The 72,089-nt window shown below is 46.5% G+C and overlaps 1 protein-coding gene across 1 annotated transcript; it reads right to left on the reverse strand.

Moving 5' to 3' along the window:
* Positions 1-7,031: 7,031 nt before the first annotated feature.
* Positions 7,032-47,329, reverse strand: BMT2 (base methyltransferase of 25S rRNA 2 homolog). Its single transcript, XM_066589883.1, has 5 exons — positions 47,108-47,329; positions 26,905-27,046; positions 25,357-25,509; positions 22,430-22,541; positions 7,032-8,233 (listed from the first exon to the last, which is right to left on the reverse strand). Exons 1-5 carry the CDS (start codon positions 47,313-47,315, stop codon positions 7,607-7,609), a joined length of 1,242 nt encoding a protein of 413 aa, XP_066445980.1. The 5' UTR covers positions 47,316-47,329; the 3' UTR covers positions 7,032-7,606.
* Between the last annotated feature and the right edge of the window lie 24,760 nt (positions 47,330-72,089).

The following is a 72,089-nucleotide window of genomic DNA, read 5'->3' on the forward strand; positions in this document are numbered from 1 at the left end:
ATTATATCATGTTCCTCCGGCTCCCCCCGAGGCTGACGCGACCTGAGCAGCAGTAGGTCGATTATCCCCTCAGGTGGCTGTCTCTCTGCAATCCCCTGGTAGGGAGGCAGCTACTTACTCACTCTAGAGTATTGCTGCTTAGGCAGGACTTCACAAAAACTCGGAGAGAGGAGAAGAGGCCGACTCGCGAACGGGTGCACCTGCGGGGACGCTGAAGCCATGATGTGGCACAAGTAAGACAGGATAGAAAGTCTGGTCTCAGATTGCTGACAAAAGAGGTCACTCCCCTCCTCCCCTCTCCCTTACCCCAGTTAATATTCTCTTACGACTTACAATGTTTACACGTTCTTTTTAAGTGTACAGTTTACGTTCATAAAGAGATCGCCACCGCCTACCCCGGACCAGAGAATAAAGCCTTTAAGCACACGTTGCCCGGTTGGGGGGGGGGGGGGGGGCAGTGATCATCTATTAGATATAATCAATACGCACCGATATGTTTGAATGTTATGAATCACTAAAGAATTTGTTTGAACTACACAATGTTAAGCTAATAACTTGCGAAATACACCTATTCATTTATCTATGTTTCTGTAAAAGAAAAACTTTTAATAAAAAAGTGAATTAATAAAGAAAAAGGTATATCGTAAGGTCTAGATTTCTCTATCAAAACTAAATAAGATTAATGGACACAAAACTGGATCACAGCCAAATTAAAGGCTGGGTTAGACACGATTATCGCTCAAAAAATCATTTGAGCGATTTTCGAGCAATAAGCCTAGCAGATAGTAATAATCGCTGTTCTTTTTACAGCGCAAGGTGATCGCTCAAATGTTGTGCGATCCCCTTGCGCTCTGAGCGGAGGATGCAGAAGACAAGTGGGGTGGTACCACTTGTCTTCCGCATCCAGCTGTTTCCCACTCGGAGCGCCCAGCTGTTATACAGCCGAACAGGGTATGGAGAACACAGCTGGACCGCTCTGTTCTTCATACCCCGCCTGTCTTCAGGGAGCGGGATACAGCTGAAACAATACTATCAGCTGTATCCCGCTGTGAATTCTTAATAACTGATTGCTGATCTTTCAGCATGCAGAAAGATCAGTGACGGCTTAACGAAAACTGCACAATATCACTGCAGTTACACACAACGATTATCGCTAAAAAAAAATGTCTGAGCGATTTTTGAGCGAAAATCATTGTGTCTAAAAGGGCTTTAACAGAAACTTTTTCTTTGTTTCTCTTAATTACGAAGCATTTAGATTGTCGTTTTGCATTGTATCTCAATACAGGCAAATCACATGACACACAGTAGGGCACACTTACAAACATGTTTATGCCAGTTTCTGGCATAAAAAAAGCCACAAATTTTTGTTGAGTGAGTATGTATCCCCAAATTAGCAACTTTTCTTCTTTTTGTGTCATTCCCGCTATTTTTTTTTTTTTTTAAAGAGCAGGGTTTGTCTGGAGGCGGCATGGCCGCCCTAGAAGCTGGCATAAAATTGTACCAGAAATGTACACTAGGTCAGACCGTATGGGCGTAATTGCGTATGAGCTGCTGGTATATTTGAGACCATAGAGAACAATGGGCTCCATTTCACAGATTCCACTGTAAAATAGAAGATGCTGCATTCTATTTATCTAATGTGAAGGGAATTGTGTAATCCAGTGCATTTGATTGATCCACGTATTACTGCGGATCGAACGCTCACAGAATCCCTATCCGGTCGTGTGACATCGGCCTTAAACTAGTCACTGTAGAACATTGAGCGACACGCTAAGTAGTCCCCCATTGCTTAGAATGGGAGGACTACTTAACATGCTGCTCAATGCACTGCAGCGGCTGACTTGAGTGCTGACTTGAGAGGAACAGAGAGGAAGGCGAGTATAAAACATACCTCCTTGGACTGAGTATGTGAGATACTGTGAGCCCACAGCATCATTTACAGGGCTCAAATTAGCTGATAGATTTCCCTGTGCAGCAGGTAGTCAGAGAAGTGGTTTGGCCATGTCTCTGCAGGACCAGAGGGTCGCTTTAACTTGTTGAAGCATAGAATAGAGGAAATGTTACGGCACTCTGCCCCCCGAGCGCCAGTTGGGGTGCCCTGATCTCCCGCACCCCCACTGTCCCTGCCTACTTGCCTCGGCCCTGGCTAACCCCAGGCGGACAACTGGACGGCGGTCCCTGCCCTGGCTAGGGACCTGGCGACTGACAAGCAGGAAACTACCTAATGGGGGGAACAGAGTGCCGACAGAGGAGGCAGATGAATCAGACCAACAAAACTCACAAGGCTGGAGATGGGACTCACAGGCAAACTGGCAGGGTGCTGGATAGCAACTAGTACTGACTGGGCCAGACTAGATTAGAGGCAAACAGAACCAACACAAACAGACAGAGTAATAGGGGACCAGAGGGAGCTGACCGACAACTAGGGACTGGCTGAGGAGAACCGCAGACAGACTGGCTAGGTGCATGCAGAACCAATAACTGGCAATGAGCTCACTTCACTGCCAGTCTTTTAACCACAAGGTTCCGCCCAGGGGCGGAGAGTGGGAGGAGGCAACTCCGCCCCCTGCTGTATAAGAAGAACGGAGGAGGGCGGGCGGCACCCTACGGGCGGACACGCCCATGCCGCCGCCCACAGCTGCTGGGATAACCTCGACACAGGGCTCCAGGCCGCCGGAGCGACGCGCCACGCTGTATGGTAACAGGAAACTGGTTCCTTGCAATGTTCAGTCGTACAGATATTGTGTGCCCAAGACAAGATCAATTCTTCAATCAATTCCTGCTTGCCTGTTATGGCTTCCTTTTTTTTTTTTGTTTTTTTTTGTTTAAAAACTTTAAGGCCGGCTGCACACAGCCATGACGGGCTCCGCCGTGAAATTCCGCGGCGGAGCCCATCACGGCGCCCCCCAGGAGACCCCATACTTACCTGCGTATCCGGCGTCCTTGCTCCCGCAAGACGCTTCCCCGCCCACCTCCGCCGCGTCATGTGACGCCCACCGCGTCACATGACGCAGCGGCTGTGGGCGGGGAAGCGTTTTCACGCTATCTTCCCCTGTGCTAAAGCGGAAGATAGCGTAGACAGACGGCTTCCATTGACTGCAATGGAAGTCGTCCGCGCGTACACCTGCGGCAAATAGAGCATGCCGCGGGTGAGGACGGGTGAATTCATGGTGCGGAATTCCGCGTTGGAATTCCGCACAGTGAGAACTGAGCTATTAGGTTCGATAGAACCTAATAGCTGCGGGCAACGCGGCGGAAAGCCGCTCGTGGGAAGGAGGCCTACCCACTACAGTTTTTTCTTCCATTGCGAAATTCGCGTTTTTTTTTCTGCAGGGCTCTATGGGACTTGTAATGTTAAAATCGCGATCGCGCAAGAGCGCAATTTCTCTCAAAATCGCAATTTTGCACGATCGCGATTTTAACAATAGCCAGCAAACAGGACGAGATTTTGCGGCCAGTCTGTTGTGGACAAATGGTGCAGAAATGTCCACGCGGCACGGAAATTAAATACGCAGCATGTCTTTTTTTTCCGCAGCAGCCTCTCTTTCTATTGGTAGAGATGGCCGCAGCGGAAATGCAGGCAGTGAAGCCGTTGCAAAACTCACAGCTGCGGTTTTCTGGTGCGGCCAATCCGCGAGAATTCTGCTGAAAATCCGTCCCATGTGAACCCAGCCTAAGAGTAAAGGATTTCCTTGTGATCTAGGACACATTCTGTATCAGATGGATTCTGACAAGTAAATGATCCACAAATTCCGATTGCTTAATATAGTTTTAGGTTTTATTAGGAAGACAATATTGTAGCAGAGCTTAATAGCATTGATCAATGAAAATATTAAATTCAAATATTTCTGTATTGTGGTACCAATAACTCGTAATGCTTAACATTCTCAAAAAAGTCAATATCAAGCATCTGTAGAATTGTTCACAACTACTAAAAACTAACTGAAAAATAACTTATTTATATCAGAACAGCAAAATCAAACTTTTTTCCAGTGCAAAGTTACAAAACGAGGTATAATAGAACAGAAAGCATAACAACTCAAAAACGTCCAAAATCTCTACCGGATCATAAGAACACTGTGTGCAACATACGCCACCCAGACCTCGGAGGCTCCTTCACCCTTTTATTGCAGCATTTTCAATGATCATAAAAAACGCCAAGAGTTTTAAGCGGTTTCCACAGCACTTTAGCGTTGTTCATGTGTTTTTTTTTTTACATTTTGAAGTACCAAAGCAGAAAAAAAAGCAACAAAAAACGCAGTGTGTGAATCCAGCCTTCTACCCAACTCAGCTGTGCAATACTAAAAAGAGGACTCGCATTTAAATTTTTTTTTTTTTTAATGCACAGAATAGGCAATTCTAAGCATTTTTGCAAGATATTAAAAATGTAAGGAATAGGCTGATAAAAACATTGTAAAAATTCTTAGACTCACCTATTCTGCACATTTAAAAAAACAAATCACAACTTCTGCTATGCAGCTAGGTGCAGACTGGTTTAAGAAATCAGTCTCCAGCTATCTGCATAGCAGGTGTGGCTGCAGTGTCCTCTATAGACAGATACAGACAAGTGTTCGGTTGTGTATGACAGTCTATGAAGGAGATTAGATAGATTTTATTTTGATAAACACTGCGTCCCACTCTCTAACCCCCCCCCATCCATGTGCGTCACTGTCATACCCACTCATATGCTGCCGATGTCCCTGAGCGCTGTGAAGGGAAGCTGTTCTATCCTGCAGATGGCTTCTTCCCTTCAAATCTCACTCACTTGCCGCCCAGCCCGCTTCACAGACAGGGGCTCAGCAAAATGCTTAGAATCGCCTATTCTGTTCATTAAAAAAAGTGTGGGTACTCTTTAACCCCTTTGTGACCGCAATACGCCTTTTTACTCACTAATTGCCATTAAATCTGCACATACATCTTTTTAAGGTGGTGGCTTGGCTGACTACTGACATCCAGGCTCTTGCTCTAACTGCCAGGAAGCAAGAAACCTCAGATCCTGTCAGTTTATTCCTTAACATGCCACAATCAAAAGCAACTAGAGAATGTTGGACGACAGGGGGAGGGGCTGTCACCCCGCAGTGCAATTGCAAGGTACCAATGGGTTTCCATGGCAACTATCATATGACTCAGCCTGTCACATCCCGCCTCCCAGTCTAATAAAAGAGGAGAGGGGAAAAAAAAAAGGAGTTCCCAAGTCTATAAACTGAGGTTTTAGTTTGGGCATTGTATTTTATATTGGCCTCCTTTAATTCTATCTATGGAAGTGAGAGTGATCGATTCCTGATGATTCTGAGAGGGTGCAGCCAGTCCACAAAACCTCACACCTTCCCAGGAGGACGTGCAAGTACATGGAATAAATGTAAGAAAAAAAGTGGTCGTAGGCGCAATCCCTATTCTTAAAGAGGCACGAGATGTATTTTTAAACTCGACTCCTCTGTTTTTATTAAGAGTTAATCCAGCATACAATAGACATGTTTTGGGGCCGCTGTACCCATTCCTCAGTATTTTAGCTGGGGACACAGCCATTTTTGCCAGAAATACTAAAGTGTTTATGGGTCTTAGAATGCGGTAACGGAGATTCAATCGTTGTTCTTTGAAACATGTTTGTATTGTGTGAAACTAGTGGAAAAAAAAAAAGAAGAACTAGCTATCACAGTAATGCTGATCCAGAGAAGTTTTGCCATTTTTACCAAATTGTGAACGCTGTAAAAACAAAAGAAGTGGCAAAACTTCTGAACACTCAACCCCCTCCCAGAAAAAAAAAAAAAAAAAAAAAAAAGTATACAACACATTATAGGTACCTCAGAGTGGTGTCATTGAATTATACAACTCGTCCCAGAAAAAAAGCCCTCATATGGCTATGTCAACTATTTATAACTCTTGCAATGCGACAATGGAGAGAAAAAAAAAAAAAAAGTCGCATGGTCCTTAAGGCACGAAACAGGGTGGTCACGAAGGGGTTAAAAAAGCCAACACTTGCTCCATTAGGATTTACACAAGTTATTGTGTACAATATATACACATTGCTTTCCTCCTTTCTTTGATAATTTGGAAGCAATTCTATTGAAAAGCATTCCCCAAGCAGGTAGACCATGTATCATCTGCTATGGACTAGTGCACATTAAAGGAGCCCCGTCACATAGAACACGGCGTCAGATCTGCCAGAAGTACGTTATAGAGCAGGAGGATGGGAAAAGATTCCGTACATGTTTATCCAAGAACACGTCACACTTGAGGAAGGGGTGTGGACACTGGTCTCTGTATATCCATGTGGAAGGGGGATACGTTTCTGTTTGAAAACTACTGTGAACACGAGTTTGCTTGACGATATTGGAAAAGATTCAGTATAACTCATATTTTACTCATTTTATCTCGTTCTGTTTTTATAGAGTTCCAATGGGCGGTCCCATCAGTGATTCAGAACACTGGCCTAAAAAACAAGACTTTTTTCTTTCACAAAAACATTTAATGGCGATTCTAGTAGTAGAATCCAATAGTTCCTCTCACAGCGAAAGTACTGCGGGACAGACAGCTTCCATTGACTTACGTATTACTTTTATAAAACTTAAAAACGTGTCACTAAAAAACCTGCCTGGATGAAAAATTCTAACATATTTGAGTTCAGTAGGTGAAATACTACTAGAATCACCATTAAACATTCTTGTGGAAAAAAAATGTATATGTTGCCCAGTGATAGTTATTTCTGCATTTGCAGTCATATACAGATATGTTAATCACTGATCCAAATGAACAATCAGGACAGCGCTCCACAGCAAATCCAGGACAGTGTTATTCACGATAAAGAATAGATGAAAGGACTTACCCGGTGTGTAGCGGGGTACCCTCCTGGGGACTCCCGCTACCACCTCCACATCCCGGTGGGCATACAGCCAACACTAGATGGTCCTCCTTCATAAAGGATCCAGATAAAGAAAAACTTTATCCAGCGCTCAAGCAGGGGACAGGTGGAAACTTCTTAGACCAGATTCTAGATGAAGTTGCTGCAATAAACTACTTCATCTCTAATCTGGTCTAAGAAGTGTCCACCTGTCCCCTGCTTGAGCGCTGGATAAAGTGTTTCTTTTTCTGAATCACTGATCCGACCGCCCATTGGACCTCTAAGCAGGGACTTAAATGAGTCAAAATAGAACTTATACTGAAACTTTTCTAGCAAAATCACTGCTCAGCCCCTCTTGCTCTTTAACACGTGGCCGGCAGTGCGGACAACATGTTCAAGCCGACAGGTTCCCATTGAAACGTAATTCAGAAGCAAGAATTTCCAAGCTTGTGAAATGTAAATGCAGTGTTCTCGCTCTTCTACCTGCACCACTCAGAGCTTAATGATCTGCAAAGTGTGATGCAAGGAGATATGCATGTGAAGAAGGCATGCTTCCGGTGCAGACACCAACAGAGAAGAAGTACCTTGTGTTCTTACTAAAACAAAGAAGAAAATGCTCTAACCATATCGCAGTTACTACAAAGTATTTTTCCAGATCTTTGCAACAGTAAAAATACAGGAGTAGGAAAAATAGCAAACTGTAAACTTTATGTTGATTCAAGTCTCTGCCTTGTTATTGGCATCGAAAACCCCCAGCCTCATCCCAGCTCAGGAGCTCAGTAGTATAGGATCCTCAAACTCATAGAAGGACATTGAGCTGGTCTGACTTTCTCCAGAGTCCGAATCATAATGAGCATCTGGCAACTCCGAAAACGTATATGCTATTTGTTCATCTTCCACTTCAGATCGCGTATAACAAGGGCTTAAAGACTCCTCTTCTGCCACCGTATTGAAATCTTGAGGGATGTAGAGCATATCTGGATAGTTCCTTGTAATCAGATCACTTGTGGTTTTCAGCGAGGTTTTTCTAAATGCCATAAGATGCATATGAGAAAACTTGGAGTAGGTCATACGTTTGAAGCCAAGAGATTCAATGGCAATCTTCCAGCTTTTCATCATCATTGCATGGCGATTCTGATGAGAAGAATCTGGAGTAATAATGAGCAGCAAACCATGGAGGTCAAGGAGTTCGTGAGCCTTCTTACAACAAATCCACCGCTGGTACCGTGAAGGGAAGTAAGAGAGGAGGAGAGAGAACACTACAACATGGAACAGTTCAGCAGGTAAGTAATCTACGGGACTCTTCAGCTGTTTCAGGAACGCGTCAACAGCATCCGGTGCAAGCTGAAGTGGCCTCTGGATCTGCAAGTTCAGGAAGTCACATTTATAGACGGTCTATGAAAAAAAGAGAAAATTAATTAAAAACACATTAAAATTGAAAGATAGAAATAAGGTCAATTTTTTTCCTACTTTCCCGGCACAACGCTCAACAAAAATTCAGACATAAAAAGCAACAGATGCCATTAGAGGGCACCCGCAATTACTGGAGGAGTCTTTGGCAGTGGCTTCTCATCACTCTGCAGCAGACATAGCTATGGCCGCCGGAGATGCAGAGACGAACACCGCTCAGCCAATTCAAAAATCCCCCCTCCACAACGTGATGGCTGCTTGGCTGAGCAGCGCTCTAAGAAGCAATTGATGCAGCGCTCGATGAACCAAGCGAGCCATCACTTCCTGGAGGCGGGATTTATGAACCTCGGAACCAGGAAGCGATCTGTCGCCGGTGGCTGAGGACTGCAAGTGGGAGGACACGGACTGCGGCTACTAGGTAATGTATTATTTTTTTTTTAAATGTAACTCAGCTAGGGCTTATTTTTGGGGTAGAGCTTGTATTTCAAGCCCACCCGATAATCCCCCCAAATCAGGGTAGGGTTTATTTTCAGGGAAACTCATTTTTATAAATAACCGAGATCAGGGAAATTTGTCACCAAGGTCTGCCTCATATTACCATATCACTGCGACTTATGGCCTGGGTTGCCCAACTGGCTTAGCACTACAAAAAGTGGTGGTGATTGTTAATGAGATTTTTATTTATTTTTTTAATCACCAATAACATTTATGTGATTGCTGGGGTCTATTCGGTGGGACCCTCAGCAATAGAGAACATCACCCCCAAATGCCTGAAGCGAATGGAGTGGCAGTGCACATGTATGACCACCACTATTCACTTTTAAGAGAGGGGGGGGGGGGGGTAGGTTAAAAAAAAAAAAAAAATTCGATGTGCTCTGCCATCTCCCTCTGTCCAACAGAAGGGATTGGAAAAGTGGTCACAAATGTGTATAGAAGGGCCCTAACTGCACACGTGTGGCCAGAGCATTTCCTGTGGGGTTCGAGAGGATCTGTCAGCTGTTTTGCTTAGACACGTCAGTTCTGGAGAATCTGTTCTTAGACCTCTGTGCCAGGGATAGCGGCGGACTGGTAACACCCAGTGATCAGTTTTTCTGTTATTCCTACTAAAAATGTATGAAAAACTTGAACATTTCACAGATCTAAAAATATAGATGCTCCACGATTATTTCATTGGGAATATACAGTAAGTACTGAAATGGCCGAGTCAGGAGGGGTGACCGCTCCTCTCCAAGTACCATTCCTTAGAGAGCACCATAGAAACTGGTTATGGAGGGACCAGAGTAAAAGAACAGTCCTTGTGTGTAATTACTCTAGAGGGTTCATTTTACTAATTATGAACATTTAATTGGCCAACTAGGATTAGCATTTGCATAAGGAAAGAGCAGATATTGAACTAATTACACTAACTGCCCATTTCAATGAATTGAAGCATGTTTGCATGCAGGGTTTTTTTTGGTCACGCAAAAAGTACAGTAATACATGCAGATGCATGTGCAAATCCGTAACGCCCGTGTGACACCGGCCTAAGACTAAGCACTAGGGGGGGCGTGGCCTGCGACCAAGATGGCCGGTCGCACTTAAGTGAAGCTCCCCAGGGGACCCCTTAATATCCTGCAAAAATCCTGGCCTAATTTGCTCCACTCACCTCCCTGAGGCACCGACGGGACCTGCACACCCTGCTGCAGCTGCGGAGCGAGGAACAGCGGCGCCTCCAGGCTCCCACCGGACGGCGGGAAGCTCGGAGCGAGGCGCGGGAGTAACTGCTCGCCATCGCCCTGCCGGCACTCTCAGCCGCGACCCGGCGGCGCTGCGCGACGGAGCCGCTGGACGCGCACACCCCCGCTACACCTTCGGGACCGGCCCCCGGCATCTGAAGACGGCGGTGCAGCAACCCGCGGCTTTAAAATATCGGCGGCGCAGGCGGCCGCGCCGGACCGCGCCGCCCAGCCCCCCCGCGATTCGAGCGGCCGCACACAGCCCTAGATAAGGGCCATCTCCCGGTCTCCGACGGGACACCTCGGCTGAAGCGCCGAGAATTAATCCTGCTGCCGGAACGCTCCTGTAACGTCCCGCTGACGGAGCCCCGGACGAACCCTCTGCCTGCAAGCCCTGAACACACCACGTGCTGGCTCTTTTCTCCTGCCAGACGGGACTCACCAGACCAGCGGCGCGCCGGCCGGAGCTGCCGCGCTGCTGCGCTATACCAGCCTGCTCGCCGGAGCACAAACCCTTGGCAAGCCCCATCCACTGCTGAGCCCCTGCTCTGGGAGACCAAGAACTGTGAGTAAACCTGGGAACCATTGCCCGGGAGATTGACATCCCCTGGGCTGCATTGGGGGAGGGGGTTGCCCGGCGCACGGGGAGCGGCACCCAGATAAAGCCCTTGGCAGGACACCCCATAAGACAGCAGAGGCTGCATCGCAGCCCCCCACAAATCCGGGCACCCGAGACAGCCGCTGACAAACAGCGCAAAAGACAGCGGGAATAACTGGCCTATTAAGGCATCTACCTGAGGCCCGAGGGCTATCTCCCTGGAGTCACCCCAAGACCCTTACCGAACCTCTGGGGCCTAATCTTCACGTCTTCGTCAATACCACCTCCCGCCAGACCGACAGGACCGTAATCCAGGCCCTCATACAACGTTTCAGGGCCCACAGCCTACACCCTCAGCGGCTGACTGTGCCCGACTAACACCGCCAGGTGTCTCAAGCCACTCAGCCCTTCAAAACAGTACGGGCAGGGCCCCTCTCCAACCCCATACACCCTCTCTCAATAACATCGCAGAGCCTCGCTCTTACAGCCTCAATTATCTTTCTCGCTTAATATCTGTTCAACATGAGTACCCGAGCCAAAGGTAGCACTGCAGCCGAGAAACTTAAAGAATTCTCCCGGACAGAGACACCTGAACACTCACCACGTCCTTCGCGTACTACCCAGGCGAGAGAGAGCGAGACAGACCTGGGGCAGACCCCAGAACCCACTATGCGACAACTTCTTGAAGCTATCAATGCCTGCAAATCCTCTCTCACGGGCAAAATAGACGAAATCAAAGCAGATGTTTCCCTCCTGAGGCAGGACTTGCATAATATGCGAGGCAGAATGAGTGAGATGGAAGACCGCGTTTCTAATATTGAAGACTCCCTGAGGCCACTCCCAGCAGCAATACACAAAGCTACCAAACAATCAGAATTCTGTCAGTCCAAGATGGACGACTTAGAAAATCGCCTCCGCCGTAATAACCTACGGATAATTGGCCTGCCGGAACGAGCGGAGGGCTCCCAACCGGAGACATTTACAGAGAACTGGCTAAAATCTATGCTGGGGAACGACATCTTCTCGGCCTCCTTCACCGTGGAGAGAGCCCATCGCGTACCAGCCAAACCCCCGCCCCCCTTCCTGGCAAGGATTCTAAACTGCAGAGACCGTGACATCGCACTGCGTCAAGCTAGAGTTAAAGGCCCACTTAAATACAACAATTCGGTGATCTCCATCTTTCCTGACTTTTCCGCGGACTTACAGAAGCAGAGAGCCACCTTTATAGAGGTCAAGAAAAAATTCAAGGACAGAAACATCCCTTACTCCATGGCCTACCCTGCCCGTCTGCGCATCGTAGCGGACGGAAAAGCCCTCTTCATGCAATCACCAGCCGAAGCCATGGAATGGCTCCAGATGCATCCCAGACTATCCGCGGACGCTGGTTCCTGAACACGCCGTAGCTATACTCTAAATCTTACTTACAATGTTATTTGTATAATTCCCCTGGCCTACTGGGAACAATGTGCAATTAATATTTAACAACTCCCAAATCGGGATTCTAGCGCATAATAAATAAGACGCAAAAAATTTATAAGTCTCAGTCGATGCCACCACTTCCCTTAAGGCCAAAGGAATTTCCCCTACTCGTAACAACCGTTACCCTCTCGTTAGAGCGTAACTTAAAGTTTTTCCTCTTGACATTCCCGCTATAATAGTCAATCGGAATGTCACATGTTAAATGTTTGTGTGATTATAGTTCAGTTTTTGTTAAATTCCCGGAGAGTCCGCGCTGGTGCAATTATTCCACCATTACACGTAAAATGCTGTCGCTCTTAAATACCCCACTTGGGAACTACCGACCTACACCACCTAAATGTCGTTAACATGTTTTAGCTGGAATGTGAGAGGCCTGGGTACCACCGCCAAGCGCAAAGCTGTGTTTTCATACATTAAACAATTTAACCCTCACATTGTATGTCTACAGGAAACTCATCTCACCATAGAAAAAGCCGAACTTCTTAAAAAACCGTGGGTCCAATGGGTAAGCCACTCCTTCCACACCTCCTCCTCTAGGGGGGTATCACTCCTTATCCACAAAGCAGTCAGATGGAACCCTATTAGCACCCGTAGAGACCCGGAAGGGAGATTCATCTTCGTATATGCTGAAATAGACTCTAGGCCCTATACCATCTTGTGTATATATAACCCACCCCATAACAATCAATATCCATTGCAAGCGGCCATAGCATTCGCCCACCAATACCCCCTGGCAAGTGTCATCTGTATGGGGGACCTCAATCAGGTAATGGATTCGGATATAGACAGGTTCCATGCATCTTCCACAGCACCGGCCACAGCTAAATCTCCCCTGCAACAGCTAATTGATGGTGTGGGATGGGTGGATCTCTGGCGCATTAATCACCCCACTACCCAGGAATACACTTGCCACTCCCAGGGACATAATACTCTGTCCAGAATTGATTATATATTCAGCTCCCCAGCTCTAGCAATTCACCTATCCAACATAACACACTGCCCGCGAGGCATCTCGGATCACTGCCCGTTATTACTATCCTTAAAATTTCCCCAATATAAGATCATCCCCACCTGGAAAATCCATCCATTCTGGCTTAAACTCATCGATACTGAAGACCAAACACCCGCCCATATAGCAACCTTTCTGGACGTCCACAACAACAACACCCACTATGCCCTGAAATGGGATACCCTCAAAGCTTACCTCAGGGGTTGTTTAAAATCTGCCATCACCCATATTAAAAAAACCACATCCCAGTCCGACCGCGATATTGAGGCCCAGGCTGTGGAGGCGGAAAGATTATATATTTCAGACCCTACAGACTCCAACAAAGTAGCATGGCTTGGCATGTCCCGCCTTCATAAAATTCAAATCCACGAAAAAACCAAACGCAAACTATTCTTTACCAAACAATATTACTTTGAATTGGGGAACCAATCAAGCCACCTTCTGGCTAATCTCATCAGACGGGAGGGCCAGTCCAACACTATCCTTAAAATCCAAAATACACAAGACGAGATGCTCACCGACGCCCAGTCCATTACAGAACGATTTAGGGAATTCTACGCCAATCTCTACAACTCCTCTACTAACAAATCCACTACAGACTCCCTCAACTACCTTCAAGATCTGGTATTCCCAACACTCGATGCTGACCAAACTGCGCTTCTAGAGGCTCCTATCTCCCTAGAAGAAATTCAGCAAACCATCCAAGATATGGCACTGAACAAATCCCCGGGCCCAGATGGCCTTCCTATTGAAGTATACCAAAAATATAGCGAACACCTCACCCCATTACTACTCGAAACATTACTCCAGGCCCAGCTAGGCAACTCCCTTCCCCCCTCATTTTATAAAGCCACCATAATCGTTTTACTAAAGCCTAACAAAAACCCACTAGATTGTAGCTCCTATCGACCCATATCGCTAGTTAACGCAGACTATAAAATTCTAACCAAAGTCCTAGCAACTAGACTAAACCAAGTTATTCTCTCTATTATACACCCAGACCAAACTGGCTTCATGCCTGGGAAGTCTACAACGATCAATATACGGAAGGTCCAGACCGCTATTCAGATTGGTACTAAATTTAATATGCCCTGGGCCCTCGCATCACTGGACATGATGAAAGCCTTCGACTCCCTGGAGTGGAGCTTTCTGGAGGCCTGCCTCCACCGCTTCGGTTTCGGTCCCCAATTCATACACTGGATCAGGATCATATATAAATCCCCAAGCGCTAACGTGTCTGTGAACGGTATTCCATCGGCTGATTTCTCGTTGACCAGGGGCACCCGTCAGGGCTGCCCGCTATCCCCGGCTTTATTCGCCATAGCCATAGAGGCTCTGGCGATTCGCCTGAGATCCACTCCTGCCGTGACCGGAATCGAGTGGGGGGGCCTGGAGAGTAAGGTAGGCCTTTATGCCGATGACACAATCCTTTTCTTATCTAACCCTGAAACCTCCTTCCCCCAGGCCCTACACCACATAGACAAATTCGCCCAATACTCAGGTCTACAAGTTAACTGGTCCAAATCCACGATCCTATACATGGATCAGAATCCTGTGATAGACCCCTCAGTAGCTAGATATGGCCTGGCGGTGGTATCCACGTTTAAATATCTTGGGATAAATATAACCCGAAACCACAACAAAGCCCTGGAAGAAAACATTAACCCTCTATTTGAAACCATCAGACACAAACTTAAACAATGGTCCAGGTTGCCCCTATCAGTTGCAGGACGCATTAACCTAGTCAAAATGGCTATACAGCCGAAATGCCTATATATACTACAACACATGCCTACGATAGTCCCCAAACGATACTTCCATTCCCTAAACTCCCACATCTCCTCATTTATTTGGGGCTCATCGAGACGCAAACTAAGTCTAATGTCACTGCAGAGACCCAAGAACCAGGCTGGAATGTCCCTCCCAGACCTCAGACTATATTATCTAGCTGGCCAGCTTCGCAATATCCGTCCGTGGTTCCAAAACACAGGAAAACCCACCACAGACCAATACCTTGAACATCAAGTGAAGAGCGGCAATCTGTTGGCGTATCTGGAGTTCCCTGATTGTTCAAACCCCTCAGATTTATTGCCAATCCACAGACTGGCGCTGAGTGTATGGAGAGAAACAAAATCTATCCAGAAATTCGTTGATACGGTATCCGATCTACCTCTCTGGAATAATCCAGGCCTGGCGGCTCTGCAGTCAGTCCCAGACCCCCAATATTGGAGGAGTTTGGGGGTCATCTCACTGAGAGATGTATACACAGATGGTGTACTCCCTACATTCACTCAGCTGCGCGACTCAATACAATCCCCACACCTCCAGCTATTCAGATTTTTTCAACTTAGGCACGCACTGACCACTCAGTTCCCCCCCAATTCTACTCAGATATCCAATTTCCCTACCATCGGAATCCTTAAATCTCAGGGCCCCAAGGGCCTGATTTCGGCACTCTATACACATTTGCTTTCAGCCAAAATAAGCCACAACCCGCTTCCAGTCTTTAATAAATGGACCCTCGCTATCCCATCCCTTACAACTGATGATTGGACAGACATCATGGAATCCCACCTGTCTGTCTCTCCTGCTGTGAATAATAAACTGATCCAACTATATATAATCCATCAAGCTTATCTCACCCCTAGCCGATTACACAAAATGGGCAACATCCCATCAAACTCATGCCACAGATGCCACCAACCCGGGGCGAATTTCTGGCATCTAATTTGGGATTGCCCACCAATAAACAACTTCTGGTCTGACATTACAGCCTTTACAAACTCACTTTTACTATCCCCATTTACTATATCAATGGATCCCAGGATAATTCTATTTGGTTTACTGCCGGAAGATCAATGGCCCAAATATACACGCATCTTTCTCAAGAAAATACTGTTCCTGGCCCGCAAGGTGGTGGTACTGCACTGGATGGCTGCAGATCCACCCCTACTAACACAATGGATAAAATTAATAAATGATGTCACTCCATTTGAAAAAATTATCTATAAGAACAGGGGATGCCCTGGCAGGTTTCAGGAGATCTGGGGCCTTTGGCTCATCAACCGACAAACTTTATCAGCAACCTGAGATTTATCCAGACTCTTATCCTTCCCCTCCCCCATCTACACTCCACATGTTCCTTATCCCTACCCACATTCCATTTGTATCTCTGATATATCCCCCTTGTCTTTTTCATAAGGCACTGAGCGACTGCCCGGCGCGGGCTTCCCAATACTCCCTCCCCCCCTTACTGTTATTCAACTGTTCAGTAAGCAACCAAGTAAAATTAAACAAAAAAGCAATATTTTAATGTCCAGTTTATGTAGGTGCAGAACAAATTTAATTGTATTTGTACGCATATATATTATTCGCAAAGAAATACTCAATGCTATGTATAATGCTTTTATCTAAACAAATGTGCTCTGTACCGTAATTTTGTATTCTGTTAAATAAAACAAAGTTAAAAAAAAAAGACTAAGCACTAGTTTTGGAAGACAGGTAACATTGTTTTAGAATAGTGTCAGTCATTGTTTTCACATTGCAAACAGTAAGGACAACACTTCTTGCTTCTAGCAGTGTTCGCAGAAAAGAAAATATACGATTCCGAAAATTCTCGGCACTTGCAAATCACTGCTTAACCCCTTAGTGACTGGGCTTTGTTGGTTTTTTCTATTTTTGTCCCCCCCCCCCCCCCCTTTAAAAAAATTGTAACCCTTTATCTATCGACGTAGCTGTATGGGGGCTTGTGTTTTGCAATACGAGTTATATTTTTTAATGGTACTATTTAAATGTTCCATATAAATGTACTGAAAAACCTTTTGGTGCATCTTGTTTTTACGGCGCACCAACTTCAACAAAAATGACATAACTTTATTCTATGTACAATTACTACGATACCAAAAAATTACTTTTGTTTTGCCGTACTAGTATTTTTTTTCAAAGATATTAAATTTTTTAAAATTTTCTGCCGCTATCTTCTGCGCACAATAGTTTTTTTCTATTTTCTCCATCAACAGTTGTGTGAGGGCTCAGTTTTTGTGGCACGTCCTGTAGTTTTCGTTGGCACCATTTTGGAATACATATGACTTTCTGATCGCTTTTTATTGCATTTTTTCTTGGAAATAAGGTAAACAAAAAGCGTGTTTCTGACTTTCTGATCACGTTCACCGTGCGGGGGAAAGAATGTGTTATTTGGTATAGCTGCGTCCATAAAAGTATGTATTTTTGATTTATTGATATTCTATTATAAATATGGGAAAGTTTTTGTTTTTTGTTTTATTACTTTTTTCTTCTTTTTAATAATTAACAAAACTTTATTGATCTTATTTTTACCTTTTTTTTTTTAGTCCCCAGAGGGGACAACAAGTTGCGATGCTTTGATCGCTCCTGCAGTATGATGCAATGCTATAGCACGGGACGGGACCCAAGAACATCGTTCAGGGGATTTAAATGCCGTTGTCAGAATTGACAGCAGCATTTAAAAGGCTGTTGCCGCCGGGTGTTAGCTGTAAGAACAGCTGGTGCCTGGGATGTATGAAGGAAGAACACCCCGGAATCTCCTGCCATGCATGTCCTGCAGTGGCAGGACGTTAAAACACTATAAGGCTGTCACTAAGGACTTATTCCCACGAGCGTATATCGGCTGGCGGTTTCAAGGCCGGCCGATATACGCTTCCATCTAAGCAGTTCCTCCCCACCGGCCCTCTGCCTCTCTTCTCCACTCTGCTGTTTGCAATAGGAGGGGGTGGGACAGGGGCGGGGCTCTGTCCCGCACACCCCCATTGCTGGATATGGACAAGGGGTGGGGAGGAGGTGGGAGCTTAGCTCCGCCCATCCCATCCACTCCCATTGCAAACAGCTCGGAGGGGAGGAGAGAAACAGAGCCAGTGAGGGGGAGGGGGGGGGGGGGGACTGCTCAGATGAAAGCACATATTAGCCAGTGTGGTGCAAATATAATTGGCTATTTGTAACCCTCCATCTTGTATCCATACAGCCATGAATGTTCACTGCATAAATTATAAGGATTGTATATTGGACTTGCTGGAGACCATGTTAATGCCAGCACATAGTGTCACCATTGTCTTGTAATTCTACCACCATTGTCTATAAAATCTTGTGATCTATTGTTCAATTAATCATGCAAATCTATCATCATTGTCTTAAGACTGAACTAGAGCCTTACGTATATTTGCAGCTTAGTGCTGCCATTGTTTTAAGAATCAGTCTTGTTTGTCTGATCTGGTTAATGGTCAATTCGGATTGTGACCTTTTCAGACAAGCAACTCTATGCATTGATATTTGCGATGCTATAGATCATACTAGTATAAAGGACAGGAGAGGGTTTGGGGAGTGAGAAGCACTGGGGATGCCCCCTCACAGCGTCGTTCCCAAGAGGCCCCCTGTTCCCTACTTTTCGCCGTTGCTTCTTAGGGTGATGCAGAAATCCGATAAGTATACTTAAACAATGGTTGCATCAACACTTACATCACCCAGAGCCTTAAGAATTGTTGACAAAACGTTTATGCAATAACACCTATTCTTATGTAACTTAGTCTTATTTTTATAATTTATTCATTTGTATTATTAAATTGTGTGGCATCAACCCACTTGTCCTTCTTTGAAGCCGAATCAGACTTTGCCGTTTTCCAGTTGGCAAAACAGCCGGCCGTGAAAATGCTGGCTGATATACGTTCGTGTAAATAAGCCCCAAGGGGTTAACCCTTTCCAATCCATTGTCTGACGTCTAAATACATTATGATTTAAGGCTGTACGGCTCCGATGTTGGAAGGCACCCATTGGGGTTCTCTTACTGTATATTGTCAGCCTCTCCGCTGTCGGAGCCTATCCAACGTGTCACCTCATGCAGTACTGGCTTTAGCCAGCATATAGCGCCGTTGTATAAGAGCAGAAAAAGAGTAAGCCCCCTAGGAAAACCAGGATACAAATAGGATCGGAAAGGGTTAAAAGGGTTTGGTAAAACATGGCCGCGTTCTTCCACACAGCGCTGCCCTTCTCCATAGCGTTTGTGTAGTACTACAGCTCTGTTCCATTGAAGTGATTGGGAGCCAAGTGCATTGTTTTAAGAAGATTCCCAAGATTGGAATACCCCTTTCACCCCTTGTGACTAGCTTATTTTGTACTGTAAGGACCAGGCGATTTTCAGTTGCATATAATGGCTTGTATTTTGGGGATACATTGTACATTTTAATTACACCACTCTCAGGTAGATGTTATGTATTGGAGAATTTAACGTGTTTGGTTTTTTTTGTTTATCCCTCCCCCCTCAAAAAATAAAACACTGAAAACTCAATCATTGTTTTTTTGTGGTTTTATATTCATGGGGTTCATCATTCAGTACTAATCGCATGATAACTATCTGAAACCACGTAATTACTCTAATACTAAAGTCATATAGATTTTTTTTTTTTTACTTCCTTAGCATAAAAAATAAATTAGTCTCCATCGCTGCACTGCAAGACTCATATCGATATTTTTCCAGCAATGAAGCTCTGTGAGGTCTTGTTTTGCGAGACGAATTTTAGTTTTTAATGGTACTGGTTTGAGGTTCATGTGACTTTTGGTTTGCGTTTTATTGGGGGTGGGGGTGGGCAGGGGCTTCTGGCATTACTTTGTAAATGATTTTTACAGTGTTCACTAAGCAACATAAATAACAAGATATTTCCATTGTCTGGGTTGTTATGTTAAGCATTTTAGAGCCGTCATCCAGGGCCACGGGACCCCTCCCCTGGTCATGCAATCGCCGGTATCCACCGGATACTAGCGTTCGCATTAGAGTGAATGTAGATTAAATAAAAGTTAAAGTTTCAGCTCCCCTTACGGATCGGATCCATAAGCGAAGCTGAGAATACTCACCCCCGTCCGTCAGGTCCTGCAGGACCAGACGCCGGTATCTGCACATACATGGCAGATGGCAGGAAGGCCCTGGAAATTTAAAAACTCCCTGTTCCCGGCTAATATGAGTAGCCAAGGGCAGGGAGCTGTCACTGGGAGCTGCTGTATGTGATTTCCAGTCACATGATCACTGCTATCCAATGGGTATAGCTATCATGTTAAAAAAAAGTGTTAAAAACACACCGAAGGCATTTGTCAGGTCTCTGGTTGCTATGGGAACCCACTGTTATCTTATAATCGCATTGCAGGGGTGCCAAGAGGAGCCCTTTTTCCCTGTCATCTGCTTACACGGTGCAGTTGCTATTGACTGGCTTGTAAGGGGTGAAACAGCCAGGATCCGAGGTTTCTCTGCCAAGCCACCGTCTTAAAGATGTATGTGCAGATTTAAAGCTCATTAGCGATAGTCATAAAAAGGCATATTGGTACTCACTAAGGGGTTAAACCTGCCATAGCCTGAGTGCTGGTTTGCATTATTTTCCTTTTTAGTCGTCTTCACATATAGGTTAGCGTATGATCACATGGCAAAAATCTGATCTTCCTGCGTGCATTCCACCTCTAAAACTGCTTCAGAAATCTGTAGCCAAGTGGAATCCGCGTCAGAAATTCAGAACGCGGATTTTGCCCACAGACATGGGGTAAATCCACGTCCACTTCTGCCGAGAATCCATATACAGATATAACCAGTCTATGGATAAAATCCGCATGCAGAATTTCTGCCGCCGATTCTGCATTAAGAAGGACGGCACTTTTTGTTTCTTTTACAACTGATGCAGATTTGAAGTCTGCAGCAGAAAAATCTGCATTTTGAAGACAGCAATGTTATGTCCCACTAGGTGGATTTTTAGAGAGCAACCTGTGCAATCTACTGTGTAATCATACCCGTAGAATATGGCCACCTACTGTTTCTATTGTCCGGTCCACCTCAGTAAGTGTTCCAAGGTGGTCTGGCTTCTCTAAAGTAACGCCGTCATATATCACTTACTCAACATCTCTTCTGGCATTAAATATGTAGCAACATCTGAAGCATCTGCTAATACCAGGGCTCCCTCCACAAACCTAGTGGAGCACAGACAGGCGAGACTGAGCATGTGGGACCACCTTGGAACAAATACTGTGGTGGACACAATAGAGACATCAGGCGAAGCTATTCTAATGCTAGTCCTGGAATGTCTGAGGAAATACAAAAATGTTTAGAAATTATGGACTAGATTTAGATCTAAAATATTTTTTGTGGGAACAGCCCTGTTAGGTCTGCTACCCTCCTGCTATTCCGGGCAGACGTGGGCATTGCTCTGTTTCTTCTGTTTGAATGTACTCTTTGTTCTATTTTCTACCAGCAATAAGGGAGTTAACCCCTCAGTGCTCACAACCCAGCTGCAGTTTTATTAGGAATTACCCTTCTAATTAAACGAGCTGGGGACCCTCCCTCTTGGCCTCAGAATTGATGTGTGTTTGCTTCAGACACCCAGCACATCTAGGTTTCCTGTCTTAAGACTGTTCTGTCTTTTAAGCCAGTATCTGTTTATTTTATATGTTCTTTGTCTTTTGCTTTAGCCTTTGTGCATTTGTCCATTTCTGTTCAGTCTGCATACACTACCCCCGTTTCTTGTTAGGGATAGTCAGCCCAAGGTTCCAGCATGGGGCCGTTCTTATCATGACGCCTACCCTGCTTTTTGGCAGGGGTCTTCCTATCTTCCTGCTTAGCTAATGACAAGTTACCCATCTGAGTTTTCCCTGCTCCAGTACCTCTCACCACTGGGATCAGCTGCCAGTCATACCAGGTTTGGTTGGTTAGCACAGTGCAGTGGGTCCATACCCAGAGCCCTAACAAGCACCTTCAAGTAAAGTATGATTCAAGGTATAGAAAGCTGCAAAACAGATCTGCCAAATGGCTTATTGCATTTTCAAAATCAGTGTAGACCTTGAAAGTAATAAATGCTAGGTCTGTCCAAACTACTACTGTGTTTGCTTTCCTTACACAGTGACCCTCATTTATGAAAACCAGGACATATAAAAGGGGATCGCTTTACTGTACTAAAATGACATAGGAATATAATGACTGGAATCTAATTGCTTGCTATGGTCTTCAGCTTCAATTTTTGTCTGCATTGTTTTCTATACAATAAAGTATATCATTGTGGTAACTGCAATAGGTTGTATGTAAATAAATAAAATAAATAAATCTAATTTTGGTTTATTGCACCATGGTGGCCAATCTAGTGAACTACACCAACTGCAATATGTTGTATGTTAACAGACCAATGAGAAACAGTCAACTTTTCTCAGTTTCTATAGGATGTATCAAGATGATCAGGACAAAATGGGAAGGTTGTCTCTGCTGTAAAGTTTGATAGATTTGACATACCACCTATTGCAGTTACGACAACGATACGCAGTATTTTATCACTTTACCAACAAAGCTAAATGAATTAACAAATCCCCCCCATGAAAATATTCTAGGTTACCTCAACAGCAGGTACAATATCAATCCCAACAGCTAGAAAGTCTTCATACTTCATAAAGGGATTATAGCAGCTTCCTACATCAAGCAGCCGGATCTTGCCAGGGAGATGAAAGCTAATAAGACAAATTGTATTTGGTTATCCAAAATATAAAAATTGACAAAGGCTTACTATAGCAGAATTATTTAATTAAAATTGCTTTTAAGATTTGCAAGGGGCTTTCTTCTTAAAGCTCCTGAGATGTACAGAATGAAAGCAAAGTTAAAACACCCTGAGGAGCATAAGGGGTGGAGACCGAAACTCCTTACTCTGATAGAAGCTATGATAGTCATCATCCGCTAGCATGAAAAGCATCATGCCCCGCGCAAATCCTACTGTCTCATTTCCCTACAGCAGGTAGCCATTAGGATATTGGCTAAAATCCGGGCCTGTTGAGTCAACTCCTGATCAATTAAATAATCCACTCAGATAAGAGAGGCTACATTATCTGGTCACACAAAGCACTCCACCTTCCCAACTTACCCAATTTTACAAGACACCCACATGAATGTCGGTCCTCTCAGACACAGTGCTTTTTACAGTGTTTATAACGCTGCAGTAAACGCTGTACGCCACCTACATTGATTTCAATGGGACTTAGAGACTAGCATTCGAACGCGGCATTTCTAACACCTCGATTTTTAAGCACTGTCTGTTCTATCTTTGTGCGTTTAATCTATTATAATAAGGTGCATTTAAAAAAGGCAATAAGCTGCATTTTACAGACTGTGAGAGTGGCCTTATGTTGCTAAAGTATTCGACTCTTTGAGCAATCCTGAAAAGCTTTGGTATCCCTACTAAAGATGAGCGAGCGTACTCGCTAAGGTAAACTACTCGAGCGAGTGATGCCTTATGCGAGTACCTGCCCGCTCATCTCTAAAGATTCGGGGGCTGGCGAGCGGAGATCTCTCTCTCACTCTCTCCCCCCCGCTCCTCCCTGCTCACTCCCACAACTCACCGCTCTCCCACGCCGGCACCCGAATCTTTAGAGACGAGCGGGCAGGTACTCACATAAGGCACTACTCGCTCGAGGCACTACTAATAAGGCACTACTCGTCTCTAATCCCTACCGAATTTATCAGATGGACTCAACTTTTGTATAACAGGCGGCTCCGAGCTCAAGTTCTGGTAAACGGGCACCCTCTGACCCATTTCTTCTATCCCCCCATATCGATCTCAGTTTTCCCATTCATCTGGCTATGAACATTTAAACCCTCCCTTATCACAACTGCTGAAATGCTGGAGATGTCCTTTTGTTTTAGCAGGTTTTTGTAAACTAACTTTACTGAAAAGTAACATCAGTCATGTAAAATGTAACATCGGTGTACACAGCTTTCAGCACAATTAAAGACTTGCTGTGCATTCAGCTTAGCACTGGCAACGACATTTCATCCTCGCATTGGCAAGGGTTTGTCTGGAGAAACCATATAATTGAGTAATGTGTGAACATAGTGCCATCACAATTTTAATAAAACTGGACAAAAGCAGATGCGCCATTGATTTTTCTGGGGGTGAATAGTCACAACTAGTAACTTGTCATTAGTCTCTAGAAAACGAGCGGGCAATTTATGGATTGATCCTGCAGCATGGCGGTCTACAGCATGAACATACATGCACTGCTTGAGCTGACAAAATGGTGTTAACAATAGAATTAGTTATACGGTGAAAGAGCAATACGTGTCTTCCGTATTTCAGCAGGAGAGAAAAAGTAGTTGAAAGTCAATTTTCATTTGTTTACATTTGTCATTTTAGTATTGACCAGAGATTTAAAATTTTATTTTTCACTTTAAGTGTAACTATAGATTTAAAAAAAAAATATATATATAAATAAAATTATATATTTTAATGACAGGGATATGCCAAAAGTTTTGATCAATGTGGTTCAGAGTGTTTAGACCCCCAGTGACCGCTAGAATGAAGCAGAAACTCTCATCCGTGCAATGTCACTTCTTATTAGCAGAATAAGGGATCAACAGAGTCAATCTTCAGCTAGTCAGCATCTGCACTTCTGCTTTTTCAACCTAGCAATGTATGGGGGTCTGAGCACCAGGACATTATAAATGAAAACTCCTTATATTATCCCTATGACATCTGAAAAGTTAAAAAAAATAAAAAAATGACATGAAGTGTAGGAAGTCTCAGGAGAAGAAAAGGGTTTTTTTTTTTTGGCTGAGCTGATGTCACTGATCACACTTACATTTTGAGATAGAGGAAAGATGGATGACACTCCCAAGATACTAGAGCTATGATAAATTCAATGAATCATATTTAAACCAGAGCTGGTGAAGGCATTGAAAGAATCTCTAGAAGGACACAAGTGTACTTAAAACCCTTTTTTTTTTTTTTTTTTTACAAAAATAACAACCAATTTTAAGAAACGAATAGGTCTCCACTACTGTGGCGGTACACCTATAGCAATATTCAACTACCTGGCAGCAGCTAAAATAAACTATTCCTCTGCAATAGTGTAACACAATTTAGCAGACCAGTGATTCTGGGTTCGCCCAGGGACATAGAGTGCAATTGCGAGAAGCACCAATTATGAATCCCCCCCCCCCACTCCAACAACATAACACGGTAGAGTTTGGTGGGAACAGCTGAGAGCAGGATTATCTTCTTATTGAAGCATTTTCAACGTCAGTTTTGCCGTGCTGCAGATCAACAATTGTAAATGCATTACCCGAGCCAGAACATTAAATAAGAGCAGTATGTTTCATTAGCTCGGCTCTGCGAATCAATATCACTTTGTGACTGTTAACAGTTCCAGCTATTCACGTTGCCATAAACTAATGTACCCCTCTTGGCTATACTGCCCTGAAAACTGCTACAAACTGCAGCTGAATTCATTTGCTTACATTAAGAATCTGGTGCAAATACAAAGACATACGTACTCTTGATTTACTGCGGTGACATTTGAACCATCAAGGCCGGACATAAGTAAGTGAGCGGGGCTAGCTGGTTGGGGATTATTTAAAGCAGCTCTCCTTGCATCTTTTTCAATTGCTTTTCTTTTGCCTCCATTGAAGAAATATTCTTGGCAGACGCTGAAAAAAAGAAATCTAGTTGTTAGATACAATAGACCTAGGCATATAAAGCAGAAAGATCCAAACATACATATGATACCACGAAGACTGTGTTTGACCCAGCATAAGGATGGGTTAAATGTCCTCAGCTCCTTGGTTACTACACACAATAGTAAAAATATTCAGAATGAAACCGCCACCATTATGAGGAAGAAGGCCTATACCACATGACTAGTCGTAGAACAAGGCTACAGTAGACCTTCGGAAGAAGAGAGAACTTGGAGAGATCAGACACTCACATTATGGCTTCATATGACGTTTACAGCCAAAGATAAACTTCTGTAAGACTGTCTATACAAAGCTTGAAAGTCCACGTGCATGTTGTGGCAACATAGGGATCGTAACATACTACTGATCATCAAGCATGCTGTGGCCATCACATTGGAAGAGATTATAGTGGCTCGTGGAAACACAGTATCTGTACTTCAAGGGAAAACATCTACATAATCAAGTATGTCTTTCAGTCCAAACTCTGCTTAAAAGGATGATCAAGCTTGAAAGACTATTGACCTAGCCTCAGGACCAAATATCAATAGTATACTGGCAAGGATCCATCAGCTGGAATCCCCAACAATGTGCTTGTGTACACAGCTGGTGCGTGCAGAAGGCAAGCAGCTCCGTTCCAACTGTTGTGGCCCAGCTTGGTATTACAGGCAGTTTCTATTCATTTCAATGGGAATTGGTGTACCAGCCTGGCAAACAGCACAGGCCATTAACAGTTCAAAAGGGGTTGCAGCAAAAAAGCAACACCCCCCTCCTCCTGGTACGCAGCTCAGTGACATCCAAGTCATGGTCTCAAACTCCAATCACCATGGGGTGCCCAGGATGTGAGTGCTTAGTTTGGCAAAGTGACACTGTGGCTTCTGATTTGCCACAGTGTTCACCTGACTTCAGGTGGACGTCGACGCCAGGGATAGGGCTGCGGAATCCACTGTGTGAGTATATCCTCTTTTTGCTTGATCCTAAGCCCAGCTGGGGGTTTTTGTAATAAAAACAACCCCTTTAAAAAAAAAAAAAAAAAAAAAAAATCAGAGGCTCATGTAGTAAAAAATGAGCCAACAGCAAGCTAGGGGGCTATGTAACAGATCTTTTATACAGCGCATGAGACTTAGGCCGCCTGTCCACGGCCGCGATGGAATATCTCTATGATTTTCTGCACGTGTGCAGTAGGCTGCGCTTTCCATAGCATGTCATGTGAGTTCCGCGTGCGATTTATCGGCGCGGATCTCGCAATGACACCTCGCCCGTGGACAGGCAGCCTTAGTTCTGTCTGGTAAACACATTTAGGCACACTGGCTAAAACATGACAATGCAAAAACATTCCATATAGTAATGCATAAACAATTTGTTAGTTACCCGAGGCACCATTCAATCCGGCCTTCTCCTTCACACTTCTTCGCCCAGTGATTATCTGCTAAGTTTTTCATTGCGACGGCATATTCACAAAGTCTTCCTTCATCTTTGCAGTGTTCTTTCCATACTCTATCAAAATCACCAGCTGAAACAATACAAAAAAGGTGTTAAAAAACTGGCCTTTTAATGAGGTCAAGACAGGGTCGTATAAAAAGTAACTTGCATGAACCAGATCTAGGGCGAGTACCTAAATCTGAAGGCCCATTTACACGCAACGATTATTGCTTAAAATTTGCTCAGACAAATGCATTTAAGTGATAACAGTTACGTGTAAAGGCGAAGCCATTGTCCAATATTCATTACTTGTTGCTTAATTGCAGAGTTTCAGCCTGCATAACAATAGTCGTTAGTGTGTTCACTTGTCGTTACGTTTAAATGGCATTCATTCAGTCTTTCAAACAACTTGAGGAGAGGGGTGATTGTTTGCCTTGTTAAAAACAATGACTACTTGTTTACTCATGCCAGCAGTAGACAATGGAATATCTTCACACCAATTAAAACCCTGCTGGCCAGATTCCTCGCATCAACACGCACCCACCTGAGCAGACAACATATACACAGCTAATAAGGGAAATGGAGGATTTCAAAGGATTATCTCTACGTGTAAATGCTCAACATTTGAAAGCAAATAAGTCATTAATTTGTTGAAACGACAATCGTTGCATGTAAATGAGGCTTAATGCATGTAAAACCCAAGATTGCAATATGTAAATAAGGGTTTCTTCTCACTAGCACTAAAGATTTCAGTTTGTCTTCCGTTTTTGGAGCAGAAAAATGGAAAACAAACGTTTCCATTTTGTTCCCCATTGATTTGAATGGGTTTTTACAAAAATAAAAAGATTTCCATTTAATTCTGTTCCCTTTAGGGCTTAGTCAGACGTGCATATATTGGCCAGGTTTTCACGCCCGGCCGATATACGCTGTCCTTCTCTGCAGGGGGAGGAGACGGGATGGGACCGGGTGAGTGCACCGAGCTCACGTCCCCTCTCCGCCCCTCACAACAGTTTTCAATGGGAGGGACTGGATGGGGCGGAGCCAAGTTCTGCCCCTCCCATTGCAAATAGTGGCAAGGGGCGGAGAGAGGTCTGTTAGTTCAGTGTAGCCCCAAGTCCAGTCCTCAGGGACCCCCAACTTGTCATGTTTTCAGGATTTCTTCAGTGTTGCACAGGTGATGTAATTATTGTCGGTGCCTGAGAAATTGCCACAGGTGTTCTTACTATAGGATATCCTGAAAACATGACCTGTTGGTGGTCCCTGAGGACTGGAGCTGGGGACCGCTGTGTTAGATAGGCCCACTGCTGAGAATCATGGCATGCCGCGATTTAAATCTCACAAGTGGAGAATCGCTATGATTCTCCGCTCGTGGACGCCGGTGCTGTACTTTCCATAGCAACGCTATAGAAAGCTTCACACAGCGTGATCTGACGCCGATTTATCGCTGGTGGATCATCGCCCGTGGACAGACAACCTTAAGCTTTTAATGTTTATTACGACAGCTGTAAATAGTTAAGAGAAAAGAAGAAAAAACGCACACGAACCATAAAAACTACGCCTCTTTACACTGCGTTGTATGACCTGGATGTTATATGTTATATTGGCAACTCTGGCATATGTAGTTAGTGAATATACCCACTGAGTTATCAATTAACATGTGCCCAAATGTATTAGTGGTCCATATCACAAGTATCGCAATGGGACTATGCATATAGCTGTATAAAAGTATAGTGGTATACATGATGTCACACGATATCCAACTGGACCTACTCGCCCCAATATATAGCACGCTTACATCTGGTGCACAATGTTGCAGACTGAAACTGCACTAGGTTGCATAAGACAGCTGCACGTCTCATGTAGACGGGCAAATTATGAATTAGGATCCGCAGCGGATCACCCGCATGCGGATCCGCATCCCATAGGGATGCATTGACCATCCGCGGGTAGATAAATACCCGCGGATGGTCAATAAAAGGGATTAAAAAATAAAAATAAAAAAAATGGAGCATGAAAAAAAAAAAAAAATGGACCATGCTCCATTTTCGTGCGGGTCTCCCGCTGGGACGGCTCCCGCGGGCTTCTATTGAAGCCTATGGAAGCCGTCCAGATCCGCGGGATACAAAATCGGAATATACTCACCTGCTCCGAATCTTCCCTTCTTTGCGGCTTCTCCTTCTCTCTGTCGCAGCCGGATCTTTTTTCTTCGGGCCGGCGCATGCGCGGGACACGCAACCGACGTGCCCTGCACATCCGCCGGGCCGAAGAAAGAAGATCCGGCCGCGACAGAGAGAAGATGAAACCGCGGCGAAGGGAAGATCCGGAGCGGGTGAGAGGCGAGTTAATTCTTATTTTTATGCCTCATGTCCGCGGGGCAGGAGGGACCCGCTACGGATTCTCCATGGAGAATCCGTAGCGGGCCTGATTTTCCCTGTGGACATGAGGCCTTAGGCTCCTGTGTTTTACCATAAGTGACAGTAAAAAGCAGTCATTGCAGATTTTTTTTTGTTTATTTTTGCTTTTTCTTCTGTCTTCATTAGTTTTATTCTTCCATCAAGATAGCCATATAAGGGCTTGTTTATTCTGGAAAGAATTGTCTTTTTTTATTAGTATCACTTAATGTACAATGTTCAGAACTGCTTTTAAAAAGGTACAGATAGTCCCCGACTTGCGAACATTCGAGTTACGAATTTCGCTAGATACGAACTATCTGTCCTGCACAGTATGATGTAATGCTATGGCATTACATCATACTGTGCAGGGGCCGGAGAGGCTTCTATCAAGCCTGATAGAAGCCTGTCCGGTCACATCGCGGTTGCTAGGCAGCCGGGGGCCTTCTGAAAGGCCCTAGGGCTGTCTATGCAGAGCGCCTAGCAAGCCGTGCGCTTGATAGGCACTCTGCATAGGCAGCCCTGGGGCCTTTCAGGAGGTCCCCGGCTGCCTAGCAACCACACAGCGTCCCGCGATCTCATCGTGGGACGCTGTACGGGCCCCCTGAACGTCGGGTGCAGGCTGTTCTTACAGCGGGCACCCGGCGGCAGCAGTTCTGATGAGCCGCGCCGCTCGTCAGAACTGTTAACACTTTAAATACCGCTGTCAGAGCGGTATTTAAAGTGTTAACAGTTCCAACAAGCGCCACGGCTCGTCGGAACTGCTGCCGCCGGGTGCCCGCTGTAAGAACAGCCGGCACCCGACGTTGTATGGAGCGGGATCCACCCGCGATCCCCTCCATACTACCGTTTGTTCGACTTGCGAACAAAACGGACTTGCGAACGGGCTCCCGGAACGGAACCCGTTCGCAAGTCGGGGACTATCTGTACACACACCTCACCAAATCTCCCACTGCTGCTCCTGTTCCAATGGTGCATCAAATGCAAAGAGCAGGTCTTCATATATTTTTTCCCTTCATGGGCCTCAGGCTGCCTGTCCAGGGGCGTTGCAATATCCCGCGGCTGATCAGGGGCCAGCTGACTGTTCTCCGCACTGAGCCCATTTGACAGATAGGCTCACCGCGGAGAATCGCAGCATGCTGTGATTTGCTGCCTGCGAGTGGAGAATCGCTATGATTCTCCACTCGTAGACGGGGAGGGGGGGGGGGGGGGGGGGGCTGCACTTTCCATAGCATTGCCGGCCGCGGCGAACGCAATGAAAATTTGCCCGTGGACAGGCAGCCTAATACACATGAGATTACTATGCAAATTTTGTGCAATGCGCTGAAATCGCACACAACTATGAAATCCATTTTTTCACTCGAGTGATGTTTTTCTAGCAGCAGCACTACAAAGAAAAGAAAAATTGCAGCATGTTTTATATTATTTTAGCGTTCTCTCAGAATGCATCGCCCATTATGTTCAATGGGATCTTGGAAGGAATCACATAGCACTCGTATGCCATGTTATGTGCATGCAAGTGTGATTTTTGCTACTAAAGACAATAGGAAGTGGCAGCTATCTTTTCACATTTGGGGATGAGAATTTTAGCAAAAACGCATGTTCAGAAGCACCATGTCAGGCCGAAGCGTCTCAATCCGAGATCACACTTGCTTGTGTGAATGTATCCCCAGCGCCTCTCCTCTACTACAATAGTAAGCGTGGCTCCCCTTCCCCCCCCCCCTCCAGTATAATAGTAAGCGCGGCTCCCCTCGCCCCCCTCCAGTATAATAGTAAGCGTGGCTCCCCTTCCCCCCCCCCCCCTCCAGTATAATAGTAAGCGTGGCTCCCCTCCCCCCCCCTCCAGTATAATAGGAAGCGTGGCTCCCCTCCCCCCCCCCCTCCAGTATAATAGGAAGCGTGGCTCCCCTTCCCCCCCCCTCCAGTATAATAGGAAGCGTGGCTCCCCTTCCCCCCCCCTCCAGTATAATAGGAAGCGTGGCTCCCCTTCCCCCCCCCCCAGTAAAATAGTAAGCGCGGCTCCCCCCCCCCTCCAGTATAATAGTAAGCGCGGCTCCCCTCCCCCCCTCCAGTATAATAGTAAGCGCGGCTCCCCTTCCCCGCCCCCCTCCAGTATAATAGTAAGCGCGGCTCCCCGCCCCCCTCCAGTATAATAGTAAGCGCGGCTCCCCTCCCCCCCCCCCTCCAGTATAATAGTAAGCGCGGCTCCCCTTTCCCCCCCCCTCCAGTATAATAGTAAGCGCGGCTCCCCTTCCCCCCCCTCCAGTATAATAGTAAGCGTGGCTCTCCTTCCCCCCCCCCCTCCAGTATAATAGTAAGCGTGGCTCCCCTTCCCCCCCCCCTCCAGTATAATAGTAAGCGTGGCTCTCCTTCCCCCCCCCCTCCAGTATAATAGTAAGCGTGGCTCCCCTTCCCCCCCCCTCCAGTATAATAGTAAGCGCGGCTCCCCTCCCCCCCTCCAGTATAATAGTAAGCGCGGCTCCCCTCCCCCCCCTCCAGTATAATAGTAAGCGCGGCTCCCCTCCCCCCCCTCCAGTATAATAGTAAGCGCGGCTCTCCTCCCCCCCCTTCCAGTATAATAGTAAGCGCGGCTCCCTTCCCCCCCCTTCCAGTATAATAGTAAGCGCGGCTCCCCTTCCCCCCCTCCAGTATAATAGTAAGCGCGGCTCCTCTCCCCCCCCCCTCCAGTATAATAGTAAGCGCGGCTCCTCTCCCCCCCCCCCTCCAGTATAATAGTAAGCGCGCCTCCCCTTCCCCCCCCCTCCAGTATAATAGTAAGCGCGGCTCCCCTTCCCCCCTCCAGTATAATAGTAAGCGCGGCTCCCCTTCCCCCCCCCCCCCTCCAGTATAATAGTAAGCGTGGCTCCCCTCCCCCCCCCTCCAGTATAATAGTAAGCGTGGCTCCCCTTCCCCCCCACCTCCCTCCAGTATAATAGTAAGCGTGGCTCCCCTTCCCCCCCCTCCAGTATAATAGTAAGCGTGGCTCCCCTTCCCCCCCCTCCAGTATAATAGTAAGCGTGGCTCCCCTTCCCCCCCCCCTCCAGTATAATAGTAAGCGTGGCTCCCCTCCCCCCCCCTCCAGTATAATAGTAAGCGTGGCTCCCCTTCCCCCCCCCTCCAGTATAATAGTAAGCGTGGCTCCCCTTCCCCCCCCCTCCAGTATAATAGTAAGCGTGGCTCCCCTTCCCCCCCCCTCCAGTATAATAGTAAGCGTGGCTCCCCTTCCCCCCCCCCTCCAGTATAATAGTAAGCGTGGCTCCCCTTCCCCCCCCCCTCCAGTATAATAGTAAGCATGGCTCCCCTTCCCCCCCCCCTCCAGTATAATAGTAAGCGCGGCTCCCCTTCCCCCCCCCCTCTCCAGTATAATAGTAAGCGCGGCTCCCCTTCTCCCCCCCCCCTCTCCAGTATAATAGTAAGCGCGGCTCCCCTTCTCCCCCCCCCCCCTCCAGTACAATAGTAAGCGCGGCTCCCCTCCCCCCCCTCCAGTATAATAGTAAGCGCGGCTCCCCTCCCCCCCCTCCAGTATAATAGTAAGCGCGGCTCTCCTCCCCCCCCTTCCAGTATAATAGTAAGCGCGGCTCCCTTCCCCCCCTTCCAGTATAATAGTAAGCGCGGCTCCCTTCCCCCCCCCCCCCCAGTATAATAGTAAGCGCGGCTCCCCTTCCCCCCCCCTCCAGTATAATAGTAAGCGCGGCTCCTCTCCCCCCCCCCCCCTCCAGTATAATAGTAAGCGCGGCTCCTCTCCCCCCCCCCCTCCAGTATAATAGTAAGCGCGGCTCCCCTTCCCCCCCCCCCTCCAGTATAATAGTAAGCGTGGCTCCCCTTCCCCCCCCTCCAGTATAATAGTAAGCATAGCTCCCCTTCCCCCCCCTCCAGTATAATAGTAAGCATAGCTCCCCTTCCCCCCCCCCCCCCTCCAGTATAATAGTAAGCGCGGCTCCCCTTCCCCCCCCCTCTCCAGTATAATAGTAAGCGCGGCTCCCCTTCTCCCCCCCCCCCCTCCAGTACAATAGTAAGCGCGGCTCCCCTTCCCCCCCCTCCGGTATAATAGTAAGCGCGGCTCCCCTTCCCCCCCCCTCCAGTATAATAGTAAGCGCGGCTCCCCTTCCCCCCCCCCCTCCAGTATAATAGTAAGCGCGGCTCCCCTTCCCCCCCCCCCCCTCCAGTATAATAGTAAGCGCGGCTCCCCTTCCCCCCCCCCCTCCAGTATAATAGTAAGCGCGGCTCCCCTTCTCCCCCCCCCCCCTCCAGTACAATAGTAAGCGCGGCTCCCCCCCCTCCGGTATAATAGTAAGCGCGGCTCCCCTTCCCCCCCCCCTCCAGTATAATAGTAAGCGCGGCTCCCCTCCCCCCCCCTCCCTCCCGCCGTCCCCGCGGGAGACCCGCACGAAAATGGAGCAGGTAATGTTTTTTTTCATGCTCCATTTTTTTTTTTATTCCCTTTTATTGACCATCCGCAGGTATTTATCTACCCGTGGGTGGTCAATGCATCCCTATGGGGTGCGGATCCGCGGGCGGAAGAGTTAAAATCCGCTGCGGATTTTAATTCTTCTTTTGCCCGTGGACATGAAGCCTTAACCTCCTGCACATGCTCAATACAGAGCGTATCCTGTTGCTGCAGCCCGAGTATCATAGTGGAGCCTGGAGGATTTGGTGCAGGAGCTGGGTATTAGTGCTTCTTGATGCCACCGGAAGCTAGGGGTTTGACAGGGGGAAGGTCCCTCTCACACCCCTAGATTCTGATAGGGTCAAGGCTGGAAGGTCCTTTATTTTTAGTTTCATCCTGCAGCCTCCTGTCAGCCCCACAGGTCCACCACTCCTCGTGTGCGCTCTGCGCACCTGCACCGCTCCCTCAGTGTCCACCGCTACCCTCAAGACTCCGCGTCCCCCTCCCTACTTTCCTTCCTCAGTGACAGTCAGGGCCGCAGCTCCCCCACTCCCTGTGTGTCGCCGGGTGCTGCACAGTGAAGGGAGGGCGACGGGGAAGCGGCTATGCCTTCCCCATCGCTCCCTGACTGTCCGCTGCTGGCCTGCAGTCTCCGCATCCCCCTGGCTCCCTCCCTTAGTGAGTGTAAGGGATGCAGGTCTCCAACTCCCTGTGTCTGGCATGTCAAAAACAATGCATCTTGTCGCCACCCACTCTTCTGGTGGTGTCAAGATACACTAATACGCAGGAGCTGTGGGGATTTGAAGAGTATATCATCTTTTATTATTTTAGACATGCGGAGTGGGAATTTAAACAAACAATAAACAAACAGACAGCTCTGCAGCGCTGACCTAAAAGGCCATAACAGATACAGAACTCTAGGGGTCTAAGACCGCCTCTATAGACACTAGATACAAGTCAGCTGAATGCGCCTGTTCCAGCAGGATCTGCCTACAACTTTATGTGTATGGGGGCCATGTGACAGCAGATGACAAGGGAAAGAGTGATTGGGTATGGATTGTAACAAGTCTGATGTTGTGCTGCGGGCAGGGGGGTCTGGTAGTGGCTTTTTTTGTACTATATAAACTTGAGGGAAGAAAACTGGTGATTCTGGAGTTTATGCAGGAGGCACATGTGTACAGCGCAGGACAACTTACAGGTTTTACTGAAGGTTTTCCCCCCATGGGAGTGGTACTTTTTATATAGGTGCTTGCTTGCTTGTGCATTACGTAACCTACACATACCTCCCACCACCCCCTCCTGCAGTTGTGGAGGTTTAACAACACACATGCCGCCCCCCATCATGACTGCAGTAACCGGCTCCGGTACGTTGCAAGTGCTTCATATGCTGGCAAAAACACGATATCGCGGCAGACCCCTCTCATGTAATCTACTGTCTACTAACAGAATGCCGGCTGTTCTGTAAATGACTAATGAACCCATCGATGCATGGATAATATTAAAATGGCTGCCAAGTAACGAACATAGATGCTAAAGCAAACAAAGGACAGAAAAGCTCATTTATATGCTACAGCTCCGCAAGCAGTGTATTATCCCGTATTAACAGCACACGCAAGATACTAAATACATATTTTAGGACAATACAAACCGACAAAGTGTGCCAGGACTGCTACGCCGCGGTGGACTGGCTCTTTGGAAATCTGTCAGCTCAAACATGCTAAAACTGCAGGCAGCACGTTATAGGGCAGGAGGAGCAGAGCGGATTGTATATGGGTTATGGGGAACGATTCAGTAGTAGTTTATTCATTTATATCTTTGCTTATTCTGAGCTGAACAGTCCAATGGGCGGAGCTATCAGTGACTGACAGCTGTCTGTGTACAGTCCTCCACTGATAGCTCCGCCCACTGGACTGGTCAGCTCAGAATGAGCAAAGATATAAATGAATGATATGCAGAAAGCTCTCCCCATAAAGATTACATATTAATCTGCTCAGCTCATAATAACATGATGCCTGCATTTTGGATAGTATTTTCAAGCTGACAGACCCTTTAACCCCTTAAGGACCAAGCACATTAAATAAATGGCGCTCAGTCCTTAGCTTTACCCCCACTGATAGAAGATGCACAGCATGGGATAAAAGCCTCGGCCCCTGCAATCAAGCAGGAGCAGATCAGGTCATCAGCTGTCAGACACAGCCGAGGACCTGAAAGGAGGAGCCTTTATTAACCGCTGCTGCTTTTGCTTTTCCTGGCTACATAAAAAGATACTTCCATTATGCGACCCAACAATCACTTGACCACCAGGAGCCCTATGATACAGCAGAGCTGCAGGGTCTTAGCCGAGCCCAGACTACTGTTACTACAAAGAGATGTTTTTCCCTGGAACTGGGGCTTCTATGGATGCTCCAGCTACACAGTAGAAAAGTATGGAATACAAAAACAAATTATATATAATGTGAACGACCCCCAGGGGCCATAGATGGTTTAAAAAAAAAAAAAAAAGTTAAACAGAAGTAAAAAATAATTTAAAAATCCACAATAAGAAAAAAATAATTATAAATAACCCACTGCTGTCACCAACCAAACCAGTCATATGCCCCCTGTAATCCAAAACTATGTATTCCATATGAAAACATCCAAAACAAAATAAGGGACCCATTCAGATACTTTGATTTTAGCATAAATATACAAATAAAAAAAAAAAAAAACTGTACAAAAACAAAAAACACCCCTTAGTTTTTTGTTTTTTTTTACCCCAATAAAACTAAAGAAAAGAAAAAAAAGAAAAAATAGCCCTTTGTGTCATGGCAAAAAAAACCTGCAAAAATAATTTTGGCAGCTGAAAACCACCACATGGGTAGAGTCCCTAAAAAGTGCCTGGTCCTTTAGGACCAAAACTGTCTGGTCGTTAAGGGGTTAAGGAGCAGAACAATCTTTTGATCTTTGCTCTTGGCATTCCGATGACTAACCTTTTTGAAGTGCTGAGCGTTTACTCTAAGGCTGGGTTCCCATGGGACGTAATCTCAGCAGAAATCTTGCGGTTTTGCCGCAGCAGTGCAGGTTCAAAACCCACGGCACTTAGCTGTGGGGTTTAGAGCGGCTTGGCCGCATGCTTTTCCGTTGCGGCCAGCTCCTCCATAGCCGAGAGCATGTCCACAACGGGAAAAAAATAAAATATATAGATGTGCTGCGGCCGGGGAGTCCGTGCCGCAGCACTGGCTAATGACGGTTGTGCTGCGACGGATTGACCAACCTACGTGGATGAGATTTTTGACAAATCTTGTCCACATGGTTTCCTAACCCCGGGATTAGTGGTCGCAGGCAAATAGTTGCCCGGCTGCAGAGGAAACGTCGCCCCCTTACAACACGTCATGTACTGTTTGGGGCCCTGAGCAGGGAGGCAACAGCGGCGCCCACACAAACCGTGTTACCCGCCGGCAGAACACTACAGCAGCAGTCCTGGGATGCCAAACAGCCGCCGGCACATCGGCAGAAGTGTGCGCTAGGGAGCGCCCGTCACGGATCTCAGAGCCGCTGGGCTGCAGGGAGCAGCCAGCCGCAGGAACACAGTAAATGAAGCTGCAGGGCGGCGGGGACTGAGTCCCCATCCTCCGCTTGGCCGGGAGTCAGGGCACAGAAGGCGCGCAGGACCCAGTGGTGAGTGACAACTGCAGCGACTCCATAGCTTGCAGCCGGCCCTGCTGCCTTACACTCAGGCCCGGCTGCAAGCAATGCACACTGTCCTGCTAGGACCTTACACACTTGCCCCTATCGGGAGCTGGGGGTGTGACAGGGCGTTCCTCCTGTCAAACCCCTAGATTTCGGTGGAGTCAAGATACACTAATACCGCTTGCCGTCTCACATGTATGGGCAGCCTTTAGGCCCTTTTACATGGACCGATTAACATGCAAGCGAGCAAATATGATCGATATCATTCAATGTAAACGCAGCCAATGATCAAACAATAAATCTTTTGCTTTTTGTTCATTTTATGCCACCATAAAAATCATCATTGGCTCGTTAACTTATCATTCAGTTTAAATACCGATCGTTCATCGCTCTCAGTCACTTACACAGCGAATGTGAACAACTGAGTGACTTCTTATTGGAACAAGCCAACGATGTATCTGCTGAGCGACCTTGGACATCGTTAGCTCGTTGAAACCATAACTAGTTTTGTGTGAACGGACCACTAGGCTGCGTTCACATGTCACTGATTTGAAGCAAGTGGGTGAAATCCACAGTTCAATAGATTTAAAGTGACTGTCCAAACCTATCATTTTTATGTAATTGCAATGTAACTTCAGCAATATACGTGGGAGAACATAATAGCTGTGTGATGAGGAGTACAAATTGCAGTGACTACATCTACGGCTTCTTTCACAGCGCTCTCTTTAAAAGGACGGCAATTATAGCAGTCACAGCGCCTCTTCCTCACTGCAAACATGTTTATGCAATCCCTTAGTCACCCAGCTCACAGAGGCTCAACCTGTAATGTCATGAAATAGGGCAATTACTGTTGGTCAGTCCCTGCTCAGCACTAACTTTGCCTGAGGTTTAAAAGGGATTGGTTAGAGCGTCCCCCCCCCCCCCCCCGATTCTAAGCAGCTTTCTAAAACATAAACTTTGTAAAACAGATTATTATGGAAAATTGCATCTTTCTCCATTAAGGCCTCCTGCACACGGGCAGATTTGCATTGTGAAATCCTGAGCGGGATTCCGCAGCAAATCCAGCCCATACATGCTATGAGAAAATGCGATTTCCTGCCCACGAGTCAATAAAAGTCAATGAAAGCTGTCCGTCCTGCGGCCATTCTGCAATCATCTTTGCAGAATGGCCGCAGGAACTGCGTCATCGCCATAGCGACGATGCGGCGTCCTCTGTACTGCGCATGTGCCGGACAGCGCTTAAACAGTCACATTCGCTGAAGAGGAGAAGACCGGTGGAGCGGTAAGCGGGGGTCACTAGACGGGCATCGGGTCGAACTTTGCTGTGCGAATCCTGCATGCGGGGTTCGACCCTCTTGTATGCAGAAGGCCTTTCGCTGTGTGCGCATACCGAATAATCAAGCACAGTATTGGAACGGGACACTTGGCAAGTATGAGACAGCTCCCTGAAACCCCCCCATTTCTTCACCTTCAAGTCCCAAAACGTAATTTATAGGACTCAAAGGTGTTGACTGGCTCCCTTTAAGCTTCACTGAGAAATTAGATTACATGCTGATCATAAAAATCTATTAGAAAGGGGGACTAGCTGCCATGATTTGTCCCGTACAATGCTACAGAGAGATAGCAGAGCAGAATCACCACTATACAGCAGTACTGAGCAGTGTAGCTGTGAATCCAGCACTGGGGTGGGGGATTGGATAGAAAATTAAATGCAGCTGTACCATTTCATGCAGAAATATTTTGGCTGCAAGGCAGACTGATCCCATTATAGTCAAAGAAGTCCACTTGGCGGTTCCAGTATCTTTGTTGTTCAGAGGGCGCACCCGTACATTGGAAATGAATACATTGGTATGAATGGAGCCTTACGAGGTTTTTTAACCTTGCTTTTACTTTTTTTTCTGTAAGGCAGCCTGCAGACGACCGGCTCGGATCCGGCTGCGAGAATTCTCGCAGCGGGACCTGAGCGCCTGCAGAGAGCACCGCGGCCTCACCGTAACTCCGGCTCTTTAATGTGCCGGCTGCCGGGCAGCCCCGCACTGAATTGGAGCATGCCGCGGTTTGTTTGCTGCGCATGATTTTGCGCAGACAAACAGCGGCCGTCTGCATAGGATTGCTTGCTGTAATGCAATCCTATGCAGGCGTCCAGGGGCGGAAATTCTGCGGGGAATCCCGCCACTGAATTTCCGCCCGTCTGCAGGCGGCCGGGTCAGATCCGGCTGCGAGAATTCTCGCAGCGGGACCTGACCCGAGCTTCTGCAGAGAACAGCGTGACACTCACATGCTCCTGCGGCCCCGGCTCTTTCATGTGCCGGCTGCAGACGCATGCGCAGAGCGGAGCCGGCGGACGGTGAGTGACGTTTCTGTGCGGGGCTCTGCAAGCCTCACACAGAAATAGAGCATAACGCAATCCTATGGCAGCTTCCAGGGGCGGAAATTCCGCGGGAAATCCCGCCCACCTGCAGGCGGCCTAAAGTTGGTACACTTTTCAGTTTTTATGTTGAATGTAAGCAAGGATGTACGACAGCCTCTTGGTTTTATAATTTGGCGCACAAAAACTATATAAAAAAAAAACAAACCAAAACCAAAGCAAATATAACAGAAGTAAAATATAGTATGAAACTGTAGGTATTTAGTAAGGTCATAGAGTCAATTTTCACTATATTACAGCGCTGCACAAATCAAAGGTTATGCAATTGTGTGCATGTGGATCAGGTCATCAATAGCAGAAGCCCAGGAAGCCCCTTGAAGCCTCCATAATATGTTGATGGTTGACCCAACAGTGAACTAGATAGGTGTAGGTCATCCAGCTACATGTAGGCCGGTCTCAGACGACTCTGCGATCATATGATCTGCGGTAATCAAACACATAGGATTACACAGTTCCGCTTACATCAGCACGTCAGAATTGTGTAATCCGCCCGCAGAAAATAGAACGCAGCATGTTTTAATTTATCACTGATATCCACAACATGCAGGCCATTGTGCTCTATTGTCGTGGATGCACCCACTGCATCGATATGCGATGGCGCAGGAAATACAAGCAAACAAAAGCTGTACTGCACGCGACCGCCTGCGTGAGTATGCAATACAATAACGCAGCCGTACACAGGTCACCGGCCGGGCTCACAGCTGGAATCAGACCGATTTGTGCGAGCCCGGCTTTGGGGAATGATGGATACACCTTCATGGATTCTCCTACGATGCCCATAATTGTAAATAGATGTGGTAGTTTGGTTTTTTTTTAAAGGAATTTTTGAAGTAAAAAACAGGGAGTATAGAGACAAAATAGAAGTACTAAAAACAAAAGAAAAGCCAGAATCTTATTTGGTCACCCCCATCTCCCCCAAAAATTAAAGAAAAAGTAGTCAAATGCTTGTAGGTTCCCTAAAATGGAACCATTTAAAACTATAGCGTGCTACGCAAAAAAAAAAGAAAAAAAAAAAGTCGTCCCCATGTTGCCCGATTGACAGAAAAATTAAAAAAGTTAAGAGTCTAAGAACATAGCAACAAAAAGCAAAAGTTGTTTAACCCTAGGTCACTAAGCGTCAGTCTGACAGATATTCGCACTGAGCCATGGATTTAGTTTGATGATAAATTTAGTTAAACTACCGTATATACCGCCGTATAAGATGACTTTTGAGCCCAGCAAAATCTTTGCAAAAGTCGGGGATCGTCTTATACGGCGAGTACTAAAACTTCAGTAGAATCTGCGGTCGCCGTACGGCAGAACTTACCATGCTGTAAGGAGCCGGCTCAGGCACGAGAATGACAGACAGCCCCCCCTGATGTTGCCGCGGAGGACTTCTGCTGACTTGTATGCGCCGGCAGCCTCCTCATCCCCGCCCCTCGCCTGTAGTCTCTTGACAGCTGGACTCTCCGCTCTGTGGGGCCCCGCTGAGAGCGAAAACACAGCGGCAAGGAAGCGCAGGCGATGCTGACTGGATGGTGAGTCTCCCCGAGGTCTTTGTGGAACTTGTGATGGGCGGGACGCTATCAGAGGTTGCTGGATGACAGGAGTGGAGGGACCACATATTAGCACTTTCTGCTTAGGTTAAGCAGCGCTGCTGATTAGAGCCACCTGATTGGTGCACGCTGTGGGAAGAGGGGTAGTCTTATACGGCGAGTATATCTCAAACTCTATATTTTAACTGCAAAAGTTGGGGGTCGTCTTATACGCCCAGTCGTCTTATACGGCGGTATATACGGTAATAAATGTCCTTTCATACAAGTCACCTTTTCACTAATAAATACGACAAACAAAATTTTGAAGTTTATGGCCCAATGCCCATAGGGGGTGGATGATGTGATTTGCCGAATCCACACAGGTCGCCTGCGCGGAAGATCCGCAATTCCAAGTGCCCATAGGGAAGCATTGGTATCCGCAACTGAATTTAAGCATGCAGATTTGATTTGCGGACAGTTTGGTGCAGAAAACAAATCGCAGCAAGCTCCATTTCAGTGGGGATTCTGTGCGGACGGGCTCAATAAATGTCAATACAATTTTGGATGCACTGTGGATTCGAAGGTTAAAATCAATTAGGGAGGTGGGGTTGCAGATTTTTTTTTTTTTACACCGATGAACCACAATGCATCCGCATACATCTGCATGAAAAAACTATTACATCCGTGATCTCCCACAAATGGTTTCCGCAGGCCCGCCCATGGACATGAGGCCTAATGCTGTTAGTCTGTAAAACTAATATGTAGTGACAGTGCAACTCGAAAACATGTTTAATGATCTATGGTTAACTTAGTAAAACGAAATATTTGGTATTGGTGCAATCAAGCTGACCCTCAGAATAAGAGAATAAGGGCTATTGCAGACGACCGTATATCGGCTCGGTTTTCACGCCAAGCCGATCGATATATGGTGTGCTTGTCTGCAGGAAGAGGAGGATGGAAGAGCCAGCAGCAGGAACTGAGCTCCGCCCCCTCTCTGCCTCCTCCCCTTCCCCCAGCAGACAAGGACACCGTATATCAGCTCGCCGTGAAAACCCAGACGACTGTATATCGGCTAAATAAGCCCTAAAACAAACATGTTGTGTAAAAAAACAAAACCCCAACAGACATCTATGTTAAAGGGGTTGTCCCGCGGCAGCAAGTGGGGTTATACACTTCTGTATGGCCATATTAATGCACTTTGTAATGTACATTGTGCATTAATTATGAGCCATACAGAAGTTATTCACTTACCTGTTCCATTGCTAGCGTCCTCGTCTCCATGGTGCCGTCTAATTTCAGCGTCTAATCGCCCGATTAGACGCGCTTGCGCAGTCCGGTCTTCTCCCTTCTGAATGGGGCCGCTCGTGCCGGAGAGCTGGTCCTCGTAGCTCCGCCCCGTCACGTGTGCCGATTCCAGCCAATCAGGAGGCTGGAATCGGCAATGGACCGCACAGAGCCCACGGTGCACCATGGGAGAAGACCCGCGGTGCATCGTGGGTGAAGATCCCTGCGGCCATCTTAGTAAGGTAAGGAAGAAGTCGCCGCAGCGCGGGGATTCGGGTAAGTACTAAACGGTTTTTTTTTTTAAACACATGCATTGGGTTTGTCTCGCGCCGAACGGGGGGCCTATTGAAAAAAAAAAACAAAAAACGTTTCGGCGCGGGACAACCCCTTTAATAGCTTTTTTTTCTTGGAAGTTGAGGATGAAAAAAAAAAACAAACATACATACTGGTCTTAAAAGGGTAGCCCTATCTCGGACTTTTCATAGCAGAGATGGAAAACAGCTGTGGCATTTCCATAGCGGTCATTGAAATGAATGGAAGCTACGGAAACAGTGTAGTAAGCACACCATACTGATTCTGTGATCGGAAACAGATGGCCGGGTTCTCCCATCTGGGACATGAAAAACAGAGATGGGAAAAGCCCTTTAAAGGGAACCAGTCCCGCCCCCCACAGCACTGTAAACTAAATTACGTTGTACTTAGGGGACATGATGGGGAGCCGGGTGATGGATTTTTTATACTCACCCGCTCCCATGATAAAGCGGAGTCTTCCTCTGAAATCGGCGCATGGCACAAAAACGGGACTCTTTACAGAGTCCCGTACACGCGCTCTCCCATAGACTTATATAAAGATAGTTATAGACACACAAAATACAGAATTGAAACACTTCCAGCGCTTCGGTTTTCTGAATCCACTCCTAAATCTGGCTTTAAAAAACAAGAAGAGATGAAAACCCATGAGCAAATACAGAAGTGTGAAGGAAGCCTTCAGCTGACCAAGCGCTGATCACGAGGCCGTCGGCAGCCACCTTCTCCAAGACCACAATGACCGGCAGGTTACTGTACACAAGTGTGGAAGCTCTGATCAATACAGAGAGGAGCATTAGACCCCAACCCACCTGACCCTTGTGTCTTCTGAAAGGAGACATCATGGAACGGGGGGATTATACAGATTCGGGTAAACCCCTGCATCTTAGACCCTTCCAATAACAAGCCATTTTCTTCATTCCAGCCTTTCACCAAAAGTTCTACAAGGGAACAGGTCATCAGAAAGTGTCCCACTGCATTTGGTTAGTTATGCTTCTCCAGCCACCTGAAGGGTGGATTCAGACAACCGTATATCGGCTCGGTTTTCACGCTGGGGGGAGGAGGATGGAAGAGCTAGGAGCAGGAACTGAGCTCTGCCCCCTCTCCCCCCTCTGCACTATTGGCAATGAAAGGAGGCGGGATGGGGGTGTGCCTAAGTTCCGTGAATTAGCCCCACCCCGTCCCACCTCTCCCTATTGCAAATAGTGCAGAGAGGGGGCGGGAGCTCAGTTCCTGCTCCTGGCTCTTCCAGCCCCCCCCCCCCCCCCGCAGAGGGAGACGACGTATATCGGCTGGGCGTGAAAACCGAGCCGATATACGTTCGCCTGAATCCAGCCTAAAGGTGGTTTATACAGTGCGATTATTGCCAAATTCTTGCTGGAAACATCAAATTCAGGCGATATTTGATGTTTTGTGTACACAGGGCTGCCAACAGGGCACCGAGCGAGAAGTTGCTAACTTGTTGGGGTCACTTGATCTTTAGCGAAGCTCCTGTTTACTGTGAATGGAGGCGGTGGCTGTAACAAGGTCACTCGCTCACACTACATTTCCTTGGACGACTCTCATCTGTCTAAGTACAGGGGCGATAGTCAAGCGGCAGTCCGTGGGAAGGCTGTCGGGCGCTTAAAGCCCATTTAGACAACGATTATCGCTCAAAAGCCATCTTTTGAGCGATCATCATCTGATGTAAATGTGCCTGTCTTTTTTGCCGAATGATGATTTTCAGTTCGGCATGAAATACATTGTTCACCAGAAGAGCTGATAAGACGGCCCGCACGCTGTGTTCTGCCCGGGGAGCGCTGATTATGAGTGTCTTAGTTGTCAACCCCACAGCAAAACAAAGGGAATGTAATTCGGGAACAGCGGGTGGTCTGTTTTCCGATTACAGCTCCCGGCTGCTCACATGCCACCAATTGGTACTAATAGGCATTGGTACTAAAAGGACCTTTAGATTTGAGAGCCCCATGATCTAATCTCCTGACTACACTGCTGCATGTGGTTAGCTCTATCTATCTAGATGCTGATAAGGATAAAAAGAGTTACAGAATAACTTCTGACACAACCCGTCTAGTTTCCCAACTTCTTGCAGAGCCAGCCTGTTTTCTTAAGTGTTGGGATAATTATATTGTTCACAGCCCAGAGTTTTCAATCTTTGACCTGTTTTCTATATAATCAAGAACCTCGGATGACTAAACCGCTGACGAATACAAAGAACCGGCCGCACAGCCCAGATTTACACAACTTTGTAAAGGTTGCTATTATCCGAGTACACAGATTGGCGGATGAATATGAGCTCTGTAGACAACAGGTCTGATCGTCTCTGAGCCATTGTTAAAGGGGTTACACCAAAATCTAAAGCTATTCCCTATCCATAGGGCAGGGGAAAACTCTATGATAGTCGGGGGTTCAACTGCTAGGAGCCCCACCAATCCCAAGAAGGGGGACCCATATGTGCTGCTACTCCATTCATTTCAATGACAAGGCTGGAGATTGCACTGGACACTGTTTGTATGGTACTACTGCAAGCCCTATGGCCATATGGTCTCACAATATATTGGCTGGCTGACAGGTCATAGTTATCTGTAGGTCCTATAGTGGGAGACTGTACTATATACAGTAGAAAGCGTGTAGAGTCCAGTAATAAACTAATAGGACCTGTCTTGTATGACGGCATCCATAATGGTCTGTACTTATCTACAGGATACAAGGAAGATTCCGAGGTGGATTCTGTTCCTCATGCACCACCTCCGCTGACCGGCTGCCTTCAACGCAAGAGGATTTTATACCCCATTCATATGCGAAGGGATGAAGTCCCCTTGATCTTTGCCCACCGTGCACACTCCATCTGATCCCAGAAACCCCCCACAAATTATCCACAGGTGGTTTACCCCCACTGACCGGGGTCATACTAGATGGGAAGCCGCTGGCACATCCGCGGCACATATGTGAGTACTAGCCCCCGATACCCACACATTAGATTTATGGTAGGCGCTGGCATGTATAAGCAGGAGGAAGGCATGGAGTCCTCCTGGACACAGGGTACAAGGCTACGATGCCTGAGGCTGCACATCATAGGCAGATCCAGCTTTAAGAGCAGCTGCAGTGGCCCTAAAGGGAACCGTCAGCACCTATGAGCAGCATAAGCTAAGTATGGTGCGGGTAGGCCCGGCCCCAAGAACTCCAGGGATGTGCTGTGTAGAATTACTTGGCTCCTTGTTCCTGCATTGGCACCCAGGTAAGTTGGCACACGGACAGGGCAACACACTACATGTGCTCCAGCAGACTCGTGGACAGGCTGGTACACTTGTCCGCACTGCGGGCACATAAACGTGCCAATAACTCACAGATCTCAGCAAAATTACCCGAATCTGCAGATAAATCTCTTATATGTGGGAACGCACAGGACCGCATGTTCATGACTGCGTATAGGTGAGCTCCAGATATAATACACCGTGTACACTGCTGCACTGCACAGGGCGTCGTGTTACTACGCCGCCGGTACGCTGCTGCACTGCACAGGGCGTCGTGTTACTACGCCGCCGGTACGCTGCTGCACTGCACAGGGCGTCGTGTTACTACGCCGCCGGTACGCTGCTGCACTGCACAGGGCGTCGTGTTACTACGCCGCCGGTACGCTGCTGCACTGCACAGGGCGTCGTGTTACTACGCCGCCGGTACGCTGCTGCACTGCACAGGGCGTCGTGTTACTACGCCGCCGGTACACTGCTGCACTGCACAGGGCGTCGTGTTACTACGCCGCCGCTACACTGCCCGCTGGGTCATCTTACTATGCCGCCAGTACAGTGCTGCACTACATGCAGAGGTCATTTTACTACGCCATCGTTACACTGCGTGTGTGTGTATTGTGTTACTATGTTGCCAATACACTGCTCCACTACGCGGCCTGCACTACGTCGCCGCTACGCTGCACGGCCTGCATTACGCCGCCGGTACGCTGCACGGCCTGCATTACGCCGCCGGTACGCTGCACGGCCTGCATTACGCCGCCGGTACGCTGCACGGCCTGCATTACGCCGCCGGTACGCTGCACGGCCTGCATTGCTGCGCTGCATGGCCTGCATTACGTCGCCGCTGCACTGCTGCTCTCCTATAGGTGACGAGGACATGCCATCAGTGAAGGCTCGCAGCGCTCATGTGACCGGGCCTTTCCTACCTTCCAGATACTTCCTCCGCAGGCTCCGGTGCACACTCTTCACAACTCCGGACAGCTTCTCCTGCTCCAGCTTCATATGCCGGACTAACGGCACCGGCATTGGGGGAGTCCCGGCCTCCCCTCTCTCCTCACCGGCCAGCATAGACCCGCTGCACTGTGCCGCTCCGCCCGGCTCCATCGCTGCTCTCCGGCTACAAACAACAGCCATCCACACCCCCTCACTACCACAGTGCCAGCAACAGGCGCGTCATCAGCTGAGCGGCTCGCCATAGGCTGGAAAACAGCAGCTGCTGCCGAGCCTGACCAATGACACGCCTCCCTCCCCTCACAGGCCAGCAACGGACCAATCAGAGCCCGCTTTGTCCTGCTCAGGGATTTTTGACTTGTTTTCCGAAATGTTATCGGAGATGAGAAGCCTGCGAGCGGGGCGGGGCCGCCGGGGGAGTGTCTACAGGCTCCACCAATCAGCCGCCAGCCCCGCCCTGTATCACTGCACACTGCTGCTCTTTGTTCTCTCAGCTGACGGGGAACCTGCTGTGCGGCTCAGCAGTTCCGAGGACCGGCACCGTTCGCGAGCCTACAGTGTACCGTAGGACGAGCTGCACACGGTGCCTGCCATGGGGCTGCTATACCCGAGCAGGGGCACACCAGTCTCCCCGGCAGCCGGAGCTTTCTTTGGCTCTCCTGCAGGGGGCACAGAGTTTTCCTTTTTGGCAGCAGCCGGTTGCATATTATTAATTTCTGCAACACCTCTGCCGTATTCAGCAATTCCAGCAACCAGATTGGTTCGGATTCACAATTCCAGCAACCTGATTGGTTCCCATTCACAATTCCAGCAACCTGATTGGTTGTTTGGGTTTGAGTTTAGGCACCAAGAAAAGGGGAAGAAAAACTCAGACCGTTCTGTTCCTTAACCCTTTCATGCCCTATGACAAACTGTACATCCTAGGAATGAGGGGGTTTCTCCATAACCATTGGCTGTCAGCTGTTTTGTACAGCCAGTTACCATTGGAGCTTTATCACTGCTTAGATGTCTTGGTCAGTGCTGGCCACAGCTTGCTGGAAGAGAGGGCACAATGTACTTGTGGGGTGCTGAGGGCTCAGGGGTTCTGGGGAAAAAGTTCAGCTTTGGTTTCAACCCGCTCCCATCCCAATCCCCATGGTATAACTTCACTTCAGTTCCCAGTTGCAGCCGTAAAAGATGCACCAACGTTGATCTATACAACTACAGTCATGAAAAAAAAATTAAGTACGCCTTCGTTGATAACTATGGCTTTACATATCGGGACATCTAGTCCTAAGAAGGTCTAAAAATTTGCTAAGTACACCCTCAGGCTGGATTCACACGAACGTATATCGGTTTGGTTTTCACGCCGAGCCGATATACGTCGTCCTCATCTGCAGGGGGGGATGGAAGAGCCAGGAGCAGGAACTGAGCTCCCGGCCCCCTCTCCGCCCCTCTGCACTATTTGCAATGGGGAGAGGTGGGACGGGGGTGGGGCTAATTCTCAGAACTTAGCCTTGCCCCTGTCCCGCCTCTTTTCATTGCAAATAGTGCAGAGGGGCGGAGAGGAGGCAGAGAGGGGGCGGGACCTCAGAGCACTGCTCCTGGCTCTTCCATCCCCCCCCCTGCAGATGAGGACGACATATATCGGCTCGGCGTGAAAACCGAGCCGATATACGTTTGTGTGAATCCAGCCTCAGATGAACAACTCATGACAAGTTATACTGTGCCATTATTTAACACAACTAGGCCAAATCCAGAACAGTGTGTGAAAAATTAAGTACACCTTTTACTGCTTCCATAGGAACCAAGAAGGTAAATTGGAGCCAGGTGCTGCTAATCAAATGACCTTGATTAACTCATTAGCAGGTGCTACCAGCTCTAGAAAAGCAGGAGTTTGGGCAGTTTGCTGATCTGGAGCATTCAGGTATGTGAACACAATGCCAAGGAGGAAAGAAATCGGAAATGGTTTTAGAGAAGCGATTATTGCTGCCCATCTAGGAAGGGTTATAAGACCATTTCCAAACAATTTGGAGTCCGGCATTCAACATAGTCTAATTTCACACAGGCGAGCGCAATATCAGGCAGCGTAGCACGGCCCAATATCGCACTCGCCAGCATGTGAATTCCTCATGGATGGGAAACGTTTTTCTGTCAAAATCACTTCAGGGAAGTTACAGCGGAGTTTCTGCCATTGCTTTTAATGGGAGACCCCGCATCACATGCACTAAGCACGTGGTGCGCTGCTGCCGCGACCCCATTGCAGACAATCAGCGGCGCAATGTGAGCGCACACACAAAGATATAACACGCCACTCATATGTATGACCCCATTTGAGAAAATGGGGTTCAAATTCGTGTGAGATTTGTGTGTTTCGCAACACACACATCTCGCTCAATTTTCTCGCCACGTGAAGCCGTCCTTATTGTGTTTTTTTTTTTTTGGTCACCTGTCTCCAAGACAAAATGTAATAAAAAAAACAATCAAAACCTTGTATATACTCCAAAATGGTGCCGATAGAAGCCGCAGATCTTCACACAAAAAACAAAGCATCACACAATTATATTGATGGGGAAATAAAAAAGTAATGGCGGCAGGAAACAATTTTTTTTCAAAAAGATTTTTTTAAGTAGTACAACAAAATAATAAATTTGGTGTTGTTGTAATCGTACTAACATACAGAATAAAGTTATTGTGTGTTTTGCCTTAACTCCCCCACCTCCCAAAAATGGCAAGTTTGCATTTCTTTTCCATTTCATTCCACTTAGAAATTTTTTAAGTTTTTCAGTACATTATATGGAACCATATTCCACAAAAACCAAACCCTCCGTCAGCTATGTCGACTGAAAAATAAGAGTTATGAGTTTTTGAGAGTGGGGCGTAACAAACAATAAATGCCCATGTCACTAATGGGTTAATAATCTTGTATTCCAGGGTTGCACAGCCTTTTCTGTTCTGAGGGCCGCTATAGAATTTAAAGGAATAAAACTATCATTTTAATGTGTGATTGTTCTCAGTGAGAGAAACCAAGTAATCTTGCAGATGTGATACCTTTTACTGGCTAACAAAAATACATGATGTTACAGCGAGCTTTCAGGGTTCTTCTTATCGACCAGTCATCAGGCTGAAAGGAAACTGGTTTGGATGGGGCATAAATGCAACCATGCAAATGCAGAGGGAAGGGGGACACCCCTCTTGACCTATATAAATGTTCACACAGAAATGTGAGACTCTACTGGCTAACACGGCACCAAACCTTTAGTATCATTTTAAGGCACATTATATAAAACATAAAGGATTCAGATCATGTATATATAGAAAATAGACAGGTATATTCCAGAAGGATGCACGGAAAAACTTGGAGGAACACTGCAGGTGGATGACTTGTGACCTACAGCAAGGGTCCCCAACTCCAGTCCTCAGGGACCACCAACAGGTCATGTTTTCAGGATATCCTATGGAAAGAACCCCTGTGGCAATGTCTGAGGCACCAACAATAATTACATCACCTGTGTAACACTGAGGAAATCCTGAAAACATGACCTGTTGGCGGTCCCTGAGGACTGGAGTTGGGGAACACTGACCTACAGGGACTGTACTCTTCCATGCCACATGATAAGGCCCTGCCTGCAATCAGATATCACTTGGACACCTTCAGTAATTATTCTTGTGACCTGAACGATTATATTTTTATGGTGACTTCTTTTTTGGTGACACACAATTTTTAGTAAATTTTGCTTACAACTATGAGGCTCGGCCTTTTCGCTGTCTAATTTATAGATGGCATGGTGGGAAGATAGTTTTCTATATAATTCCCTCAATATTGGACAACATTGTATGGTATAGAAGATATATAAGAGACATGATCATGATTTAGGATTCCAGGTCCTCTTCCTCACAAAGCTTCTTCCATTATTTAAATGATGGAAGTGGAACATGTACCTCTCAGGAAAATGGGGGTCCCCTTCTCCCTCAGTCAGCACTCTAGAGAGTAGCAAACTATGCATAAGACTCTCCACTGTAGAGTATGGATGTTACGGGAGTTGTGAAATGCTTGTTTGTTACCAAAAGCTTCAGGACTACATGCATAGGCCAGCTCTAGCTCATAGACTCCTCTTTTGGGAGTGCCAGAATAGGGGTCACAGAGCCCCGTTCTCCTGATATGTGGGTGTCCCAGGGGTGGCTACCCTCTGCACAATTAATCCGTCGCTGTTTGCTTTTCCTCTTCTTTCTGACATGGATTTGAGTAGCCACAGACATAGACAAGTATTTGTGTCTAGAGGTTTGGGGCCCACACAGAATGGCATCAGCTGCGTGGGGCCCCTGGGCAGCAGGTTGTGCACCAATGTTGTAGATAGCTTGGTGTTGTCTGCAAAGATTTACTATGTAGAAAAATCAACACAGATGAAAGATTAAATATGAGTTTGGGGAAGTTTGAGACTTAAAAAGAGAAGTAACAAGTGACATTTAAAAAGAATTTCTAGCATACATTAAATCACACCCACTACCCCCAGCTGAACCCAGAATATGAAAGTCTTTTACTTTTCCTTTATGTAACCTGCAGCTAGTAGCTCTGTTAACTACATATGCCATCTTGCTATGTGCAAATATCCCATCTATGAAGCTACGGGTGTATAGAGCATTCTAAATTGTGAGCACAGTGGTGGAGAGATACAGGCCAATGTCTAAAGGTGGCCACACTCATTAGATGAAAATTAGTTGAACCTGCTGGCACGATTGGCCAACTATCTCATGTTCTTGGGGTTGTCTTGACTCTTCTGTCAACCAAAGATGTTGGGTGAAAAAAGTAGCTTATTCCTCTTTCATGATAAATACAAACTCAGCAGAGTGTATATGGAGGAGCCTGAGGACCGCTATCTAAAGCTGCCCTGTTGGAGTAGGGGGTCACTCCAAACTAGAGATCTCAGGGTCTTTTGATTAGGGCAGGAAACACACACAAAGGGAGTTTGAGAGTCAACTCCACTTCTACACAGAATGGCTTGTTTATAGTTCTACAAGATTTGAAAAGAAAAAAATTAAAGATAAGAAAGTGTGTAGTTGTAAATCCAAGGAGACAATGATTCTTGGCCATGATTGTCCAATGCTGATGTAAAATAACAGGTAAGAGATAAAGGGAACATGCATAGATTAAAGTGTAAATAAAGGGAGGGCAAAGATGCTTTGCCAGTAGTGTATTCTTGATAAGGACTAACTCAAGGCTGGCTTCTGTTTGCTAAGTAAATTGTGCTTTCTATGGCTCTATTTGCAAACTAGAAACTAGTGCAAATTGCGACCGAAACTATAAGTATGCCCATTGTTCTTAATGGCTTTATATGCATAGTCACTGTTTCTCAAAAGGAGAGTCCGTGATAGAAGAATCGACCAATATTTCTTATTAGTGTATAAAAATAAATCGCATTGCACTCACGCCATGTAATTTGCATGTGAGTGTGATGTGTTGTTTTTCCATTTTAACTATTGGAACAACACACTTTTTTTCCCCATACAAAGCATTTTTAAGGCCAAAACACATGGTAATTGCTGAAAAAAACGCAGGTTTACAAGTGCAATATCAGTTGGTTTCCTTAGGCCGATTTCACACTTGCCTGTGTAAATACAGCCATAGGGTCCTTTCATACAGGACAACTATCCAGTGATTAACTGAATGCTCATCGTTCTGTGTAAAAAGGGCCGAAGCGATACCACAAAGCCTGACAATTGTTTTTAGCTCTTCGCATCAGAACCCTTAGGCCTCATGTCCATGGGCAAATTATGAATTAAAATCCGGAGCGTTTTAACTGCACGCGGATCCGCGCCCCATAGGGATGCATTAGACACCCGCAGGTAGTTAAACACCTGCGGATGTCATTTTTCCCTGCAGGTGCAGGTACCGCATGCAGGAAAAAATCCGGACATGCTCTATTTAGGTGCGAGTCTCCTGCGGGGACGGCTCCCGCACCAGAATTTAACTGACCCGCTCCGGACGGTACGGGTCTTCCCTTCTTCGCGGCCGGATCTTCTTTCTTCGGCCCGGTGGATGTGCCCGGCACATGCGCGCGGCACGCAGCCGGCGTGCCGAGTACATCAGCCGGGCCGAAGAAAGAAGATCCGGCCGCGACGGAGAGAAGATCAGGCCGCGAAGAAGGGAAGATCCGGAGCGTGCGGAGAGGTGAGTAATTCTTATTTTCAGCCCTCATGTCCACGGGGCAGGAGGGACCCGCTATGGATTCTCCATGGAGAATCCGTAGCGGGACTGATTTTCCCCGTGGACATGAGGCCTTAGGATTCCTACACACAGGCAAGTGCGATATCTAGCTGTGAAACTCGGCCCTATATCGTGCTTGCCAATCTATGATTTACCCTCAGATGCAAGGAGTTTTTCTTTAAAAATGCCTCCCATCACTTCAGCTAAATACATCACTTCAGGTAGGTACAGGGACACCTTGCATCGCCCTCATGTGCACACCGCACGCCCTGAGATGTGTTTTCCTGTCCAATTGAAAATAATGGACGATGTGTTCCGAGGAACGCGAAAATATAGGACATCCGGCACTTCCGTGGACACCAGGATAAAAACAGTATTTTATTTTGACATTGTGGATAAAAACATTTTCCCCAAAAAGTTTTTTTGCGCTTATATATTTCGAACAGAGTTCTTATTCGAAACATGTAAGCATAAAAAAACTTTTTTTGGAAGATATTTTTATCCATGATCTCAAAATAAAATGCTGATTTTATTCTGGTCACCATGGAAGTGTCGGAGGCATTTATTTTTTATTGCTCTGGGGTGTGCCTGCACCTGTCCGTGAACCCAACAATTGTCGTGTCCGTCCGGTGAACTGGCATTTTGGATTTACAAAAAATAGCAGATGCTGCAATTTTTTCTGGCAATGCAGTGCAGGAAAAGGATCGCTCATGTATGGGACTTCATTCAAAAGAATGGGGTTCATATTCATGTGATATTTGTGCGTCTCACAACGCACTAATATTGCATGATTTTCTCTTCCGTGTGAAAGTGGCCTTCCAAGGGAATTGAAAATGAAGACAAAAGAATTTTAAGGAATGGAATTTATCCTTAAGAAACATGTCAAAAAAATGGCATTTACTCTAACATGCCCATACTCATTTAGCAGCTGTCAATGAACGATCATTCATCCTACCGTGTTTCCTCCAGCTGCCCAATATGCTTGAACGTTCGACTTGGCCGAACATTCATGTATTTAGGGTGGTAAGCCACAGCTAGACAGCTGGCTCACTCATCTCCCAGGGAACTAAAGAATCAGGTGCTGAAATTAAGCATCCCCAATCCCTTTTCCCCGACGTCAACTGTTGGGGTAAATTTGAGCCACCCCATACACATCAGAGAGTCACCTGGCCCCACTGTTATCAGTGGGTTCAGACAACTAAAGTCTATTATGAGCACATTAAGTAACCGGAGAGGCTGCTGACTGTGCTCTGTTCAACTAGCAGCGTGCAAACTCCAGTCCACTGGCGGGAGGGAAGGAGATGACTTCATCAATAAGCAGCCTAGAGAAGCTTCAGTTATAACATCAACGCACACAGTGCTAGACAGATTTTCAGTACATTCCCGGACGCTATGGTTAGTGCACATGGGGGCAGAATTATGAAAACTGTTTAAATTAAAAAATTGCTTCGTGTAGAGGCCTCGCCCCCATCCTATATCCTCAAATGGGAAAGAGATGTCGCTTTCATTTACTCCTGAACAGCTAGATAATATCTACTCCCTGGCACTTAAATCCTCCATCTCTAATAAGACTCAAGAAACAGGTTTCAAAATTCCCTCACAATGGTACAGGGTGCCCACTTGCTTACATAAAATGATACCATCAGTTCTCCCACTTTGTTGAAGATGCGATATAGACCACAGACCGGGAAACTGTACTCCATAAATTTTGGGAGTGTTCAGTGCTGTCAAGATTCTGGTCAGAGGTTTGTCACATTACATCTAAATTTACGGACTTTGCTCTCCCAAAATCGCCCGCATTCTTCCTCCTACACCTTAGTGACATCCCTTTGTACTCTTATAAGTGCTTTGTGGTTAGACATCTGGTTAACACAGCTAGGGCATGCAGCCCAAAGTTTTGGCTGCAAACGTCCCCTTCGTCTATTGCCATGTGGTTTAACATAATTTGCAAGATGATGGAGATGGAGGACCTCAAAGCATCTATCAAAGACTTGCTGGATAAGTTCTCCAAAACCTGGCATTACTGGATCGAGTTCCTAGACTCTCAAGAATATAGATATCCGAATGGCTAATGTCTCCCCTGACCCATTTCTCAGAGTCCCTACACGGCACGGGTAACTGGACTCTGTGTTCGCATACCCCTTTCTCTCCCCCCCTAAAGAAAAGGGGAGGGGCTTGGGGGGCGCTTCCCTTCTTTTCCCCTTTTTCTCTCTCTTTTTCTTTTCTTTCCCCTTTCCTCTTTTTTCCCTCCTCCTTCACCTCTTGCTTTGCATTTCCCACTTCACCCTCTCCCTTTGGGATAATCTCCCTCCCCCATCCCTTGTCAATTCATTCTATTTTGGTCCCGCTGAACCAGAAGGCTATCCCTAGTGGGAAGATATTTCCAAACCCAATAATGCTGTTGGTATCCAGGGCCCAAACTCGTTTATCCACTACCATGATTTGTTCACTTTCAAGGCTACTCAAGCAGATAGTGCTAGAAACAAGTATTTGAATACATGTAAATCTCCGTTGTACCTAACAAAGCTGCATTTTATTTGCATTTGAAAAGACAAATAAATAAAGAATTAAAAAAACAGAAAAAACTTGCTTTGTTGCCCATAGCAACCAATTACAACTCAGCTTTCATTGCTTATTTGGCTCTTGGAAAATAAAAGATGCTCTGCGATCAGATAGTATGGGCAACAAAACTAGTTTTTTAGGCAATTTCATAAATTTGCCCCATTGTGTCTGATATTTAATGAGTCAGACAACCTGGGGACAAAACCAGATATCATGCTTGCACAATGAAATTCTGTGGTTTCTGTCAGTGTTTTCAGTCTATAAATGTAATATCAGACACAACAGTGAGAGAGCTAATTTCACCTTTATTTTAATGGAATACTATATTTCTTACCAAATTGCACTACATTACATCAAGATGATTGTTTTCTTATCTGCCATCAGCATTTAGTCGGTGGGAGTCAGCCCCCTAAGGCCACCACTGCTTGTCCGTGTGGCTGACTCTGCCTGGCACTGCTGCTCAGTCCTATTGAAGTAAATGGAATTGTACATCGATAACCTTGAGCACGGTGCTGGGACTGTATAAACAAAAAGGTTACCAGGCCTTTTGTGGGGCGCAGTGGACACTTCATTCTGTTCGTTGTCGGGGGTCCTTGAGGTCAGACCCCTACTGATCAGAATTGATGGCCTGTCATGAGGGATAATAACTATTTGCTAACCCCTGTCAAGGGGGATTTTTGCTTGGTCCAGTTCTTGTCAACATTTTAGAAAAAGCCTCAGATAAAAAGGTTTCCTGGACCTACCTTCCCTTCTTTCAGAAAGACTTTTTGGCCCTTCAAGAAGCAGAGATAGGTTTGTCCAGAGAAGGAGGGAAGATGGAAGAACGCTAAAGCTAGAGGAAGAAGCCTGTTATATGACAATACCTCTTCTGAACAGCCAAGAAAAAGTCAACAGTGGTGCCAGGGACCAGAGAGGAGGAAGATTACATAGCAAAGGTTCAGTCTCAGGTGCAGATTGTAATTCTAAATCTGGTAGTAACTATGATAAGAGTAATGTCTGTGTTCGGTTCACTGACAGCTTGTATCCCAGCAGTCCAACCGGCACAAGGGCATACACTGTTTCAATGAGAAATTTTACAGGCCTGGGACATGGATCATTGTCACCTGGACAAGAGGAACACAGTGTCATTCCACTAGAGCTTTAGCTACCTTATGTGCTGAATGGGCAGGGGAGCAGCCATTAAAGGGGTTGTCCCGCGAAAGCAAGTGGGGTTATACACTTCTGTATGGCCATATTAATGCACTTTGTAATGTACATCGTGCATTAATTATGAGCCATACAGAAGTTATTCACTTACCTGTTCCGTTGCTAGCGTCCTCGTCTCCATGGTGCCGTCTAATTTCAGCGTCTAATCGCCCGATTAGACGCGCTTGCGCAGTCCGGTCTTCTCCCCGGTGAATGGGGCCGCTCGTGCCGGAGAGCTGGTCCTCGTGGCTCCGCCCCGTCACGTGTGCCGATTCCAGCCAATCAGGAGGCTGGAATCGGCAATGGACCGCACAGAGCCCACGGTGCACCATGGGAGAAGACCCGCGGTGCATCGTGGGTGAAGATCCCGGCGGCCATCTTGCTAAGGTAAGGAAGAAGTCGCCGCAGCGCGGGGATTCGGGTAAGTACTAAACGTTTTTTTTTTTTTAACACATGCATTGGGTTTGTCTTGCGCCGAACGGGGGGCCTATTGAATAAAAAAAAAAAAACGTTTCGGCGCGGGACAACCCCTTTAAGCAGATCCACATGGTCTTCTCCATGCACTCTCTTTCAGCACTACAGGTGGGATTTATCTTCTGTATCTGACCTATCCTTTGGGAGCAATGTTCTTGAAGCTGTTATCCCAACCCATGGCTGAAGGGGAAAATGATAATTACACTTACCGGTAATTTAATTTTCCTGAACCCATGACAGCACCCCTCCTTATTCCCTCCATGGTGGTGGTCTTTGGTGTTTAATCAGGTGATGATATATATTTGTATAATCCTTATGCTGTTATACTAACTGAAGCTGACCTCTCATGCCGCGACGCTGCGCACGTCAACGGTAGTTTGTGGCTGGCTTGGCGGAGGGGAGAGAGAGAGAGAACACAGGAAAAAAAAAAGCTTGGCAACCGGCGGCTCCCATACAAAAATGCTTGAGTCTCCCGTTAAAGTCAATGGGGTTCGAATAGAGTTCTTGAATTTTACGAAAAGCTCGATTAACGAGGACCCGAACATTTTGGTGTTCGCTCATCTCTAATAAGCAACTTTGATAGTTGACATCCAATGGCAACAGCTGTGATCTGTGTTAATGCTGATCACAGCTATTAACCCTTTAAATGCCACTGCCATTTAAACACCCTGATCGGCATTCAGTGTTCCAGAATGACCCTTCCCCTGTGCAATCGGAGAGTGCTATTTAGTTGTCATGGCAGTCAGGGGCTTTTTTTGAAAGCCCCCAAGTCTGCCATGAATGAATGCCTGTCAGAATGCGGTATAATGCAATGATACAGTATCGTAAGTTCAAGTCCCAAGTAAGTTAAAAGTTAGAAAAGATGGTTTAGAAGAAAAACTTTTCCCAGTCAGGTCATCAAAAAATAATCCAAATAAAATTTTGGTATTTCGTCCGCAAAAATCCAGATTATTACACACTGTAAAAGAAAAAAATGCATTTTTTTGGTCACCCAGTATCCAAGAAAAAAATTGAAATTCATGTGTTCCCCAAAATGGTATTAATAAAAAGTAAAGGTCACCATATAAAAACTGATCCCTCACACAACCCAATCGACTGAATTTTTTAAAAAAAAGCTATGGAGGTTAAATGATGACAGACAGCAAATTTTTAATTTTTTAATATGTATCTTATTTATTTATTTTTAAGTCATGCTACATTGCAAAAAAATTTAAAAAATGGTATTGCTATAACTGTACTAACCCACAGAATAAAGATAACACATCATATTCACTGCATCATCATCTTAAAAGCAAACGCTTGCCAAAAATTGCGCAGTTGCATTTTTTTCTATTCGACTCACTTAGATATTTTTAAAAGTTTTTCAGTACATTATATGGTAGGTTAAATGATACTATTGAAAAATACAACTTGTCTCACAAAAAAAGAAATTCTCATGTAGCTGTGTACCTGGAAAAATAAGCATTATTGAAAGTGGGATGGAAAATGAATATGAGAAAACAAAAAAGGGCTGCAGCAGGAAAGAATTAAATGGTGCATTAAATAGAACCATTAAAAAACACTTCTCCTAAAAAAGAAGCACTCATACAGTTATGTCGACTAAAAAATAAAAAAGTCATTGCTCTTGGAACGCAGGAATGAAGGCAACAAAAGCGAAAATTTTAAAAATGTCTGTAGTTAAAGGGGTTGTCCAGTTGTAAACTACCATTGTCCTATCTGCAGGATAGCTCATCAAATAGTACATCAGCGGGGTTCCACCACCCTGATCAGCTGTTTGCTGGGCCAGAATGCTCATGCACCGTGCTGATTTCTGTAGGATTCTCTTCAATAGGAACTTTGCTTGTAATACCAGATTAGGCCACTGCAGTGAGAACGGAGCTGTCTGCTTCCTACAGAAATAAGCTCAGTGCATGAGCACACGGGCCTGGCGAACAGCTGATCAGCTGGGATCTCTGGCCGCGAACCTAATTTCTCGTGTGATCGGTCCAAAATTTCCTAATAGAGTATTTGAATCCTACAAACATAGGACAGCCTTGTGGAGCTACATTATCCTCTCTAAATCAGTTTACTCCCAGCTTTATTCCCAAATGCCTATTTTATAGGCAAGAAACTAGTGGGAGGTTTTCATTAATTAGGAAACGATAGCAAGATTGCCGTGTAGGAGAGAATGTTCAATTTTGTTTTCGTGCTTGCAGTGGTCATCTGCATTTTGCCTGCGGTTTCCTCTTGGTAATGTGACTTTATTGTTCTCCAGTCTGCAAAGCACTTCATATAGGTTAAACACAAGTGAGGATTTCCTTGCTGAACCATGTCAGAATGATTCTTTTCTACTTTACAAAAGAGAAAATGCATTTCATGACAGATACGATGTTAATGAGAAATTCTGTTGCTACCTGGCTTCACTCGTTTGACTGTGAAGAATGCGATCGGCGAAGCACAATACTCTTTTTGTTAGCCATTTTTTTTAATCATGGTCTCTGAATTCTGTGCCTCTAGACAGTATTTATGTGAAGCGTGGGTTATTCTGGGCATCCCCATCTATTGTGTGGTGCTCTGGAAATGTTTCTGTTTGTATGTGATCATAACAAGGGGCTGGCTGTGATCCACACAGTATCCCAGGTCTAAATAGCCTTGATTCATTAACTTCCCTGTAATCGGCTCACTTTTGATGTCTTGATGGAGAGCATCATTAAACCCAGCATGGGCAGCTGTAGGCAGTGGAATGCAAAATGCATAACTCAAACACATTGGAGCAGATTTACTAATCCTAATAGTTAGACAGATTAAACTTAGACCAAGCAGTCTGAAAATGCTTCAAATGTATCACAGTTGCTAATTCTGGACCACAGCATGTAAAAGGCTGATAGAGGGACCGGGGCTCCTTCTGTCACCCACCGAACCCTTGCAATGTGATCACGGTGTCCTGATGGGTTGCTGTGACACCTGGAGGCTTGAATATGGCTTCCAGATTTGCCAATCACGGTGGCCTATGAAGCTCAGCCTCAGTCACTTTAAAGAGGCCAGTAGTCTAAATTTGTGCCTTGTGAGCTATATTGTTGCCACCATTGGTATAAAGGTTACCTTCCCCTACTGAAGTTGCTAGAGTAAGAAAAGCGGGAGAGAATTAATGTAAAGTTCTTTGTACATAATGTTCAGGGGATTGGTGTCACTGTTACCTGTCTTTTAAAAGAGGATATGTCACTGGATAATGTCAGGCTCTGCAGCTGTGGTCCTGCTGACCCTAGTGCCCAAGTGGGCGATCTCGACCGCTCATTCAAGGGGTCATGTTGAACTGTCAATTAAGTTTCATCCACTGAGAGTAAGCAGTTGGGACCTCCCACTTGACACAGTGAGAGCACCAGGAGCCAGAACTAAGAAAAAAAACTGTGATAGAGTCAACTGTGCCATGGCTGCATAGTTATTCAACTGGCCCCGCTGACTGTTCTCCATTGACTGCTCCTCTTTTAATTTAAATTTAATTTAAAAAAACAACCAAGGAAGTCAGTTGTAAGATGACTAGTTGATGGAAAGATTACAAGCAATGTGAGAATTTTATTCTACTGAAAAATTTATAGATGCTTGGAACAAACATACAGTAGATGTGATTCAAGAATCCATTGTAAATGAATTCAAGCATGCTTGGGATAAATCTATATCTATTTTAAGTGTTGGGGATCGAGCCTGGGACCTTCTGCACTCTGGTCAGTTGCTCTCCCAATTGAGCCATCCAGCCTTTGACAATTCCCCTCCATGACTCTAGCCTTGTTGTATGTTTCCTCCTAGTCTAGTTCCTGCTTCTCTGTCCTGGCCCCACCCTGCCACTAATTGGGACTTCCTATAAAAGCCAGGCCCTGACACTCCTCCAGTACATAATTATTGTGCTCCAATCCTTGATGTAGCTCCACTTCTGCCTGCTCTTCAGCGATTCTACTGAGACCTTCTGATATCGACCCCTGGCTTCCCTTCTGACTACGCTACCCACCTCATCCAATTGTACTGCAAACTGAGACCTCCCATTGCTGACTCCTGGCTTCTCATTTGACTATGCTACCTGCCTCATCCATCTATACTGCAAACTGAGACGTCCCGTTGCTGACCCCTGGCTTTCCTTCTTACTAGGCTATCTGCTTCATCCATCTGTACTGCAAACTGAGACCTCATGTTGCTGACTCCTGGCTCTTGCCTAACTACTCTCCAGATCTGCAGCTATATCACCTGAGGCTCCAGGTGTTATAGCTGCAGGTCTGGAGAGTAGTCAAGCAAGAGCCAGGAGTCAGCAACGTTGACATCAGCATACAATAAAAAAAAGAAAGAATATAACATAAAGTGAATCTGACTGATGTCTAGAGTGGACTGTTGCAATACTCCACAGTCTTAAACAGAGACAATAACAGAAAAAAATGTGCGTGTGTGTGATAAGAGAGTAGAAAGGAAATAATCTGATTTGGTCACGTGTGCAGTTAGGGACGCATACAACTAGATTCTTTGGTGAGGAGCCAGAAGGACCAAATGTCGAAAACCCAAGACTTTCCTCAATGTAAGGCTGTCAGCTACTCCATATGAGCCTGTGGTTAATGATAGGAGGACTAGCTCAAGTGACTTATAGAAAGAACTTTAGAGTGTAACCTAGGATCGAAGAGGGATGTCTATGAGTTAAACACAACACTGAATGCTGTCTAGGGATACAGGAGCTGCCGGTTCCATACTCTTTCATTTTCCCTTGTAGATCACAGGTTTCTTTAGGTGTCCAGTTTATGAGAACATAGCTCTGCAATGCAAGACAGTGGTATGGCATCATTTCACTGGGCTGCAGGCTGGAAAATGCCTGTACCACTTTGCTATGGTACTATTACTGTACAGTTCACTTTCTTCAATATATTTTGTATAGTGGTATTAATTGGTAAGTACATGCGTTATTACTCAGTGGTATCCTATGCTATCATATATAGATTAGTGTTTGACAAGGACAACTTTGAGGGCAGGGCTGATGAGGGAGATTTTTATATGGATTCCATGCACTACAGTGATGAATTCAATTATAAAGTAATATCCAGGAACAGTGCAGTGCTGTATATAAGCATGTGATTTGTTAAAAAACATGAAATTTTCTTTTTCTTTGGGAGGTGCGGGGGGAATTAGGGTTTGTGCCCCAATATTTTAAGTGGTGCCCATTGTTTGGGGAATATGACAGGTACCAAATATAACTGAAGGTTAAGTTTTAGGTGGAGCGTGACCCTGTGTTATATCCAATAATTATGATTGCCATTATTAAGAATTCTTTTTTGGTATATAGTCTGATTAAAAAATGATGCATCACTGTTCCACAGTTGAAAACCAATAAAACATAACCTTTAATGCTACAATAAAAGTGTACAGTTTTGAAGGCAAAATTTGTGTAAAATAGCCCATGCATTGTGGACTTGATAGCAGAGCATCACGGAAAAGAAAGCAAAAATAAATCTAAAAATCAAGATGGTGTCTGATAAGTATCAAACAGGTGGCTGCAACATTGAAGAGAGGGTAGGAGACCTCAAGAAGATATACATATAAAGAGATACATAGGAGACCTCAGAAGTATGACAATCAGGTAAGGTGCAGCAATGGGAAAAATATGTTTTTGCTGGAATAACCCTTTAATAATAATTGTTATACAGTGCCAACACTTTCCAAGGCACTTTACAAATCGAAGGTTATTTAAAAAGACAGTCAGACATTTACATACAATATTAAACTAATGCATTTTGAACAATAAAGGCTTATTCACAGGAGTGTATATGGGCCGCAGCCTCTTTCCATTGCAAACAGCCGGAGGGGAGGAGAGAGGCAGAGAGCCGTGAGGGGGAGGGCAGACAGCTCAGATGATAGCATATATCGGCCAGCTATGAAAACGGCGGCCGATATACGCTCCTGTGAATAAGCCCTAAAGGAGAGGGCCCTGTTCGGAAAAGCTTACAATCTATAAGGAATTAAGGGTTACACAAGCAGAAAAAATGCTTGTTCTGAACAATGGACCACCCATCTTAAATGGAGAACTATACTGAAAGTTGCATGAGCCAGTCACCAGTCAGTATCTGTGTATGTAAAGGTATGAAGTGCATTAGGGTGTGTGGATTGTGGAGGATACTATTGATGAGGATATTGGGTTCTGAGAGAGAAGGTACAAGAGGAGTAACCAGAAAAAAGTTAGTTTAGGTAATTGGATAGGCCACTCTGGAGGCATGTGCGAATCGCCCAAAAATCGCAAAACTTAAATTTGCAATGTGTTTTTAACATCAGAAAGTCCCATTAACTGTGTTAAAAAAAAACAAAAAACTCAGCATTAACGCAGCATTAAAAAGATGCAAGTGTGTGGGAGCCCTAGCCCTAAGACTCTGGATAACCTGGTTGTCTGTGGTAGAGCATTCCAGAGAACTGGTGCAGCTTGGCAAAAATCTTGGAGACAGGAGGGGAAGTTCGGATTAATGAGGTTGTTAGTCTGATATCATTAGCAGAATGGAGAGCACAGATAGAGTGATAGACAAGAGATTAGGGAGGAAATATGAAGTGGTGCAACACTGTGGGGAGCTTTTATGGATAAAAGCAATGACTTCTAAGTATATTCTGTAGTGGATGGGCAAGCAGTGAGTGGAGTGACTGACATTGGTGTAGCAGTTGAATAGAAAGATGAGCTTGGCTGCTGCGTTCATGATAGATTGGTCTTTCTTTCACTAAACTCTCCTCTCTCCAATCAGTAGTGAGTTACAGTAAACAAGAAGAGAGTGGTTTAGGGCAACAAAAAGAATTTATCTGTGGTTCAACATTAAGAAAAAGGGCAGATTCTTTAGATCAGAGGCATAACTTGAAGATTCGGGGCCCCAATGCAAAATCTGTAAGAGGGCCTCCTAAGAGTAATGCTTTATTCATACTACTTGGCTCTCTGTATGGAAAGGATATGCCTTATGGGCCCGCTAAGGGTCCTGGGCCCGGGTGCCACTGCATCCCCTATAGTTACGCCCCCGCTTTAGATGCTTTAAGGTGCAAGTAACTTGAGTTTGCAAGTGACTGAATGTAGGAAGTAAAGGAAAGATTGCAGTCAAATATGGCTTCAAGTCAGCGGGCATGCTGTCTTGGAGTTATGATAACACCACATACTGAAATACAAATATCAGGCTGAGTGCTCTTTCACACAAGCAAATATTTTCACGGCTGGCCGACATACGCTACGATCTGAGGATTAAAAACTTGTGAACGGGCGCACAAATCTGACATTTGTATGCCCATTCAGACGGCATGTGCCCCGATTCATATACGCTGAGGCCGCCATTCCGTTGCCCCTTCCCCTTCTCTCGCCCTTGCTGGCTCACCTCCTTTCTCCTCCCCTCTGGCTGTATGCAATGCGAGGAGACGGGACGAGGTCGGAGCTAAGCTCCCACCCTTTATCCGCAGCCAGCAATGAGAGGAGGCAGGACAGGGCGGCACTTAGCTCTGTCCCCGCCCCGTCCCTCTCCCTCCCATTGCAATGAGCTGGAAGGAAGGAGAGAAGAGGGAGGAAATTTAGCAGTCACACTGCTAAAATCCCTCCCACCTCCCTTCTCCGTCCGCTGTCATTGGCTCCCATTGAAGCCCATGTAGCGGCCGATGTATTCCGGCCCAAAAGATAATTCCAGGACTATCTTTTGGGCCTGACGTTAAAGAGCCTGGCGCTATATTGGCCTGGTCGGGCACTTTTACGTCTCGGGAGTATGGCCATGTGCTCTGATGCTTTGGAACCCAATGCATCAGATCATAGCGTATATTGGCTGACCGTGAAAACGGTGGGCCGATATACGCTCGTGGCAAAGACCCCTTAAGTAGCTTAGTATATGGTGGAAACACTAAAAGTTCAGTTCTTTAGGGGGATCCCTTACCTGCCCTATGTATTAGACAACCCTTGGCTGCAGGAAAAATGTATAGCTGTTTACAGCCTTCCTCAGTGATATTAGCTGATCGATGAGGGGGTTGTCCTTTTTAAAAAGGGTTGTCTAGTATTTACTTTAGATACATACCGTATATCTGTGTGTAGACTCATTCATGTGTTTGGTCACTTTTCTGTTACAGTTATTTGTTCCACTTTCTGATTGAGTAGCAAAGAAATGCTGATAGTTATCCAGAGTGAAAATGATACCAATTTACTGGACCTATCTGCAGTTCAAGTCCACACTAATATTTAATTTGTGTTCAGTGTACCATAGGCCTGATTTGAAAAGTCAGTTGACCTTTTTCAATCCTACTGCTGTGTCATTCTCATTAAATAAACTGCCGTTATGAGCACAGTGGCAGTCACTGTTACTTGGAAGGAGGGCTCATTTATCATCACAATCTAGAGGAAAGAAATGTACTGCAGTATCAAATTGTCCATTTTATATTGTTTCACGGTGTATTTTTTTATTCTTTATTATGTATCTAAAACAATAATTGCAAAGTGATAAAAGAAAGCATAATGTAAAATGAAGTAGCAGAGTGCACTCTAGAAAAAAGGTAATTGCCTTTCATGGTGATACAAGCTTTCAAAGAGTAACAGCAGCCTGATACGTTTGGATGAGAGCCTTTTGGTCCTGATGTATCTAAAGCAAACATATTTTACTATCTATATAGAGGTGAAGCATGAGTGGTACAAATACCCTTCTTGCCACTAAAGTGGGCATAAATAGCATGTAAGGGTACTTTTACACGGTCTGACAGTTACCTGGGTAATTTATCCAAAACAGGAATTTTGGCCAACTGTTGTCCTGTGAAAACATAGGTCCTGGCAAAGCAACCAGGAGATAATCGCTCACATGTCAAAGTCTCTTGGTTTTCAGCTCAACTAAAAATAAAATCGCTAAAATATAACAGGCCGATGTTCATCTACGTACGACTGCCTGTTTACTCTGAATTGGGTCAGGCAGCCGGAAGAGATCTCCACCACGCTCTGCCTTCATTCAGTGAGCGATTATTGTTCCCCTGTAAAAGCAGAGGAGTGATAATTGTTGGGATGGCTGTCAAGTGCTTAAAGTGGTTCTCCCACTTCTAGCTATTTTCAGACAGCTCCGTACAATACACAGTGACCCAGGTTGGCACTGCAGGCGGAATCTTATTAAAGTAAATGGAATTCAGCCTGCAGCACCAGCCCGGGCCACTGTGCAATTTTATGGAGCTGTCAGAAAAGCGCTATAACTTGAAGAACCCATTTAAGTGCCCAACAGGTATCCCATGTAAAAGTACCCTTAGTTAGGGCCCCAAATACATCAATTTGTTGTTGATTCCTGCTAAAGCAAAAATCTAATGTCTATGGATAGCTTAGCAATGCTAACATAAAACATTTATTTTAACCCTCCAATCCACTGTCTGACGTCAAAAGACATTATGATTTAAGGCTGTATAGCTCTGATGTTGGAAGACGTACATCGGGGTTCTCTTACTGTATATTGCCAGACTTTCTGTTGTCGGAGCCTATCCAATGTGTCATCTCATGCAGTACTGGCTTTAGCCTATCCTCAGGGTAGGTTATCAATAGATGATCGGCTGTGGCCAGTCGCTCAGGGTCCCGACGGGTCAAATGATTGTGCGCCCGCTGAGGTCGGAGCAGAAGCAACAGAAGTCTCTGCTCCGACCTCTGTGTAGTGGCCGGTGCTTATAACTTCAAACATGGCTCTCATTGAAATCCCTAGGATTTGGCATCAATAGTATTCTCTCTGGAAAACCCCTTTAAGTATTTTTTAGGGTATCTCAATAATAGTTGTTAGTTATATTTTAGCATGTGAGTCAAAGAATTTAAATAGATACAGAATTTAATGCTGTACCTCGCTGGTGGTTGGAAACCAGTAGCATTGGCTCAGATACAATAATGTCCTGGACCCAACACGCATGATAGTTGTTTTTCATGTTCTTTTAATTTTCATAAATTTTATTGAATTTTGAATAGAGTAATAATTAGAGATGAGTGAGCACCAAAATGCTCGGGTGCTCGTTACTCGGGACGAAATTATCGCGATGCTCGAGGGTTCGTTTCGAGTAACAAACCCCATTGAAGTCAATGGGCAACCCGAGCATTTTTGTATATCGCCGATGCTCGCTAAGGTTTTCATTTGTGAAAATCTGGGCAATTCAAGAAAGTGATGGGAACGACACAGCAACGGATAGGGCAGGCGAGGGGCTACATGTTGGGCTGCATCTCAAGTTCCCAGGTCCCACTATTAAGCCACAATAGCGGCAAGAGTGCCCCCCCCCTCCCAACAACTTTTACTTCTGAAAAGCCCTCATTAGCAATGCATACCTTAGCTAAGCACCGCACTACCTCCAACAAAGCACAATCACTGCCTGCATGACACTCCGCTGCCACTTCTCCTGGGTTACATGCTGCTCAACCCCCCCGCATGACCCAGTGTCCACAGCGCACACCAAAGTGTCCCTGCACAACCTTCAGCTGCACTCATGCCACGCCACACTCATGTCTATTTATAAGTGCGTCTGCCATGAGGAGGAACCGCAGGCACACACTGCAGAGGGTTGGCACGGCTAGGCAGCGACCCTCTTTAAAAGGGGCGGGGCGATAGCCCACAATGCTGTACAGAAGCAATGAGAAATATAATCCTGTGCCACCGCCATCAGGAGCTGCACACGTGGGCATAGCAATGGGGAACCTATGTGCCACACACTATTCATTCTGTCAAGGTGTCTGCATGCCCCAGTCAGACCGCGTTTTTTTATAAATAGTCACAGGCAGGTACAACTCCGCAATGGGAATTACGAGTGCACCCACAGCATGGGTGGCTCCCTGGAACCCACCGGCTGTACATAAATGTATCCCATTGCAGTGCCCATCACAGCAGAGGTAACGTCCGATTAAATGCAGGTGGGCTTCGGCCCACACTGAATGCCCCAGTCAGACTGGGGTTCTTTAGAAGTGGACACATGCAGTTACAACTCCCTGTGGACCCACAGCATGGGTGGGTGCCAGGAAGCCACTGGCGGTACATAAATATATCCCATTGCATTGCCCATCACAGCTGAGGTAATGTCATGTTAAATGCAGGTGGGCTTCAGCCCACACTGCATGCCCCAGTCAGACTGGGGTTCTTTAGAAGTAGACACATGCAGTTACAACTCCCTGTGGACCCACAGCATGGGTGGCTCCCTGGAACCCACCGGCGGTACATAAATATATCCCATTGCAGTGCCCAGCACAGCTGATGTAACGTCAGCTTTAATGCAGGTGGGCAAAAAATTAATTGGATTACACTGTAGGCGAGGGCCCCAAAAAATTGGTGTACCAACAGTACTAATGTACGTAAGAAAAATTGCCCATGCCCAACCAAGAGGGCAGGTGAAACCCAGTAATCGCTTTGGTTAATGTGGCTTAACTGGTAACTAGGCCTGGAGGCAGCCCAGTTAAAATAAAAATTGGTTCAGGTGAAAGTTTCAACGCTTTAATGAGCATTGAAACGTATAAAAATTGTTTACAAAAATTATATGACTGAGCCTTGTGGGCCTAAGAAAAATTGCCCGTTCGGCGTGATTACGTGAGGTTTCAGGAGGAGGAGGATGAATAGAATACACAGATTGATGAAGCAAAAAGGTCCCCGTTTTTGATGGTGATAGAGAACGATGCTTCCATCCGCAGGTGCAGCCTACGTATTGCTTAAGTATCGCTGCTGTCCGCTGGTGGAGAAGAGAAGTCTGGGGAAATCCAGGCTTTGTTCATCTTGATGAGTGTAAGCCTGTCGGCACTGTCGGTTGACAGGCGGGTACGCTTATCCGTGATGATTCCCCCAGCCGCACTAAACACACTCTCTGACAAGACGCTAGCCGCAGGACAAGCAAGCACCTCCAGGGCATACAGCGCGAGTTCAGGCCACATGTCCAGCTTCGACACCCAGTAGTTGTATGGGGCAGAGGCATCACTGAGGACGGTCGTGCGATCGGCTACGTACTCCCTCACCATCCTTTTACAGTGCTCCCGCCAACTCAGCCTTGACTGGGAAGCAGTGACACAGTCTTGCTGGGGAGCCATAAAGCTGGCAAAGGCCTTGGAGAATGTTCCCCTGCCTGCGCTGTACATGCTGCCTGATCTCTGCGCCTCCTCTGCTACCTGGCCCTCGGAACTGCGCCTTCGGCCACTAGCGCTGTCGGATGGGAATGTTACCATCAGTTTGTCCGCCAGGGTCCTGTGGTATAGCATCACTCTCGAACCCCTTTCCTCTTCGGGAATGAGAGTGGAAAGGTTCTCCTTATACCGTGGGTCGAGCAGTGTGTACACCCAGTAATCCGTAGTGGCCAGAATGCGTGTAACGCGAGGGTCTCGAGAAAGGCATCCTAACATGAAGTCAGCCATGTGTGCCAGGGTACCTGTACGCAACACATGGCTGTCCTCACTAGGAAGATCACTTTCAGGATCCTCCTCCTCCTCCTCCTCCGGCCATACACGCTGAAAGGATGACAGGCAAGCAGCATGGGTACCCTCAGCAGTGGGCCAAGCTGTCTCTTCCCCCTCCTCCTCATGCTTCTCCCCCTCCTCCTCAACGCGCTGAGATATAAACATGAGGGTGCTCCGACTATCCAGCGACATACTGTCTTCCCCGCCTCCGTTTCCAAGCGCAAAGCGTCTACCTTTATGCTTTGCAGGGAACTTCTCAAGAGGCATAGCAGAGGAATGGTGATGCTAATGATTGCAGCATCCCCACTCACCATCTGGGTAGACTCCTCAAAGTTTCCAAGGACCTGGCAGATGGCTGCCAACCAGGCCCACTCTTCTGTAAAGAATTGAGGAGGCTGACTCCCACTACGCCGCCCATGTTGGAGTTGGTATTCCACTATAGCTCTATGCTGCTCATAGAGTCTAGCCAACATGTGGAGCGTAGAGTTCCACCCTGTGGGCACGTCGCACAGCAGTCGGTGCACTGGCAGATTAAACCGATGTTGCAGGGTCCGCAGGGTGGCAGCGTCCGTCTTGGACTTGCGGAAATGTGCGCTGACCCGGCACACCTTTCCGAGCAGGTATGACAAGTGTGGGTAGCTTTTCAGAAAGCGCTGAACCACCAAATTAAAGACATGGGCCAGGCATGGCACGTGCGTGAGGCTGCCGAGCTGCAGAGCCACCACCAGGTTACGGCCGTTGTCACACACGACCATGCCCGGTTGGAGGCTCAGCGGTCGGTCTGCTCTGTCAGACCCTGCAGCAGTTCGTGGGCCGTGTGCCTCTTCTCTCCTAAGCTGAGTAGCTTCAGCACGGCCTGCTGACGCTTGCCCACCGCTGTGCTGCCACGCCGCGCGACATCGACTGGTGGCGACGTGCTGCTGCTGACACATCTTGATTGCGAGACAGAGGTTGCGTTAGAGGAGGAGGAGGAGGGTGGTTTAGTGGAGGAAGCATACACCGCCGCAGATACCAGCACCGAGCTGGGGCCCGCAATTCTGGGGGTGGGTAGGACGTGAGCGGTCCCAGGCTCTGACTCTGTCCCAGCCTCCACTAAATTCACCCAATGTGCCGTCAGGGAGATATAGTGGCCCTGCCCGCCTGTGCTTGTCCACGTGTCCGTTGTTAAGTGGACCTTGGCAGTAACCGCGTTGGTGAGGGCGCGTACAATGTTGCAGGAGATGTGGTCGTGCAGGGCTGGGACGGCACATCGGGAAAAGTAGTGGTGACTGGGAACTGAGTAGCATGGGGCCACTGCCGCCATGATGCTTTTGAAAGCCTCCGTTTCCACAAGCCTATACGGCAGCATCTCCAGGCTGATCAATTTGGCTATGTGCACGTTTAACGCTTGAGCGTGCGGGTGCGTGGCGGTGTACTTGCGCTTGCGCTCAAACAGTTGCGCTAGCGACGTCTGGACGCTGCGCTGAGAGACATTGGTGGATGGGGCCGAGGACAGCGGAGGTGAGGGTGTGGGTGCAGGCCGGTAGGCACTCGTGCCTGTGTCCTCAGAGGGGGGTTGGATCTCAGTGGCAGGTTGGGGCACAGGGGGAGAGGCAGTGGTGCAAACCGGAGGCGGTGAACGGCCTTCGTCCCACCTTGTGGGGTGCTTGGCCATCATATGCCTGCGCATGCTGGTGGTGGTGGCTCCCCAGCTGATCTTGGCGCAACAAAGGTTGCACACCACTGTTCGTCGGTCGTCAGGCGTCTCTGTGAAAAACTGCCACACCTTAGAGCACCTTGGCCTCTGCAGGGTGGCATGGCGCGAGGGGGCGCTTTGGGAAACAGTTGGTGGATTATTCGGTCTGGCCTGCCTCTACCCCTGGCCACCGCACTGGCTCGGCCTGTGCCCACACCCTGACTTGGGCCTCCGCGTCCTCGCCCGCGTCCACGTCCTCTAGGTCTACCCCTACCCCTCAGCATGCTGTATTACCAGTAGTGCAGAAACAGAACGCTGTAATTAAATGTGCCACTTATTGGCCTGTGGTTGGAGGCTGACTTCGCTTACAGAACGCACAGCAGAGCCAGGAAAGAATTTTGCGCAAGCCTGCTGTAACACTTAGCTGGCTGCGTATGAATTAGGACAACTACCCCCAGCAGAGACCCTGTACACTGAGGACAGTCACAGGCAGCCCAAATAGAT

This window comes from Eleutherodactylus coqui, chromosome 2 (assembly GCF_035609145.1).
Source record: "Eleutherodactylus coqui strain aEleCoq1 chromosome 2, aEleCoq1.hap1, whole genome shotgun sequence".
NCBI classification, from domain to species: Eukaryota; Metazoa; Chordata; class Amphibia; order Anura; family Eleutherodactylidae; genus Eleutherodactylus; species Eleutherodactylus coqui.

Coding starts and splice junctions, on each gene's coding strand:
- BMT2 (XM_066589883.1), bottom strand. CDS start 47,315: ATGGCTGTTGTTTGTAGCCGGAGAGCAGCGATGGAGCCGGGCGGAGCG. Junction 25,510..26,904: donor CGGATTGAATGGTGCCTCGG/GTAACTAACAAA, acceptor TCTTTTTTTCAG/CGTCTGCCAAGAATATTTCT. Junction 8,234..22,429: donor ATATTGTACCTGCTGTTGAG/GTAACCTAGAAT, acceptor TTTTTTTCATAG/ACCGTCTATAAATGTGACTT.